Below are 71,769 nucleotides of genomic sequence, written 5' to 3' on the forward strand. Positions count from 1 at the left end.
CTCAGCTCTCTATAGGATCAGAACTTATCCAGAGAAAAGGCTGGGGTGGTTAAGATGACAAAATACAAGAAAGGGAAAATATGATGTTGGGGCAAAGATTTCCTGAATGAGTCAGATGTAATCCTATTTATTCTGAAACTGACCCAGGGCCTCTGCCTTGGGGATGCCACCCCATTCATCAAGGGTGAGATATGTGACAAAGGAGCCCAGGGAAAATCCTGGGACTTCTCACACGCTCATCTTCACTCTCTCCACTATGTGTAGATCAGGAAAGCCTCCATGGCAGCTGCAGGTTCTGCTCCCTGCCCTGGCTCAGTGATGACCCCACTCCCCCACTTTCATTTTTAAGATTATTCTGGGGTTGGCGCTGTGGCGTGGTAGATTGAGCTCTGCCTGCAATGCCGGAATTCCATATGGGCACTGGTTTTGGTCCAGCTGCTCCACTTACAATCCATTCTCTGCTATGGCCTAGGAAAGCCATGGAAGATGGCCCAGTGCTTGGGCCCCTGCACCCACAGGGTGAGGGAGAGACCTTGAAGGAGGTCCTGGCTCTTGGCTTCAAATTGGGTCAGCTCTAGCTGTTGTAGCCATCTGGCTAGTGAACCAGCAGATGGAAGACCTCTCTGACTCTCCATCTTTCTGTCTGTAATTCTGCCTGTTAAATAAATCAATAAATCTTTCTTAAAAATATTATCCTAAATGTTAAGGCATAATCATTTCATTGTCCACAGGACATGATTCTTTTCATATTTCTTTTCTAAAAATGTCACTTTATTCATTTTACTTTTCTAGCTGTTCTGCAGACTCTATAGTCAGTACTTTTGTACATTCCAAATGTAATGACTTGTGTTCCTTTACTTTCTATTGGAAATGTGTCACATATTTGCTTCTTTTATTTCTCATTTTTACTGAATCAATCTGGAACACTTTAGCTCATAACACAGCGATTAGGTCAGCACTGCTGGGAACAAATGGTATCATTTGCCTGTGGGGCAGCCCATGTGGAGCACAGCACAGAGCCTCCAGGCAGGTTCAAACAGGGGTGTGGCAAGGAGTAGGGGCATGTCCTTCCCATGGGTCACTGGTGTCTGCCACTGACCCCTAGCAGCACATACAGGATGGGTCAGGGGAGTGCCCAGGGCCCCGATCATAGATCTTCATCTGTAAGTTGTTGAAGGAGTGCTTGTTGATGTATTTCATTTGGTCCATCAGCTTCATGGCAAAGTCAGCCAGAGCTTTGATGTGTGTCTTGCCCAGTTTGTCATAGGTGGAGTCATCAAGGCCCGAGGCATCCATGTCAGTGCTGCTGATGGCCTTGATCTTCTCCAGCTGCCTCACTGATGATCTGGACAGAAGGCGGCCACACGCGGGTCATCTGAGGCATGGACACTGAGGTCCCCAGAGAAGAGCAGTACTGTCTTCCTTCACAGCCTCCATCACCAGCAGAGTGAAGCTGCTGACACTTCCCAAGGTAGCCAGGCCTCCTGCACCCTGCCTACATGCTATAGAGCAACTGTGGCCTATGCACCCCACCCCTAGAGAGCCCTATGGACACTCATCACCTCTGGGTCTTGTGTCCCTGACAGGGTCTGCATGGCCATCTCCTCCCTCACTGGCTTACAACCCCACCCCATCCTAGGAAACTTGTTTCCTTGCCTGGTGGGCCTCATTCTGGCCCTGCAAAAGCCTTCCCAGTACCATCTCCTCCAACTCCATGCAACTCACTGCCCTAGGGGTCTCCTGGGTTGTTTGCAGCACTGCCCAGGCCCAGCCACACCAGCCTCCTCCTCTTTGTGCTCCATGTCCATGCCCTGTGCTCCTGCAGGGGTTACCCCCTCACTGCCCTATTGAGACTGCTTTATTAGGCTCAGCATCCCTGGGGCAGCCACACCCTGGGCACTCCAGGAGGTGGAACAAGATTTAATGGCCATCCCTGCAACCCAGGGCCTTGTGTCTTTGGCCTGCCTCTCCCCTTAGCCTGGGACTCCTCCTTCTCTTGATCTTCTCTATGCCCCAATCACAGCCACTAGACACTGGAGTGACTGGTGAGCCAGCTGGGCAGGGCTTGCAAGTTTAAGTTCCAACAGCCTGGGCAGAACCCTTAGCTTTGCCACTTAACGGCAGTGACCTTGAGCAAGACCCTGCAGGTTCATGGGCCTCAGTGCCTCATCTGTAACATGTATGCAAGGCACCCATGAAGTGCCCAGGACAGTGATGCCGGGCTCCCACATCACTGTCCATACCTAAACGCTGAACCACAGGACACCCTCCCCGGGTCAGCCCCTTGTCAAAGCCAGCAATGATCTCGTTGAACAGCTGCGGGCACTCAACACCCTTGTTGTTGGCCTCCAGCTCCACCTAGAACTCAGAGAAGCTGGTGATGGAGGTGAACATGACAGCCACGAACTCACAGGACTGGTAGTACAGCTTGTCATTGTGCCACTCCCGGGCCATGAAGTAGGCGGTCATGTCCTTGGACAGGACATTGTACAGCAGCCACCAGTTGTAGGCCTCCAGCTCCTCCCTGTCCTCTTTCTCCTCCGTGCTTTGGGACACAGGAAGTGGTGAAAGGGAGGTGGCCACACCAGGCCCAGGGTTTCATCATGTGCCCCAGCCAGCTCTCCTTCCCTCTCTGCTACCTCTATGGCAAGCCTTCCCTAAAGAGCACGCCCTTGGCAAAGGGAGAAGAAAGGCATTGGTGAGTATGCATTCTCCCTGCCTGCCTCTGGGGAAGTGAAGCCCACGAGGGTGTTGGCCTTGGAGGAGGGAGGCCCTGTGAAGACACAGGTCCTGGAGGAGGGGCTGGGAGGAGCCCAGCACTAGAGGAAGGTATGGTCCAATGCCCACATCCCAGTTGGCCCTCCGGCTCCCCCAGTCTCTGAACCTTGTGTTTTCCTTTCAGTATCAGAAAGTACACCAGAAAAGCATGTGGCCAGGGCCTAGGACTGATCCCTTGGGTGGGGCAGGGACCCCCAAAGCCTTGTCTAAGCTCAGATTCCTGTGAGAGAGGACTCATCACAGAGACAGATGAGGCCAGGAGGTACCAGCCATGGCTAGAGAAGGACACCACCACTGGCTTTGGCTTCCCCTGGTTTGGGCCCAGGGTCTGTACAGATGGCATTAATGGTCACTCAGCCCTCACCCAAGTTAAAGGGCCAGTGCTGAGCTCTCTGATCAGGAGGTCCATAGTGACCCACAGGGGGCCAATGCAAAGAGGCATTGGTACAGCCACTCATCCAAGCAGAGTGCCCTGGGGACACAGGACCACAGGGCAGAGGAAGCCAGCTTCCTCACCCTGGGGGCAAACAGGATGCTCACCCTTTACCTGGTAGTGAGCACTGGAATGCGGGCAGGGAAGGCCCATTAGCAGGACTGTTTAAAGGCTGCAGCCAGCCTGCTCACTTCAATGTAGATGCCTTTCTATCAGCTGCAACCAGAATCCCAAGCAGGGCCAGGACTGCAGCTTAGGGCCCTGATTCTCACCTGGTGGGGGGGTGGGGGTGGAGATGGGGCTTTCCCTAGGGAAAGAACTGGCACAGCTTCCCAAGGCTGTAGGACCTGGGTCCAGGCACCAGCACTGTAGCACAGCAGGTTAAGCTGTGAGTTAACCTAGGAGTGCTGGTTTGCATACCAACTGCTGTGCTTCTGATCTGCCTTCCTGCTAAAGCACCTGGGAAGGCAATGGAGGATGGCCTAAGTGCTTGGGCCCCTGCACCCACATGGGAGACCTAGATGGAGTTCCTGGCTTCTGGCATCAGCCTGGACCAGTCCAGGCAATTGTGGCCATTTGGTGAGTGAACCAGCAGATGAAAGTTTCTCTCTCTCTCTCTCTCTCTCTCTCTCTCTCTCTCTCTCTCTCTCTCTCCCCCTCCCTCCCTTCATCTGTTACTCTGTGTGCAAAATAAATACACAAATCTTTCTTAAAGAAAACCTGGGAACAAGAGGAGGGAAACTCAGGGCAGAGGCTCTGGGGCCCCAAAGCCCAACCACCAAAACTTGCCCCACAGGTGGCCAGATCTCCTGTGCTGTCCATAGCATGAGGTCTCCAGGATCCACTGGACACGGGGCTGTGAAGATTGGGGACATGCCTCAGGAGACTCCTGGACCCTTAGGATCCCCACTTTCCACACGATACCCTCAGATGCCAGGCAGGTCCCAGGCTTCCAGCTCAGGGGTCTCTGCTTCTGTGGGGTGGGGGGCACTTTGGCCATGCCCTACCCCAAGAATAAGCTTCCTGCTCCCAGGTGTGCTAAGGGATGATGGAGCATGGGTTCCTTATTTCTCCTGGGGGGTGTCCCATGGAGGAGCTGCAGCCACTGATCCACCTGCCTTGACCAATGCCCCAGAAGGCTGACAGCCTGGCTCTAGCACCTGCTGAGACCACATGCCTGGGCCCCACCCCAGGCCCAGGCACACTGTAGCTCCTTTCATCCTGCCCTGCCCCCCAGCAGGTGACAGAAATGGGACACTGTCCTTTCCAGAGAGCATCTGAACAGAGCATCAGGCAGAATGGTGTGGAGGATGCAGACAGCTCAATCTCCAGGGCCCAGCAAGGCACTCCTGCCACCCCTGGGGGACCTCCCAGCACACACCATTGCCAATTGCTTGTGTGGCTGCATCTTTGCCTGGCGGGAAGGCTCAGGGGTCCACAGCCTCTTGATCCCCTCATAGGGTCAATCTGAAGGAGGGGACAAGAGTAGGTTCTACTGAGAACTGAGACCTGTTGGTTGGGCCAGGAGGAGGCCTGCGGCTAAGGGGGCTCCTTCTGCAAGTGCCTCTGGAAAGCAAAGGCCCCAGGCCTCCCCAACTCTCTGTCAGCCCCCACCTAGGCTCTAGGTCCCCCTGTAAGGGGCAGCTGGGAAGCTTGGGCAGGGTCAGAGGCTGTGTCCCCACACCAAGTGTCTGCTGGGGACATATTTGACATTGTGCCTAGGAACAAACTTGCTAACCTGCTGGGGACTTGAGTGGAGTTGGGTGGCCTGGGCTAGCAGGGACCAGCTCCTGTCCCACAAACCCACATATGTACACACACGTGACAGATACCAAGCTGGAGTCTGCCCGGGTGAGCCACTGAGGAGGGCATGGGCTCACTGCCTGAGTTTGTCCAGGAAGCCATGGCCTGAGTCTTCACATGAGCCTGCAGGTCACAGAATAGCAAGCTCCTTAAGACTGACAAGGACTGGGGCCACATTGTGGCATAGCAGGTAAAGCTGCCACCTGCAGCACTAGTATCCCATCCCGTGGGTGCTAGTTCGAGTCTCAGCTGTTCCACTTCCAGGCCAGCTCTCTGCTATGGCCTGGGAAAGCAATAGAAGATTGCCCAAGTCAGGAAGCTCTTGGCTTCAGATTGGCACAGCTCCAGACATTGCAGCCACCTGGGGAGTGAACCAGTGGATAGAGGATCTCTCTCCTTCCTTCCTTCCTCTTTCTTTTCTTTCTCTCTCTCTCCTTCCTTCCTCCCTCTCGCCCTCCCTCTCTCTCTCTCTCATTGCCTCTTCCACTCTGTAACTCTGCTTTTCAAATAAATAAATAAACTATTTTTAAAAAGACTGACAAGGACCAAGGGTCTAGGAGAGATGGATGAGCACATGCAAAGGGACCTACTGCAGAGGACCCTGGACCACAGCCAGGGGGCAGCAGGCAGGACCGGACCTTGCTGCCAACTTCCCACAGGGGTGCTGCAAGGGAGATATTGGTGCATTCTAGGATGATGGGGCACTGCATCAGACAACACCCAGCTGTGGCTGCTTCCTGTTTATGGGGCAGACAGGCACCTCCTGGTTCCCTTCAGCAGCCTGACTGAGAACTGGGGCTCTGCAGCCTGTGGGAGGGCACCCTGAGGTGCTGCAGAGACAGTGTGTGGGTGACAGGCTGGGCCGCAGGCACGCTCTCCTCCAGGGCCATGCAACACAAGTGAGCTGCATAACAGTGGCTGTCTCTGGGAGGTGAGGAGGATTAAGGAGGCAGAGGCTGGGCTGTGGCTGCACAGGTAACAAGGAGCCATAGCCCAGGCTGACACCTGAGCACCCTCTGCCTGGCCCGTGGGCACCCCTTCCTCCACGTGCACAAGATGCACAGGGCACACAGCCTGGGGACAGCACTGGCTGGATTCCACCTCTACCTGTGTACCCAGCCCAGGCCAGAGCTGTGGCCTCCTGAAATCCCACAGCCTCTGTCACTGCCCTGGGCTGGGCTTCCTGTCAATGGCCTTGGACGCTACTTCAGTCCTTCCTCCTCCGGTGTGTCTCTAGCTGGACTGGGCCACAGCAAGCCCTCCCAGAAGCCTTTGGGGCCACCTCCCCATGCAGGCCAGGTTCCTGCCCTCCCTGGCTCCTGCCTCCTTGCTGGGTGTCCTTGCCTGAGGACACGCAGCTCAGGAAGTACTCAGGCAGCTATTTCTCGACTCTGGGTTCCTCAGTTCCAGCACTGTCCAGCATGGGTTTGGAATAAACTCCAGTGTTTGCCTCTTGGCACCAGGGAGCAGAGAGTAGCCCCACTGGGACTGGACATGGGGCACCAGGCAGCTGGGTGGGGCTCATGGTGAGCCCAGCCCAGCGCAGCCAATGAGCACCCTTAGTGCACTGCTCACTCCTTGGGCACCTCCTACTGCAACCAGCTCTGGCTCCAGTGCTACCCACCTTCAGTTTCCAGAGGAAGTCCAGGCATGTGGTGGACTCTACCTGCTGGGCGTGCAGGTACAGGGCCAGCACAAAGACAGACATTATGATGGGCATTACCACCGTCAGCGCCACCTTGGTCACATGCTCTGGGCTGCAGGGGTGAGGGAGACAGTCTGGCAGCTGGGAAGGCACTGAGGACCCCTCCCCAACTCAGGGTTTTGCTTGTTTCCACTATAATCCCCCTCCTCCTCTCCCTCCTGCTCACACCATGCCTGCACCTGCAGCTCAGGCAGCAACTTGCCCTCTCCCAGGGTCTCCCCCCCATCCCTCTCTGGCCACATCAGCAGGTGCAGTCACTGGGAAAGGCAGTGTGTGTCTCCCAGGTCTTTCTCCGTGGACAGGACCCGAGTAGTGGCACCTGGGGAACAGGGGAGCCAGGTGGGTTACACTGACCCTGTCTTTGGGCAGACTTGGACAAGACCCAACCTCCCTGCCCTTTTGCATTCTCCTCTGCAGCGGCGGCAGCAGGACCCATGCTTCATGACTGCACAAAACCATGGGGGGGGGGACCAGACCTCTCAACTGGGAGCATGCGTTATCAAATTGCATTTTTGTTGAATTGTAGATAAATTCTCCCAGTAAAAGCAGCCATTCCAAGGCCTGCTCTAGTGAAGAACCCCAGCCCTGAGCAGCCCCAAATGCAGGCCCAGCAATGCTCTGCTTTTGTTCCTGATCTCTGGAGGGGAAATGGCACCACTTCCTGTTCCTGGGGAAGCCTGGGGCCAGGTGCTTTAAAATGATGCCCTGGCAGAGGCAGCCACACATCACCTGGAGGGCATGGGGACAAGAAGCAGGGGCATCCTGCTACCCTGAGGTGGTGTGGGGCAGGCCTCCTGGCTCCCTCTAGCATCTCCTGCACACCCACCTGGGCACCTGCTGCCTTCTCTGTCAGGCAGGAGCATCCACTCACCACTGAGAAGTCCGGTTGTTGCTGTCTCTGTGAAGGGAAGTTGGGAGAATGGCTTGGGGCAGCTGTCTGCATACTGCCCTTACTACTACTGCCCCTTCAGCTCCCCCATCCTAGCACCCTACACACCCCAAGGACCCTTGCAGACAGCAAGGCTCAGCATCTCATCCCCCAACCACAGATCACGCAGCCTACACACCTGGGCCCCTGCCCCTCCCTCCCCATCCCCCAAGCACATCAACCTGGGTGGGAGCCTGATCCTCCCCCCCAGCCCTTTGCTGCCAGCCTGAGGCACAGAGAAGCACTGCACTGGGCTGTCCAGAGTGGCATTAAAAGGTGGCCAATGGGGAGGGGAGGCTAAAACTATGCCAGAGTGCAAACTGTGCATCAGGTTTTGAATGATAAGTATGAAAAAGGGGACGTCATTTGTTAGTAATTTTTTTACAATGATTGCATATTAAAGAGATTGTGCTTTGGATGTGCTGGTGAAGTAAAAATATTACTCAGTTAATTGAACTTTTTGCAATTTTAATACAGCTACTAGAATGTTTTAGATCACATGCTTGCATTATGTATCTACCGGACAGGTCTGCCCTACAGCCAGGCCAGGGTCTCCCCCAGCCCAGCAAGGACCTCCATCCACTGCTGCCAACTCCTGCAGTGGGCAGGGAGAGGCTGGGGCTGGGGGAAGAGCAGGCACAAAAGAGGGTGGAGTTCCCTGCTCCAGCCTTGATCCCCAGCGTGTGCAGTGAGGCTTTCTCCCTGGGACACCCATGCGCCATGTCAGAGTGCCTGCTTCCAGCTCTTGCTCCACCACCTCTGATCCAGTTTCTTATGAATGTGCATCCTGGGAGGCAGCTCAAGTACTTGGATCCCTGCCACCCATGGGACAGACCCAGGTTGAGTTCTGGGCTTCTGGCTTCAGCTTGACACAACCCCAGCTGTTGAGGGCATTTAGGCATTGACTCAGCAGATGGAGGATTTGTCTTTTTCTCTCTCTCCCAAGCTCACTCTCTCTGTCTTTCTGCCTTTCAAATACAATGGAAATACATAAATAAAAACAATGGTCTCAGACCTTCTCCTTGCCTGCACCATTCGCAGTGGTACAGTATCTTCCTGTCCTTTATCCCTAGCCCCATTCACCTGCCAAGTTCTTCCTTGGACCTTAGAATGCCTCCTTGCACCTCCATCTTCTCCTTCACAGAAAAGCCACACTTTTCATGGGGCATCCTCTGCTCTACTCATAGGTATGCCTTGGCTGCCTGGCACACAGTAGACCCTCAATAAATATTGTTGAATGAATGCATAAGTGAACAGATGGATAGATGCAAGGATGGCTGGATGTTGCTTTCTGTCACTCACAGCATTTTGCACTTCCTGGTCCATTTCCAGGTTGGTACTAAACCACTTCCACTATATCATCCTTAAGACCAATACTTAGAATTTCAGGCTTCCTATCCCACAAAAAATTTAGAAAACTCTTAAGTTCCAATTTGAATCATGTAACAAGTGCATCATGGTTATAGCCTCAAAAAACCTGGAGACAAATTTGCTATCAGGTTTGATAGCTCTGATGTCTTTAATCATGACAATTTTACATTATCACATATTCATTTTCCCCATTTTAATTAAAAATCTTCCAAAGCTGCTACATCACAATGTAAAATGAGCTGAGAAATAATTGGCTTACTGGAGGTGTGCTCGTTTGCTTTGCCTTTGGAAACACGTAGTGGGTGCTTGGAAGAGAATATGAGTGGAGGTGTGAGAGAACTCATCTGGTTTGCTCCTAGACTCTAGGAGCTAGGTCATTGTAGAAAGGAATACAGAATATCAGATATATTTGTTGAAGAAACAAAACCAATCAGCTTCCCTGGGCAGGAATAGTGCCTTACACATGACAAGGGCCAAGGAAGGTCTCCTTGAAAAGCACTAACAATTACACTGATTGGCAATGGTTAAGCACATAGTGATTCTTATGTTAATGGAAACATTCATTTCCTACTTATTTTGTGAAAAATGTTGCTGCCAAGAAGTGATTTATTATTTTAAGAATGATTGCTCAAATAAGTTGCCATATAGCACAGAAAAAACCATAATGTTGTCACTAAAATCTATGCTACAGAAAAGTACTTGGGTGATGTTCTCTATGTTTCTATTACTACAGATGTACTGCACAAGACTTCTGATTCAACTTGCTACAAATGGACACCCTGGGAGGCAACAGCTGGTGGCTCAAGTGCTTGGACCCATCCCACTCATGGGGAGACCTGGATGGATTTCCTGGCTCCTGCCTTAAGCCTAGCCAAAGCACAGCTGTTGTAAAGTTTTGAGGAGTGAAACAGTAGCTGGATGATCTCTTTCCCTTTGCATTTTAGCATTTCAAATGAACAATTAATAAGACATAAGAACTAATCCTGATAAAAAATCATAGCAAATATGACACATACTATACAAATTATATCAATAATCATTTTAAATGTGCATTATCTAAATTGGCAATTAAAAGATAGAGACTTATATAGGAAAATTTAAACCAAGATGCAACTTTGTGCTGTCTATAGGCAAACCATTGAAATGTAAAGACACATGGAGGGGATTTGAAGTTATTTTGGTCAAAGGAGGACACATTTCATTTGCATAGTAGGAATAAGTTCAAGAGACCTGTCATATACCATGATGGCAATAGTTAATTATAACATGGCTTATTATAAGAATAATTAAGACAAGAGTACGTATTTTCACTATGTAAAACAAGTATATGATCGCTGGGTTTTCAAATGAAAAGACAAGACATGGGAGCCTCCATCAGAAGAGCAATGAGCATGGTTCTTAGCCAGCACTTTTTATTGAGGGGAACACAAATAATGCATGGGACCCCAATCACATAGGCCGAGTAAAAGTTTAACAAGCATACATCATTAGAAAGGAGACAGTGAGGTGTGAACAACCCTGAGCAGTCCAGCTGTGCCATGAGGTGTGAACCCTGACCAGTCCAGCTATGCTGTGAGGTGTGAACAACCCTGACCAGATGCAGCCATGAGGTGTGAACAACCCTCACCAGACCAGCTGTACCATGAGGTGTGAACAACCCCATCCCCGACCAGCCCAGCTGTGCCATGAGATGTGAACAACCCCAACCCCGACCAGCCCAGCTGTGCCATGAGGTATGAACAACCCCACAGCCCAGCTGTACCATGAGGTGTGAACAACCCCGACCAGCCCAGCTGTGCCATGAGGTGTGAACATCACCAGCCCAGGCTGTGCCATGAGGTGTGAACAACCCTGACCAGCCCAGCTGTGCCATGAGGTGTGAACATCACCAGCCCAGGCTGTGCCATGAGGTGTGAACAACCCCACCAGCCCAGCTGTGCCATGAGGTGTGAACAACCTCACCAGCCCAGGCTGTGCCATGAGGTGTGAACAACCCCAACCAGCCCAGCTGTGCTGTGAGTTGTGAACTCCACCAGCCCAGCCAGTGAGATGAGAAGTGAACAACCCCCACCAGCCCAGCTGGTACCGTGAGGTGTGAACAACCATGAGTGGTACTAAGAGAGTGGAAACTAAAGCATGTGGAAGCGGGGCCTCTGGGAGGTGACTGGGATGAGATGTGGTCTCATGGCTTCCCATGAAGAGGGAACCAGAGGCCACGTGACCAGTCTTGCCACATGAGGCCCCATACGGCCTCAGGACTTTGCCAGCCAGGTCATCATCAGGTACGGCCAAGGGGCTGCAGACCAGAACCGGAAGCCAAGCAAACCTATTTCCATTAAAACCCACCTGAGTGCAGAACACTGCTCCTGGTGACAGATGGTCACTGTCAAGAGCAAGGCACAGGCTGAGGCAGAGCTGGGTCTGGGGTGGGTGGAGACCGGGAGCAGAGGCCAGTCTGAAGGAGCCAAGTCCCTGCCCTGGATGAGGGCTCTGCACTCAGGTACTCGGCACAGCTGCAACCCTGGCCAGAGAGGCATCTGACAGACCCAGGAGGGCTGTGTGGGTGGCTCTAGCTGCTTTCAGAGCAATCTGAAGTCAAAGGGAAGCAGAGCATGAAGACCTGGACACCTTGCAGCCTGCCAAGCAGCAGAGTGAAGGAAAGGTGGTTTAGGCCAAGCTGCCTCCTGCAGAGGGGTCAGTGGGTGCCAGGATGGGGAAGCTCCAGCCAGGGACCTGTGGGGCAGAACTGTTCCAAGAAGGGTTCTGGGAGGCCTGCAACCCCCTCTCTGGCTCACCACCCAGAGCCACCATGCAATGGAAACTCTGGAATTTTGTGGCCACAGCCATTCAAGCAGGCCCAGGTGGCAGCTGCACACCTGCGGTCCACATGGTGTCCGGAAGGCCAGTGCTACAGGGCCGTGGTGGCTTCCACCACGACAGCAGGCGGTCATCCTGCAGGTGACACCTAGTGGAGCTGTAGGCAGGGCTGTGCCCAGCAGAGCTGCAGGGGCCTCTCCTCACCTCTTGGTGTACAAGATGCCCAGGGTGGTGCTGGGTACAGGGTGAAGACACTGCTGGGGACACCCAGATGCCATAGTGGAATGCCCTTGACTCTGGCCCCAGCTTCCTGCTAACGTGCACCCCAGGAGGCCGCCACGGCAGTTCCATCACTTTGGTCCACCCAGCTGGGACAGCGGTTCCAATGCTTCCGTCCACCCTGCTGGGATAGCAGTTCCAATGCTTCGATCCACCCAGTTGGAAGGCCCAGAGTGTGCCCTGGCTCCTAGATTCAGGCTGATGCAGCCCTGGCTGTTGCAGGTCACTGAGGATCCAGCAGATGCAAGAACTGTCTGCACAGATTGCCTCTCACAAATAAAGCAAACATTCAAAAATGAGGTGAGTCCTGCCCTGCAAAGGTGCCGGACCAGGACTGCTCCCTGCATCTGCGACCTGTGTGGCCCTTGCAGGCTCACAGCTGGGAGGGAGCTGTCAGGGCATCAGAGCTGCTGTGCAGCAGTGGGAGGGTGGAACCTCAGCCTGCCCAGGGCATGCAGGTGCAGCCCTGCAAGGCAATCAGGCCTAGATAAAGCCATCAGGGTGCGGCTTTATAAGGTGAGAGACCAGCTGAAACAGGCAGACATGGGACCCACACAACACCCTGCACCACCTTGGGATTCTGGCAGCAAGGCCGTCACCGGACGCAGCCCTCAGAACCACATCCAGGATACACCCTCTGTAAAAATAAGCTGCTGCCAGGCTGGGTGTGCCCTCAGTGGGACAAAGTGCACGGGGCTCCCAGCCCCTGCCTCACTTGCCTGCACCAGGTACATGCAGAACTCCTTGAAGAGCTGCAGCAGGCAGGTGTAGCATATCTTCTTGATGACAAGGATGCTCTTCGGGGGCTTGTTCCACGTCAACCGCTGGCTTGCAGGGTCCTGAATATGCCTTTAGGGAGAGGAGAGGGTTCATGCCAGCTGCACACTGCCCCTCGGACAGGACAGGACACACAGTCCACCCCTGGACAAATGCACTCACCGGCAGTCCCTGGCAGCACAGCCCTGGCCCATGGGAACAGGCACAGGGTTCGGCCCAGCAGGAAGACCCTGCCCTGCTCACTCAGTTCCCATGTTCAGCTGCACCAGCCTGCAGTTACCGACGGTGCCCATCACTCACCTCAGCAGCCCCAACCCCACCAGTGCTTGCTAGTCCCTCAGCAATGCCCCCAATGCCTCCTTGGGACAACTGTTCACAGAGCCCACTGAGGGGAAGCCTGTGGCTGGCAACCCTACATCCGTCAGGGACAATGGCTCCCCTAAAAACATCCAAACCAGCAGGTAGGGGACACTGTGCTCAGGCCCCTTAGGACAGGCACTTGCTGGCCCGGCCAGGGCCTGCCCACCACATCAGAGTGTTATCCTAGCTCCCTGCACTTCTCACAGTGAGGACCTCTGGTTTAAAGCCAGTGGAAGTGCTGGTGTGAGTGCCACTGCCCTGACCCAGCCACCCATGCCGTGTGGATGGCCAACCACCATGCAGTGAGCCCTGCCTCCCATCCTGCTGGGATCTCACTACCATGCAGGTCCAGGGCACCAGGAACATGAGTGGGAGCAGCACCTGTGTCCCGTGCTGTCTGGGAGTTGAGGGAGGATGGGACTGGGGCTCCCTGTCTGGGTTTCAGAACAGCAGTGTAGACCAGCAGGAAGTTCCCTTCCCAGTGCTGTCCTGGTGGGGAAAAGTGCTGATGGCACCCCGCAGGGGAGCAACAAAGACACGCCTATAGCAGCAGCAGTGTCTGGCCACATCCAGTGAACCAATGACCATGGGAACCTGGTCCTAGCACTCACCATGTCCAGGCATTTCTGGGGAGTGTGAAGACACCCATGATACCTCCATGGGCTTCACTGTCCACCCCATCAGTCCCATGGCTTGCGAGGCACTGCCCCCTTCCAGGAGATGGCCAATCTGTCCATGGCATCATGGTCACATTTTGCTAATGACAGGTGCACGCACAGCCCTGGTGCACCAGCACTCTCCCGACTGCACATCTTACACTACCCTCCCATTGTCTGCACCATCAACACCGAGAGCAGCATGCTACAGAGCAGCTTGTTAAAGGTGAGTTCTTCTAAACACAGTCAGGCCAAGAGGTCCCCGAAGTTATAAAAATCAAACAAGACAAAGTATTCTTGCTGCTTACGCAGTCCTCTTGCCTCATCCCCTACCTACCGAGAAAAGCAGTGTCTGGTCGGTGCTCAGCCCAGCAGCTAAGATGCCCATGTCCCACATCAGAGAGCTGCGCTCAGAGCCCAGCTCCAGCTCTGGACTCCAGCTCCCTGCTGACCTGGACCCTGGGAGGCACAGCGATGGCTCCAGTGACTGGGTTCCTCCATACTCATGAGAGACCTGGACGGAGTTCCCAGCTCCCAGTTTTGGCCAGTCTGAGCCGCTGCAGGTGGAAGATTTCTCCACTTCTCTGGCCCTCAAGTAAATGAAAACAGATAAACCAAGAGGCCACAAGCTACCCTACTCTCTGTTGAGCTCCGGGCCCAGCTGTGGCACCGAGTGTGCAGCCTCCCAGCTCTGCCAGCCTCCCTCTGCCCTGTGGAACTGGCCCAGCCCGTGGGAGTTCTCAGGCCATTGGCAGGTGAAAGGGCATTCACTCCCCAGCCCTCAATCAATCTGCACTCAGCAGTGGCCTCAGGGCCTATGGGCAGCTTACAGCCCTCCGCCCAGGTCACAAGTGATGCTCTGACCCCAGTGGACTTCCTGGGGAGGACCAACAGCCAGATCCTCTGCTTCCTGCTGGGTCATCTGAAAAGTGGGGTGCTGACCCTGCAGGGCCATAGCTGTGGGTACGGGACAGGCAGAGCGGGGCCACAACAGCGTGGACAGCTCTGTTCTGACCACAGAGATGAACTGGCAATTTCTCACAGCACAGTCAACAAAAAACGCAGGTTCATGATGAAATCTAGGCTGGTTCTCAGACAGGAATCCAAGTTCCTCATAGCTGTCCTGCCCACGACATCTGCTTCTGCCATCAGGGAAACCACTAGGCTAGGTCCCCAGGGAGTCATTGCCACAGCCACAGGAGCCCTGGCAGGTAGTGAGGGCACAGCCAGAGGTGGGCAGAGCAAGCCACTGGCCTGGCTGCCACAGACCCTCAGGGCAGCTCCCAGCACTCTGTACTTCAGCCTGAGGGATCTCAGGGGCAGGCTCCCAAGGCAGAGCCTGGCCCCAGGAGCTAAGCTGGTAAAGGCCACTTAACTCATGAAATGGTGACCAGGGGGTGCCTCTGCCCAGACCAAGAAGTGCAGGGAAGGGCCGCTCTTGGCCAGGAGCAAACATGGGAGGGTGGTACAGCCATGCAGAGACTGAACAAGGTCAGCAGCAACAGAGCAGCTGCAGCTCTGGCCTCGGGGAGCACTGGCCCCTGGAGACCCGCATGTCTGCCACATGGAGCCACAGCAGATAGCTGGGAGCTGAGGTGGTGAGGGCTGGCCTGCCCATGGCACAGCCCTCCCTGGTTGGGGTCAAAATAACAGGAGCTGTGCATGGACGGGTGCCGGAAAGCTCCTGCCCTGTCACTGGGTAGCAGGAGGCCTGGACAGCCCTGCGATGGGGCAAGGTAGGGTACAGCCTGCAGGGGGCAGCCTAAAGAGCCCCTGCAAACAGCTCCCATCCAGCCCACTGGTGAGGTCCTAACCCCGAGGAGCCAATGGGTGATGCACGGTGCTGCCCAGGAGGTCCCTGGTGCAAAGCCCCAGCCCCCACTACATGTCAAAGAACCTCTCACATCTCATGTACACCTCTCTTCACAGAGCCAGATCCGAGCACACACAACCTCCCTGATCTGTCCCCAACTCCCTGAAGGAGACCCTGCAGGGACAGCAGGGCTTCTGCACACAGGCCTGAAGACCACGGCCCCTCAATGCCAGAGGCTCACAGACCAAGGATTTCTCTGGAGAAATTGTGAAATAAAATGCTCTGAGCCAAGATGGAACTCTGATGTTTAAATCATTTTGATAGTTTTCCCTTAAAAACACAAACTGCAGCAGGACTGGTACGTGGGACATGGGAGCAGAACCTTCAAGCACACGACAGCAGACTAAGGGAGAGCGATGGCTGGCCAGTGCCATGAGGCAGCACTACTGCTAAGTCCTTAAGGATGTGGTCAAGGCCAGTGACACAAGAGGCCTTGGTCCACCGAAACACCAGGTGGCCAGACCAGGCCAGCATCTCCTGTGGCCCCACAAAGCATGTTAAAGCATCACCCATGAGACAGAGAGTATCTTCTAAACAAGTACAATCAGATAGAAACAGTTAATTAGTGTTTATCTTCAGAATAATTACATCCTGCACCTGAGAACAGAGCAGTCAGAAACCAGGACACACTGGCGCTCAGCAGACGCTGGCTCACACCACTCTGAAGGCACCAGAGAAGCCAGCAGGACTAGGGGATGTCATGAGGCTTTGTTAAGTGACTTGAAACACACACTGCTCTGTCCACACCACAGCCACCCCACAATACACACCCTCCTGGGGACCCCAACTCACATGATGGTCTGGGGGTTCTGCAGCACACAGGTCTTTGGTCCAAACGTGGTCACGGGACATGGGCCATGCAGAGAGTGCGTCCTTCTGCAGAGAGCACACACAGCACAGCACCATCAGAACACGCAAGTGCAGCCACAGACACAGACAGGGGCCAACCCAGACTCCAAGGAGCACCAGAGCCAGCCCTGGAGGCCCCGGGCTCCTCAGCGCAGCAGGAGACACTCCCAGCCCAGACGAGGGAGACGCCTACTCTGAGACGTGCCTAGGGGTCTGCATTCCTGGGGGTCTCCCAGAACCTGTCTCTGGGTCAATATTCAGGAATCAAGAGGTCAGAACCCACTCACAGGTGGCCTGGGGAGGGGGAGGCATTGGCATGGGGGTTACAGTGCCTGGGTTTCAGTCCTGGCTCCACTTCTGCTCACTCCCTGGGAGGCAGCAGTGGACGACTCAAGACCCTGAGGCCCTGACACCCACATGGGAGACCTGGATGGCAGCTGCTGCAGGCATCTGAGGAGTGAATCAGAGGATAGCACATCACTCTGCCCACCTCTGTGTGTTTCTGTTTGCCTTTCAAATACATAAATAAAAAAAATTAATGTTAACAAAAATATTTACCCTGAACTATACGAAGACAGCAGTTGAAAGGCCCAACTTTTACAACAAATGAAAAGTGACCTGACTCATGGCATCCTGGGAAAAGGCCCCCGGGCTGGTGCTCCTGCCTTTGCAGGGGTCAATGGGCTAAGGTGACACCTGTGACCTCCTGACCACTGGAGCAGCATGTTCCGGGTGTACTGGACATTATGGCCAGAAGGGAGCTGCCTGCTGCTCTCTATCTTCAACCACTGCCAGCATCCCAGTGTCTACACTGGAGAGAGGGCATCTGGTAGCTGTGGCCACACCTGGGGCCTTTCTGGACCGAGTGTGCTCTGGGCTTACTTACGTACGTCTTCTAAAGATGATTAAGTGTACTACTGCAAAACACAGACTGGACTCAGGAACTTAAAAGACAATCGGAAACCAGGTGTGTGGCTCCTCCACTCACCCTGGGTGTCTTGGGGGCTTTGCTCCCCTCCCCTGCCTCACTTAAGGCTCTCCAGAGGCTACCTCTGACTGCTGTCTGTATCCCCAGGTCCAGGGTCCTGACAGGAAGGCTGTACAGTGCCAAAAAACTTACAGAAACCAAAAGCAAAAGGCAGCTCTGTCAGGGGCATAAGCCAGGGCACCGCCATAGCCTGGAGGTGCCAGAGACCAAGTTTCAACACCACAGCAGCTGCTCTGGGGCAAGCTGTGCCCACGCCATGAGGACCTTTGTCAGAGACTGGCTGCTGTTGCCCACCAAGTTCCAGTCTGGTCCCCAAATGTGGCCTGCTTTGAAAACCACTTTCCAGGGTTGGGGTTGTGGCACAGTAGGTTAGCTGTTACCTGTGATGCCACCTCCCATATCAAAAGCATGGGTTCAAATCCTGGCTGCTCTGCTTCTGATCCAGCTCCCTATTAATGTGCCTGGGAAGGCAGTGGATGACAGTCCAAGTATCTGGGCCCCTGCCACCCACCGATGTGGGAGACCAGGCTGGAGTTCCAGGCACCTGGCTTTGGCCTCACCCAGCCCTGAGTGCTGTGGCTACTTGGGCAGTGAACTAGAAAACAGATCTCTTCCTCTGCCTTCCAAAAAAATCTTTAAAAACAAACAACAAAACAAAAACTACAACCATTTTCCACCAAAGAACTCTTCCTTGGCTGGCACAGGTGTGAGCCCTCCTTGAGGGGCATGGCCTGGTGAGCTCAGTGCCTCCACTGTTACCATCACAGCCACGTGCTTGTCAGGCCTCCTGGACATGAGGTCTAGCTGCTATTGCCCAAGCGCCATTGAGCAAGAGCAATGCCCAATGCCTTGGCCCATGGGAGGGGCAGGTGGGCAGAGGGCACATACGTGACGGGCCCTGCCCACGTGTGCCCTCCGGCCCTTGCCTCTCTAAAGGACCAGGAACACAGAGGTCTCCTCACCAAGTCTAATACTGAAAGGCAGTGTGGGGGCTGGCGCTGTGAGGCAGTCACCTGAGCTTCCACCTGCAGTGCTGGCATCCCACATGGGCACTGGTTCCAGTCCTGGCTGGTCCACTTCCCATTCCTGCTTATGACCTAGGAGAACTGTGGAAGATGGCCAGCTGGCTGTGCCTCAGGGGAGGCGCAGCTCACAGCTGCTGTGCCTGAGCTGTGGCAGAGACCCTGAGGGCTCCGGATCCTGGCTCTGGCCCAGCCCAGCCCCAGCCATTTGGGAGTGAACCAGCAGATGGAAGATCTCTCACTACATCTCTCAAATAAATAAATAAAATCTTGGAGGACAGCGCTGTGGAGTAGTGGGTAAAGCTTCCACCTGCAGTGCCAGCATCCCATATGGGCACTGGTTCAAGTCCCAGCTGCTCCACTTCTGATCCAGCTCTCTGCTATAGCCTGGGAAAGCATTAGAAGATGGCCCAAATCCTTGGGCCCCTGCACTTACATGGGAGATCCAGAGGAAGCTCCTGGCTCTTGGCTCCTGATTGGCCTAGCTCCGACTGTTGCAACCATCTGGGGAGGGAACCAGTGGATGGAAGAGCTCTATCTCTCTCTCTCTCTCTCTGCCTCTTCTCTCTGTGTAACTGTGACTTTCAAATAAATAAATCTTTAAAAAAGAATATAAAATAAAACCTTAAAAAAGAATCAAAGAGAAACAGTAATGAAGAAACTGTTTCGGTGATGGGATGGATGCCAAACACAGGGAACTAGCAAATTGGCCAAGACACCTTGTGGTGGCAAACAGCCGGCAGGCATAGCACAATGGTGAGACCACAGATGGAAAGCTTGCTGCACCGAGGCGACAGACGCTGGCCCTAGGATGGATAAGAGGGCCTGGAGGTCACGACCCTGGAGTCCTGGGGTGCAGCCCAAGGCACACAGGAAAAGAGTGCTGTGCCAGGGACACAGCAGGAAGAGGCATGGGAAAGCTGACCCTGACTCAGGGCCCAGGGTACAGCATGTAGGCAACCCAAGCAGCAGCCCAACACACAGCCCCACGACCTCACCCCAAAGCTACTGGAGTTAATACATGAGAGGCAAATCCAATACACAAAAATCAACTGTATTTCTACATACTGAGACCTGAAATATCCTTTACCACTGCATTAAAAACAGCCAAGACCTATACACTGATCTATACCAGCACTGAGCGCCCCGGGGAAGCGGCACTGATGAGCCCCGTGTGCACACACAGAGCACAGAGCAGTTAGAGGGCCTGGAACAGAGGAAGTGGGGCTGACAGTGTTGCCCCCAGGCAGGAGCAGAGAGAGGCAGTTCTGCAACGGAGACTCCCCCCATCACAGGTGCCAGTCATCCTGGACAGAGGTGCTGAGCGGACACTAGAACACCAGGCTGCAGCTCAGCCACTCCCTCACCCCCACAGAGCAACTCCAGATCAGAGAGAGAGAGAGAGAGAGAGGGAGGGAGAGAGGTGACCCAGAGGTACCCCCCACACAGGCCCCATGGCTTCCTGACACAGGTTGGGTTAGACACAGGAACAACCAGGCATGCCAGGCACCCAACGAACCCCAACTGAAGCCCCACACTCTCAACACGAGTCCAGGGGCTGGCATGCTTGTTACATCGCCCCTGCACCACCAGAATCCCCCACAGAGTCCCAGCTGTGCCCTCACCCAGGTGGGAGACCAGGGTGCAACTCCCAGCTCCAGCCTGGCCCAGCCCCGGCTGCCCCAGGCACCTGGGGAGAGACCCAGCAGACCCAACCTCCCTCTCTTCCTCTCTCTCTCTCACTGCAGTTCTACCTTCTAAACAAGTAAAAATAAGTAAGTGTTACATTTCAACTGAGAGAGGCCATTTGGGCAGTTCCACAGCAACGTGACCACAGAGCCCAAGCCTTCCGCTCCACAGCCCGCACACTGGCATCTCTTCTAGGTTCCAGGAAGGCACGGGCAGGTGTGTGGATGGTCACCCGCGACCCCACGGCCAGCCTGAACCCACAAGTTTTTCAGGAACTTCAAGCTCTGAGGCCCAGATAGGCCACTCGCAGGAGGGCCAGGGGCGGGTGGCACGTGGCAGCACCCCACCCACTTCTGAGAGGTTCTGGGCTCTGCACCCACGCCTCCGGCCAGCTGCGGGTGTTGGGTGTCTGAGGCGGCTTCCGGGCCATGAGCTCACCCACAGGTGCTCGTGGGCTCACCTACCCCACAACCGAGCCCCAGGAACACAGCGCGCGTACACGGGAAACCAAGTGACAAGGGGCGCACACACGGCGAAAGTGGAACCCCGGCGTCTCAAGGCTGCGGGGACCCTGCAGTCAACACTGCGCGTCACAGTCCAGTGCCACCCCCGAGGACACAGGGCCTGCTTCATCCCCTCCGTTGTGAGCTTCGGGAGCCCTGCAAACCCAGCAGGGCGCGGTGAGGGCCTGGACGGGGAGCAGGGAGAACCCCGCACCGGGTGCCATCGCGAGCGGCAGCCCCAGGTGCCGGGCGTCGCGTGGCAGGACTTGCTGCGCCCACCAGATCGTGGAGCCACCTGGGACGCGGGCGGAGTGCGGGGAGCCGGGGCCAGGGCTGCGCGGAGCGGAGCGGGAGGGTCCCCGGGGGTGCGGGCCAGGCGCCCAGGACAGGAGCGACCTGGGGTCCGGGGACGCCCCTACGGGAGGCCGCCGCGCTCCACCTCACACCCGGCCAGACCAGGGAGACGCCGCGTCCCGCTCCAGGACCCCGCGGCCGCCTCAGGGCCCGCTCCGCTGCCCTCGGTTCCGGCCCTGCCCGGCTCCAGCTCCGGCTCCCGCGCCACCGGGTGCCGAGTGGCCGCGCACTCACCGTTCGCGGCTGGCGTCGTCCCCATGCCGGGCCGCCGCCCGTAGCCCGCCGCCGCTACCTGGCCCTCTTCGTCCTGGCCGCCCGGACCTGACGCCGGCGCCGCGGAGCAGCTCTGCGCCGCGGCCGCCCAGTGCGCAGGCGCGCCCACCACGCATGCTCCCTGCTGCGCCGCCGCGCACGTGGGACCGCCACCATGGTGGACACGCGTGGGAGCGGCAGAGGAGTGGGGGGCGACGGCCGGCGGGAAGGGGGGACAGGCACGGTCATGGAATGCGGGGGCCGTACTCACTCAGTGCGTGGGAAGTGAGCCTGCTGCTGCCCAACACATTGAGGAGCCAGCTCCGCTTACCCCGGGGTAAGGTCTGGGTCATGTGGCCCGGTGCCAGCGAGCAGGTGCGGGTGCAGTGCGCGCCCGCTGGTCCCTGACTCGCTGAGGCTGGCGGGTCTGTGTGGCTGCGACTGGCCACGCCTGCCCTGGGCCTGGGGCTTCTCTGGGGTGCGCAGTCCACAGAGTGGAGGACTCTGGAGGTGGAAAGAAGCGAACTAGGCCACAGGAGCTTCTTGTGGGACTGCGGGCCCCGCCTGACCAGGGGCAGAACCCGCTGGGCCCAGATGCCCCAGGGCCTCTTCGCCTCCAAATATTCCTTTGCGCACGCGGGCACAGACACAAACACACACACACATGGGCTCCCTGATTGAGCCCCTGGGCGCCCCCTTCCGTACCCGCTGCGGTCAGGCTCTCACTGACCAGAGGCTGTTGGGCCTGGTGCTGTCTCCCTGAGGGCACCGGAGCCCAGGACCACCGGGCAGCAGGGGCACCGAGGGTGGCTGGGGGATTTCTTAGCTTCTGTAACTTACCCTGGCTGGTTGTGTAAACTCGGCCACTTCTCCAGGCTGACCGCCGGCGTCGCCATGGAGGGAGCCCTGAGCCGCATTTGTGGATGGCTATTTCCAGGACGGGAACTGGGGCCAGCCACCAGAAACGTCTGAAGGTCTACAGAGGCCGCCGCCGCGGGGCTCAACCCAAAGACCTACCTGTCCAGCGTGCTCCTGGACACAGGAGCGCTGCCCGGCCGCTGACCAGGGGAGCCGTCCACCCTGGGCCTCAGGCTGCCAGGGCAGCCCCTCCCACTTCAGAGAAAACAAGCGCTGTGGCTTCCTCTGAAGACCTCGATTGTGCAATCCGGAGCCCTGGACTCAGAGGCCAAGGGCTCACATCCACCCTGGCACTCGACCCGCGCTCGCTCACGCCACGGACAGAGCACCTGGAAGTCCTCAGAGGCCAAGGACCGGGGGAGGAGACACGGCCTGCTCCCAGGGGCTGCAAGGGAGGGGCAGCAGGTCCCAGCCCTAGAGCTGCTCTCAGGGATGGGCCCTAGGGCGTGTACACTCCAAACCAAACCAACCTCGGCCTGTTCTCTGGAGGCCTAGGGCTGGGAGAGGCACAGGACTGGGCAGCTCCCAGAGCTGCCTCCTGTCATTCAGGCTGAGGTGGGGGTAGGGGGAGGGCCGCCCCTGGCTTTTTAGGCTTCAGCTTTCCTTGGGGTTGTGCTCCCAGCTCAGGGGTGGGGAAGTTGACTTCAGCTGGCTGGGCTCAGCACCCAGAAGAGGAAGTGACCGGGAGGAGGGGCTGAGGCTCCCCATGGAGGTGTGCCATGAGCTTCCCCCAGGTCAGCGCACCCCTTGATCAGCAGGCTGGGACCAGCTCCCAGGCCCAAGACCCTCCTCTGGGACCCTCACCCACAGCTGCACATGCGACAGGCATCTGTTTGGGCTGCTTTGGTCATGGCACCCTTTGCCTTGTACCTGGCTCAGCAGATGAGACAGGTCAATGATGGAGCAGACAGTGGGGAGTGAGGAGGGGAAGCGGAGGGGCACGGTCTTGACCAGGGCTGCCCAGGGACCAGAATCCCTCCAAATGGCAGGTGCCTGGGGTGGGTGGGGCTCGCAATTTCCACAAGCCCCCCTCCTCCATCCCGTGAAGCAAGTCTCTCCATCCTGAGGTACAGAGGCCCAGTAACTTGCCCAAAGTTACCGTGGATTCTGAGGAGGAGCCATGCTGGGGAACGGGGCAGTGTGGCCAGGCCTGCTTCTCCCAGGAACACAGCTGCCCTGGGTCAGTCCCCTTGGCAGCCCAACCACTGGCATGGCAGCAGCAACACTGGGTGGCATGTTTGTGTCGTGCTTGTGGGCAGAGTGGGGTGCCCCTGCTGTGGGCTCCTTCCTGAGGGTCAGGCTGTGCCAGGGGCAGGGCAACAGGGGTCTGCACAGAATCTTTGGCATGGAGCTGGTGTGGCCCTCAGAGACACTTCCAGGACAAAGGGCAGGCTGGAGTGGCCAGAAGGCTGAAGAGGCTGGGGGAACTGCTAGGGACAGGGGAGGTGCACTCACATGCACCTGCCAGCACCTGACAGGTATGTACACCTCCACAGGTGGGGCAGGGCCAGGTTCTAGAGCATCATGGGAGCTGCAAGGCAGACTGGGATGGGGCAGGGAAGGGGGTGCCTGGCACTCAGGGTGCAGACAGCACATGTGGGATGTGTTGAGGGGCTCCCCATCCCCCTCAACCTGTGGAAGTCTGAATCCTGCACCCGAGGTGTGGCTTGACCATGACCATTTCCTTGCCACCTTGCCCTCGCCAGGTGCCACTACCTGAATCCTGCACCTGAGATGTGGCTTGGCCACAACCCTTCCTTGCCAACCCACCCTTGCCAGGTGCCACTACCCGAATGCCATATTTGGGACCAGTTTCATCTTCTGCTTTGCTAAGGTAAACTAAGGCACCTGCTGTCCTAGGTCAGAGCTAAGGGGAAGGAAGGGACAAGGGCTGGGCTGTGGGAAGGAGAAATTCCAAGAGCATGTGGTCAGTAGTGCCACCAGCTCTGCTCAGACACTGCCCCAAGGCATGACCCTGCCTCTGCCTGCACAGGGTCACCTTGTCAGGAGGGACCTCACGTGCTCCCCGACACTCTCTTCTACATGGGGCTCTTCTGAGATAGCCCCAGGGCTAAAGCCCGCACATCTATGAAAAACAGTTACTTCAGGAAGAAGTGGGGGAGCTCGGAGCCAGGCGAATCCACCCCTGCCAGCCGGCCAAGTACCCCCACCCTGAGAGCCTCAAACAGCACAGGTGGCCCCACGCAGGCACAGTTTACGCTCACCTGTCTAAACAGCTGCTTCAGAATGTGGCAGATGGACAGTACGAGGCCCATCTCAAATGAACCCAACAGCCTGGGCCATGACAACCAGGTGGCTGAGGGAGCCCCTCACACCCAGCTGGAGCAGCAAAGCCAGCCAGGATCCCCTCATCCCTTGGGATACCCCAGTGGGGACGCTTTGCACTGAGACCAGCACTTTGAGCCACAAAAACCCCAGGGACCTCTTGGGGGTCCTGCAGATTCCATAGGATTCAGGGAAATCCTGTCATTCCAGGAAAATGCTGTCATCCAATTGTAAGCAAGAAAGCGGCTCAGTGACACATGAAGTCTCTGCCTTTATTCACATTCTCAGGGCAAACGCTCATTTTTTCTAGTAAGACACACTCCACACACTCAGACTGGGATGAAGCCATCTACCCCACCCTGAGAGTTTAGGGGAGGGGAAGAGGGAGCGGAGACTGAGGCCGGTGTCTGGTGGTAGGTGGGTTCTCCACACTGCAGGGTGGCCTCTGGCCCCAGGCACGGCCTCCAGGAGCAGACATGCTCCCACCCTTCTCCCTTCCTCAGAATCCAACAGCAACCATTTGCAACAGAACTGGCTTTTTGCTTTATGTTTGTTTTAAGAAATAAAGAAGACAGATCTTGAGGAAGCTGCCCCAGGACCCCGTGTCCATGGTCATGCCATCATCTGTCATTCCCAGGGAGCTGATGCAGTTGCCATGACCAGCCAGGACACCTGGGAGGGAGCAAACAGCCACAGTCACCCCATGTGTGCCCACAACACCTCAGGCAGCCAGGAGGAATGGTGCCCGTCGTGTCCAAGGGGTGCAAATAGCACCCTGCTCCTCTGCAAAGATGACACTCCAGGGACACACACTCCAGGGCCCAGCCTTGAGTCGGTCACCAAGGTGGGGTAGAGTTGGGAAAGGCACTGACACACAGTGATGCCCCGTGACACGTGCTGGCCCCTGAGCACACCGTGGTGCACTTAAGTAAGTGGCTAGCACCATAGTGCACTGGCTTAAGCCACCACTTCCAACACTGGCACCCCTGGGAGAGCTGGTTCAGTCCCAGCTGCTCCGCTTCCACTCTAGCTCCCTGCTAATGCACCTTGGAAAACAGCAGAAGATGGCCTAGGTGTTTGGACTGTTGCCACTCACATGAGAGAACTGGAAGGTGCTCTTAACTCGTGGCTTCGGCCTGGCCCAGCCCTGACCACTGAGGCCATTCAGGGGGCATGCACTCTTCTCTCTAATGAATAAAACTTAAAAAACAAAACAAACACATGCACTGGGTGTTGGTGCTGTGGTGCAGTGGGTTAGGCGGGCTGCCTTACTGTAGTGTCACAGCCCAGCTACTTTGCATCTGATCCCAGATTCCTGTCATGTGCCTGGCAAGGCAGCAGAATATGGCCCAAGTGCTTCAGCCCCTTACCACTCACAAGGGAGACTAGGATGGAGCTCCTGGCTCCTAGCTCTGGCCTGGCCCAGCCTTAGCTATTTCAGCTGTTTGGGGAATAAGCTGGTGGGTGGACGATCTCTCTCTCTTTCTCTCTCCCCTTCTGGTCTCCTTCCCTTTCTCTGTCTCTTTGCCTTTTAAATAAATTAATTCATTTAAAAGATAAAAGCATGTTTCTAACAAAAAGACTTCAAATAGAAGCACACCTGCCCACCCTACCACCCTCCAGCCTGGCAGCTCAGAGGGAGCACCCAGGGCTCAGGGTCCCCACTCTGCTGTGCCATGCTCTCCTCACAGGTACACATGGGAGGGACTTCTGGTGTGCCTTGAGCCAGCACTGGCAGGGGCCAGGGCATGGATGTGGTGGACGTCTCCATTACCACCACCCCATCATGCACAGCCTGAACAACACAAACCTAATGCTTCAGCCCATGTGTGTCGGTCACAGCCCCGGCCACCTACCTGCCCTGCCAGCCTTGAGCATGTCCCAGACATTGCACTTGAAGCCGCTTACTTAAGTCGTTGTACCTGGCGAGGAGTAGCCTCCTGCTCTTGGAGAAGGAGACTGAGGTGATCCCACAGATGATGTTGTCGTGGGAGTAGGTCATGAGCTTCTGGTCTGTGCGAAGGTCTAACAGCCTGCAGGTGGTGTCATCTGAGCCGGTGGCAAATGCATTGCCATTTGGAAAGAACTAGAAGAGGAAGAGAACCATGGCAGCATGTGACTGCTCAGTGACACAGTGACGCAGACACAGCAGGAAACTAAGCAGGGCTGGGCTCTGGAAAGAACTGGGGCAGGGTGGGGATACCATGGCCGCTATCCCCAAACAGCAGCTTTCACTGCAACCCAACAATGAGATGTGGTCAGTTGACACTCCTCTGTGGCCACCAGTATTCAGCCTGAACTCAGGCAGGAGGGAGGGACTGAGCAGGGCAACGGACAACTCTGTAGTACACCAGAGGCATCCAGACACATCTAAAAACCTCCAGGGTGCTGCAAGGCAAAAGCACTGCCTTCAGCCAAGGGGCTCAAGAGTATGCCAGAGTGGCTCCAGGACACCCTGCTGGGGCCTGCAAGGGGTGGGTACAGGGCCTGTCACAGAACTGCCACACCACCAATGCCTGAGAGCAATGGCCGACACACGGGCAGCTGGCTGGGGTCACGTCAGAAGTCATCTGTACCCCACTCTGTGAGTCAGGTTGCATTTACATGGCAGAGAGGAAAAATAGCTGACAGTTTGCAGGCTAGACCACAAAGCGAGCTGCGGCCCCCAGACTCACACAGATGACATTGATGTCAGACTCATGGCCTGTGAAGGTCTGCCACCAAGCCATGACAAAACCCAACAGGGGCTGGTGCTGTGGGTGTAGCAGGCAAAACTGCTGCCTGCAGTGCCGGCATCCCATATGGGCAACAGTTGGAGTACTGGCTGCTCTACTTCTGATCCAGCTCTCTGCTGTGGCCTGAGAAAGCAGTAGAAGATGACCCAAGTCCTGGCCCCCTGCACCCACATGGGAGACCTGGAAGAAGCTCCTGGCTTCGGATTGGTGCAGCTGCAGCCATTGCGGCCAATTTAGGAGTGAACCAGTGAATGGAAGACCTCTCTCTGCCTCTAGTTCTCTGTGTAACTGTTTCAAATAAATAAATAAATCTGGAAGGAAGGAAGGAAGGAAGGAAGGAAGGAAGGAAGGAAGGAAGGAAGGAAGGAAGGAAGGAAGGAAGGAGAGAAAGAAAATCTACCAGGGCAGTTTGTCTAAAATGACTCTGACTTAAATGCTGGTCATTTATATACAAATAAAAAAAATGAGAGATTATATACGTGGGTTTCCAGAAAACTGAAGGCTGAGAACAATTTCCTTGGATGGCAACACCTGACGTTTGCAACTGCATCCAGCCTCACAGGGCAGTGGCTCCCTCCCAGGACTACAAACAGCACCCATGGAGGGAGAACGGGAGAGCTGGGGTGGGCGAGTGGTGGACGTGAAATGCTGCCTGGATGCTTGCATCCACATTGCAGTGCCTGGATTTGAGTCCCAGTTCCACTTATTCCTGGGAGGCAGATGGTGATGGCCCCAGTGCTTCAATCCCTGCCACTCAGTCTGAGCCTGTCCCCCTGGCTTGTTGTGGGCAGCTGGGGGGTGACCTGCAAAAGGTGGGTCTCTTCTGTCTCTGTCTCTCTATGCTTTTTTAAAAATACTTATTTATCTTTTGAGAGAGAGCGAGAGAGAGAGAGAGAGATCTTCTAGACACTGGTTCACTCCCTAGATAGCTACAACAGCCAGCCCTGGGCCAGGCCAAAGCTAGGAGCTTCATCAGGGTCTCCCATGTTGGGGCAGGAGCCCAAGCACTGGGCCATCTTCTGCTGCTTTCCCAGGTGCATTAGCAGGGAGCTGGATTGGAAGTGGAGCATCCGGGACTCAAACCGGCACCCATATGGGATGTCAGCACTATAGGTGATGATGTTACCTGCTATGCCACAACACTGCCCCCTATGCCTTTCAAACAAATAATTTTTTTTAAAAAAGAAAATATGCAGAGAAACAAAAAGAAGCAGATACTGGATGCACAGCTGTAGTTCAAACATCTGCACTTGCTACAAGCAGTATTACTGGTCCACCCATTGTTATTTTGTGTTTTGAACCCCAAGGCCATTTCAGATGATATGAACGGTCCAGCTAAGGTCAAGGACAGCATTTCCTGTGTCAAAAATTTTTGGCTCTGACCATGACCTCAAGGTACCGCAGGCCTGGCTCGAGTACTCACCATGTAATGTCTCCAGAGCTGGTGATGATTTGATTGTCATCCAGGAATCAGCAGCAAGACAAGTAACCTGGCAAAGAGCAGATCCAAATGATGTCCTGTATTGAGCAAACCCTAACCCTATGGTTTAGTAGACACAGAAACCAGGGAGGCATCATGAACACATCTCAAAGTTCAGACAGATGCCCCATGTTTCCTTCGTGCTCAGTGAGAAACAAACAATGGGGCCAGATCAGCAACCACTGCCAGGCAGGGCTGAGACCATGGCCAGGCCAGAGAGCAGGACAGTGACAGCACCTCACACAGACCCCACACCTACAGAACACCTGTAGTCTTTCCTCTGCTATTCTGGGAAAACAGATGACCCACTCAACAAGAACTGAACCAGTCATGCTGGGCAGCTTCCGGCCCCCTGGACATATTCTTGAACAAAGGAGACTTCCTGCTTCCCCGGAGCTCACCCTCCAGGGGCAGAGAAGGAAGATGCCATCGCAGCACGTGTCCACCTGTGGGTGAGGGCAGGGCAGGGTGAGGCAACCAAATGAGAAGGGAAGGAGGTGCCAAGCATGAAAGGCCAGAGGAGCCTTGGGCCAGGGCAGCCAGGGCTCCTAGGTCCCAGGGGATCCTCAAGGCAACAGGAGTGGGCATTTGGTGCAGTGGTTAAGACACCACTCAGGGCGCCTGCATCCCTGGAGGGCCTGGGTTCAAGTTTCCACTTGTGCTTCTGATTCCATCTTCTTGCTAATGTGTACCCTGCTAGATAGCAGATGATGGCTCAAGGACTTGAGTCCGTGTCACTCATATGGGAGAGCTGGATTGAGTTCCAGGCTCCTGGCTTCAGCATTGACTCTTGTAGGCATTTGGGGAGTGAACCAGCACATGGAAGACCCTTCTCTCTCTCCCTCTTCCTGTCTGTAACTCTGCCTCTCAAATAAATAAATAAAATCTAAAAAACAACAACAAAGCAACAGGAAAAGAAAACACAGCATTCTGGCAGTGACACTATGTCCAGTGGGGGGAGGGGGCACTGGGAAGGAGGGGTTCCAGGTCCAAGGGGCTCAGCACACATGGGACACACCCAGAAGCCCTGTCCTGAGCAGCTTTGGAATGAGCAACAGTGAAGACAGAAATGCAACTTGGATGCGTCCAAACATGATTGTGCAGGGTTTACCACTGTTTCACACTCTTGTTCTTGTCCAAGTGACCACAGGACCAGTGCACTTACCACCACCTAGAACTCATCGAGGACTCAAAGGGTAGGGACAGAACAGCTATCACAGCCAGTGTGGGGGCCAGCACAACCTGCCTGAGTATTCTGGGGACACTGGTCACTGTCAGGGACACACCTGCTTAGGGCTGGGCTGCACCAGCCAAGGCAAGGGACACCGTGTGGATCAGCAAAATGCAGAAACAAAGCATGTAGAAAGGAGAAGCCCGCGTGGAGTGTAATGACAGAGAACTTACACATGGGGGGATGATCTCAAGACAGCAGCTATGTGCCTAGGAAAGCATGCATACAACACCAGGCTGGGTGGCGAGCCAGCACCCTCTGCAGCCCGTGCAGCCCTGCACCTGGTTCACTCATCCCCATTCATCAGTGCAGCTGTTAATTCTTTCTGGGAAAAATCCCTGCATCCCCATGCCAGGTTAGGAGGCTCCCATTCAGACAACATCACTCATAGTGCTCACCCCTAATGGGTGAGCGCAGAAGGGCAGGAAAGAACTGTGACCTCAGGATGCTGGCCTCTTGGCCACCAACTTCTCACCCAAGAGCCACAGCTCAGGTGAAAGGCCTGGGCTCTATGGACCACACCCTCCCCCACAGCAGCCAACCATGAGACTCCTGAGGGTCTCCGGACCACACCCTCCCCCACAACAGCCAACCACGAGAACTCCTGAGGGTCTCTAGAGTGGTCCTCAAACAGCACGAGTGCTGCCGGCCTGCGAGCCATGTCACATCAAGACCAGAAGCAGCACCACAGCACACGTGTGGCCTGGGGCCATCAGGCACATGAACCAGGTGTATGGCCAAGGAGTGGCTGGGAAGGCTGCTCTAGTGTTCCTTTGTAACTATGTGTGGTGAGAGCTTTCAAAACCCATGCATACACTGCTTCTAATGACACCAAGGAGGGGACTCAAAGTGTGGATACTCGAGGGGTGGAAACCATCATCCTGCATAATTCCAGAAAAGCTGTTCCTTCCAGGGAGCAAAGGCCCCAGTGTGGCATGGGGTAGCAGGCAGCAGTTGGGGTGCAGAGCCCAGCCTCTCTCTCAGGGCTTCCCACAGGGGCCTCTTGGCCCATGGCAGGCAGTGGTGAGGAGCAAGAGCTCCAGGCTCTACTCTTAGCAGGAGGCTTCTGAGGGTTTGTTCCCAAGCCCCCATTTCCCTGTGTCAACTGTGGAGAAGTGCAGAGCTGTCTGTCCACCCAAGTCCTTAGCCAACGGAGGCAGCCATGATGTCTGGTGCCCCTGAGCAGTGAACATGTTCCCGGGGGTGGAGGCAGGAGCACATCAGGTAGGAAGTGGCCCTTCCCTGCCCTGGTGAAAGGCTGTGCTGCTGCCTTCTGGGGACCTGCAGAGGTGCAGGGCAGATGGACACCAAACAGAAAAGCAGGTGTGTAGCAAGAGCACAGGTGCTTGCACACACATGGAGGTTCCAAGCCTTGTGGAGCCCACCAGCTACAGGGACGAGCTTGAAGGGAGGAAGGGTGGGAAGCAGAAGGGGCATGAAGGTGCCTTCCTAGGAGGTAGCAGGGACCACCCAGGAAGCTGAGTTATCAGGACTGGAACAACAAAAACAACCCAAGAGTGCGCACACTTGCACGCGCACACACACACACACATACCCCTTGTGCAGGGGGCTGCACAAGCACACACACACTCGTGTGCAGGGGACTGTGCAAGCACACACACTCATACCTGTGTGCAGGAGGCTGCATGCACACACATGTGCACACACACACACACCCAAGTGCAGAGGGCTGCTGTCTTGGAATCATGGCCCCATGCAGTCCCTTAGGCAATTCGCCCCAAGAACATGAATGTGAGTTTCAGAACCATCCACCTACAGTGGCCTTCACTGCAGGCATACAGAAAGTGGTGAGATCCACAAATGCCTGCATGCCCCACAGAAGGGCCAGGTAGGCAAACCACACGATGGAACTTTCCAAACTTCTTAAAGGTGACACCGTAGTTCTGGGTGGAATTGTAGGTGAAAAACAAAAGAAAGAGACTCAGAGTTCTCTTGTAAAATATCCACACTGAATTCACACTGAGATTATGCTCTGGCCTGCACCTGGGAGAGCAGCCCCATCTGCTGAGGAGCTAGGAAGAGACCCCAGCTGGGGAAGCCCACTGGGCACCCACAAGCAGGCCAAGGAATGCCGGCACTGCCACTGGGAGGGAGTCAGACTTGACAGATATCACAGAGCACCTGGGCCACACACAACACAAGAGCTGTCAGTAGGACCTGTGGGGAGGGGGAGCAGGGGAGCTGGGGAGCACAGGTGGGCAGGAAAGGAAGAGATGATGGAACAGCCTGCAGGGCTCCAGCTAGAAACATCAGAGAGAGCACCAAGGCCAACAGAGAACAACTGTGGAAAACATCATGCCAACGCAGGAATCTGAATGATTCCCAGCTGGCCTGAGACCCCTCTGGGCCCAGGGAAGGGAAATTCCTTCTTTGCGTATCTGTTATGCTGGTCAGATGGAAGGGAGGCTGGAAGGGAGGCCATGGGATGGGGGAAGCATGGGAAAAGCCTGAGGCCAACTGTGACTGCTGTGGAAGAGCAGGGGGGTGGGGGTGCCGAGGCAGCAACCACAGAAATAACCAGTCACTTAGTGCTGACTGCTGGGGGATGCTTTACAGGGTAGCAGCTTCCTTCTGCATCCTGTCTTTCATGAATACACACAATGTCCTGCTTCTCACTGCAGGAGGAAACCACGTAAGCACCGCCATCCCATATCATGGTGCTGACCTGACTCCTGGCTGCTCTGCTTCTGATCTGACTTCCCATGAGCCTGGGAAGACGGGGAAGGCGGCACAAGCACTTCGGCCCCTGCCAGCCATGCAGGAGACCAGGATGGAGTTCCTGGCACCTACACCCTGGAGTGGCCATTCGGGGTATAAGCCAGTAGGTGAAAGATCTTTCTCTCTCTGCCTCTCCCACTGCCTCTCACTCTGCCTTTCAAATAAATAAAAATAAGTTTTTTTTTATTTTTAAGATGCCAGCTAGGATGCCCAAATCCCACATCAGAAGGTCTGGGTTTGATTCCTACTCCAGTTCCCAACTCCAGCTTCCTGCTAATGAAGACCTGGAGAGCAGAGGGATGGCTCAGCTAATGCAGCCCCTGTCCTCCCAAGAGGATGGGAAAAATTGGCAAAATGTCATCCCAAAGACCAACCTCAAGATGAGATGCTGGAATTAGCTAACAACTTTTTTCTTCCTCTGCATCCCTCTGCTTACCAGGAGGCAGGGGGCACGAGGACATCCTTTCCCAGGAGGTACTGCTCCAGGTTGGCAGAAGCCAAAATGACAGCAGCTACTGTAACTGTGCTCATGGAAGCAAAGGAACACCTCAGTAATAAACAAAGACGTAAGAAATAGCAACAGAAAAATTTAAAAGGCTTTTATTTATTTCTATTTTATTCAACAATAGAGAGACAGAGGCACAGTGAAATCTTCCACCTGGTGGCTGACTCCTCAAATGCCCACAACAGCTGGGCTGGGTGGCATCAAAGCCAGGAGGCTGGCATTCGACATGGGCATCCCCAATGGAGGGCAGGGACCAAGGACTTTAGTCACCACTTGGTGCTTTCCAGGGTGCGCATGTTGTCAGGAAGCTGGAATAGGAACTGGATCTGGGACTCAAACCCAAGCACTTGGGGCCAGCACCATGGCGCATAGGTTAATCCTCCGACTGTGGCACAGGCATCCCATATGGGCACCAGATCTAGTCCCAGCTGCTCCTCTTCCAATCAACCTCTCTGCTGTGGCCTGGGAAAGTAGTAGAAGATGGACCAAGTGCTTGAGCCCCTGCATCCACGTGGGAGACTGGAAAGAAGCTCGTGGCTCCTGGCTTCAGATCAGTGCAGCTCTAGCCATTGCAGCCATTTGGGGAATAAACCAAAAGAAGGAAGACCTTTCTCTCTGTCTCTCCCTGTGTAACTCTACCTCTCAAATAAATAAAATGTTAAAACACACACACACACACACAGCACTGTGATACAGGATGTGGGAGTTTCAAGAAACAGCTAAACCACTATGACAAACACCTATCCCAAAACTAGTCTTAAATAAAATAAAAAAGAGATTCTAGTAATGAAAAAAAAGAGCTAGACAGCCTGGGAGTTGACAAAGATGAGACATCAAGCAGACCTGAATAGAAATACAAATGAGCAAATCTGAGGAAGGGGTGGTGGAGAGAACCAGCAAAGCCGCAGGAGGCCAGAAAACACGTGAAACATGTGGCTTAAGGTCTCTCCAACTTGGAGAAAGACAAGATTCCAGAAAGACTCAATGAGCAAGCTTTAAATAACTTTTTTTAAACTTTTATTTAATGAATATAAATTTCCAATGTACAGCTTATGGATTACAATGGCTTCCCCCTCCCATAACTTCCCTCCCACCCACAACCCTCCACTCTCCCACTCCCTCTCCCCTTCTATTCACGTCAAGATTCATTTTCAATTCTCTTTATATACAGAAGATCAATTTAGTATATATTAAGTAAAGATTTCAACAGTTTGCACCCACATAGAAACACAAAGTGAAACATACTGTGTGAGTACTAGTTATAGCATTAAATCACAATGTATAGCACATTAAGGACAGAGATCCCACAAGAGGAGCAAGTGCACAAGTGACTCCTGTTGTTGACCCAACAAATTGACACTCTAGTTTATGGTGCCAGTAACCACCCTAGGCTGTCATCATGAGTTGCCAAGGCTATGGAAGCCTTCCAAGTTCCCCAAATCTAATCATATTTACACAAGGTCATAAAAGACAGAGTGAGGATAGTAACCAAAGATCCTAAGAGTGGCATTAACCAGGTCTGAACTATTATACAGCATTAAGTGGGGAAGAGGACCATCAGTACACACAGGTTGGGAGTAGAGCCATTGGTGGTAGAGTAGAGGTTATGATTACAAAGGAATGAGGCCCAAGTGCGCTGGACAGGCTCTAGAACAAAGGACAGAGTCATTATTAGAGGAGCTAAGAAAGGTGCTGTCTAAGCTACAAGTAATTTTTCTGATTGAGAGGCAAATAGAACCTGACGGAAGGGGCCTGGTAATAATCTGGTGGGCTTTAGGCCTTGTAAGTTAAGAGGCCCAGACCTATCTATCTCTTCATATGGGGTACATCCTAAGGGAGGTGTGAACCACCTGGGGGAAGGCACCCTGTGGACTTTCATTACTTAGCTGGCCTGGGAAGAGAGCTGGCCAGGTAAAGGCAGGTGGCATCTCTAACAAGAAATTTACAGTTCTGCCTGCAATGTTGCTGACCCTGCTTGGCTGTCCCCTCAGCTGCAGTGGTCACTTTGGAAGTTGGGCTGAGTGAAGGGCTTTTCAGCTTAGAGCCAATCAGATCTGTGGCTCTGACCTGGGCATCCTTCGACTCCAGGGCAGGTCCATTTCCAGTGATCCAACTCTTGGCAGAGCTGCCAGGGCTCATCACAAGCTGACTTCTGCTGAAGCCCAGGCTTACCACATTGAAAGCCACTGCAGTGGACTGGCCTGTTGGGTCTCCTTGAGGGCAGATCACTGTACAGATTAGCCATTAATAGGCCTGCCACCCATTGCTCTGATGCCTAGCTTTCTTTTCCTCCTGGTTTGTGTTAAAGCAGACCAGAGGATGCAAGTCAAGGGAGTGCCCATGTCCCATCTCTAATCTTCGGTGGCCTGAACTACAAGTCTATAGTCACAGGCATGTTCTATAGTAGTTTTTCTAGGGTAGACAATGCTCATGAGGAAAATTATATTCTCACTTTAAAACTTTATTTCCCTTTGTTTTGAAAGGGAGGTTTTTTCTACTTACTGTATACTTCGCTGATGGCGAAGTAAATCTAGCTATGAGATTATTATTTAAGTTCTTATTTTGGCTATGCTATTACAGAAAAATGTTAGCCATCTCTTTTCTAAGGTCTAAAGATTAAATTGTGCATCCTACAGATTCCTTCATAATAGAATTAGTTTCCTACCTTGAAGAGAATAGAGAAATGAAAGAACAAGTTGGGCTTAGAATAGAGAAATGAGGGAGCAAGTCCTAGATCGCTTGCTGACAATAGCAATATCACATGAATACTTAGCACACCGTTTCAACCATTAGATAACAACTTAAGAAAACATTTACCAGAAGGTCCAATGCCTTCTATAAATTTTAAGAATCATGTATTTGAAAACACCTCTTAAACATCTAACATGGTGTAGTTTGTTTAACCAGTAAACTTAAGCACAACCATATAAAATGTTTTTAGTTTCTTTCTACCAACAAGTTTAAAACATATGATACACAGATTCAGGTCACATGAATTAAAATGTATCTTTGATTAAATTTAGTAGCTTATAATTTATGGACAATCTTATCTATAAGCCAATTAAAATAAAATTCTTAATAAAATTTTCCCATGTGGACATACAATATGAACACATATATAACATAACATAATAGACTCATATAGCAATTTTAATAATAGCTTTTAAAATCTTTAACTCTTTTTGTAGATTGCCAATTGATTTGAATTGCTTTTTATTTTTAGTAACCTCAGTTAACCATACTTTCTCTCAGTTGGTACTGTTAATACATTATTGGCTTCATCTGTTTACAGAGCCATCCCAAAGTACTGAATACAATAGAAGTGGCTGGAAAAAGTCCATAGGAACCTATAGGAGGACAGCTAAACACAGAACCAACAACACCTTAGTTTTATGAGCAGCAAATCATATATAACTGTGGATGACAAAACACTTTAAGTCGCCATGTTTAAAATTATCAACCAACAAGAGGCACTTGCTTACTTCACAGTATTTTTGAAAGCACCTGTAGGATTTTACAAGTATTTAACACTTTAGGTCTCTGGGGCTTTCTCATTAAGATAACTATCATGTCTAGTAACACAAGATCATTAGACTTTTAATTCTCAAACATTTGTATTAATAGCATTTTCCATTATAGAACCTTAAAATTTAGTACCACGTCACATCTTGACAGTACTTCTAATATAATCCAAATAGCCTGATTAGTTGGTGTCTCTATAAGATGAGAGACATAGGTAGTTCGATTTTTTCAGTTGGGCCCAAACTGGAACAAGCAAAGTCCAAGACTTACTGGAAATTTTAGAGTCCAGATTGTTTGAAACTTTGATTTTTTGAATGCCTGTCAAGAATGCCAAGAGGGCTCAAAATCCAAAATATCTGGTTGAAATAGGATTCCTTAAAATCATGACATAACATAGATCAAATTTGATCATTGTTACCAGGAGATTATTCAAATCTTTGAAAATAAGCACATATTTAAATAACCCATAGCTCTTAATAAAAATTCAGCTGTTTTTGAAAAATTAGAATTTAACAGACATCAAGAGATCATAATAGATTATTTTAACACATTGCTTTAACAGAGAATCAGATTTTAATTCTACGTCAAAGAGAAATTGAGCTTCCTGTGATCTTTTGCTGTGAGGTTTCCTTCCTTTACCTTCTTTCATATTGGTGACCATGTTTCTGTGTTTCTGTGTGTAACACATCTTTAAGCATCTTCTGCAGGGCAGGACGAGTGGCGACAAATTCTTTCAATTTCTGTTTGCTATGAAAAGTCTTAATTTCACCTTCATTCACAAATGAGAGCTTTGCAGGAAATAATATTCTGGGCTGGCAGTTTTTCTCTCTTAGTACCTGGGCTACGTCTTGCCACTCCCTTCTAGCTTGTAGGGTTTCTGATGAGAAGTCAGCTGTGAGTCGAATTGGAGATCCTCTGAGAGTAATCTGACGTTTCTCTCTTGCACATTTTAGGATCTTTTCTTTATGTTTCATTGTGGTGAGTTTGATTACAACATGTTGTGGTGAGGATCTCTTTTGGTCATGTTTATTAGGGGTTCTATGAGCTTCCTGTACTAGGATGTCTCTGTCCTTCTCCATACCCAGGAAGTTCTCTGTAAGTATCTCACTAAAAAGGCCTTCTAATCCTTTCTCCCTCTCCATGCTTTCAGGAACTCCTAGAACCCGAATGTTGAGATTTTTAATAGTATCCTGTAGATTCCCAACAATATTTTTTAGATTCCTAATTTCCTCTTCTTTTCTTTGGTTTGACTTTATACTTTCCTGTTCTCTGTCTTCTTAGTCCGATATTCTCTCTTCTGCTTCACCCATTCTGTTTTTAAGGCTCTCTAATGCATTTGTCATTTGATCTATTGAATTCTTCATTTCATTATGGTTTCTCATCACTATTACAGTTTCTTGTTCTACTAGTTGTTTCATTTCATTTTGATTCCTCCTTAATATTTCATTTTCACGGGAGAGATTTTCTATCTTGTCCATTAAGGATTTCTGTAGTTCAAGAATTAGTTTTTGAGAACTTCTTAATGTTCTTATCAATTTTTTGAGATCCACTTCTTGCATTTCTTCTATCTCATCATCTTCATAATCTTGCATTGGGGTGTCTTTTTCATTTGGGGGCATCATAGTGTCTTCCTTGTTCTTGTTACCTCGGTTTTTGCATTTGTTGTTTGACATATTGGAGATATTCTTTGGTTTCTTCACTGTGGTGTTTTTTCTTGTTATACTATGGCTCTAGATTAAGTGGACTGTCTGCTTTCGATGGAGCCTTAGAGACTTGAGATGGGTGTGGCCTGAGGCCTTTGTTTGTTTCCTCAGGGTTGAGGATTGTCAAAGGTGACACTCCCAGGTTAGGCGTGGTAAATCTCTCTCTTTTTTTTTTTTGATTCAAAAGTGAAGTGATTCCTCACAGCTGAAAGGAATTGGAGGTAGTTAGCAGGCGAATAATATACCCACAGGAGCCAGAGATTGGGAGCTCTTTCCCAAGGACCACACAGGGAATCTGTGCTGCCCTCAGTGTGGGCTCCAATTCTACTCCAGGCTCCCACTGGGTTGCCAAGGTTACTGAATTGTAGCATCTCTGGAGAGTACTCATGTGAATTCCATGAGTTCTCTCCCCCACCGTCTCTTTTTTCACAGTCTAAGTTCATTAGCACCACACATTCATTAGATCCTAATCTCCTGTTATTTCACACACACACCCCCCAGAGTCAGGTGTTTCTGCTAGGCTCAGGGCCAGTGCAGATCTGAGGTCACCCTGCTTATGACGTATGTCCAAAATGGTGCCTGCTCTTTGTCTTGCTTGCCTTTCAGAGGTGAGCAGAGAGAGAGAAACTCAAGTCCATATTGGTCACTTTTTTCTCTCTCTCTCTCTCTTCTAGTTAGCCTGGTGAACTTTTCCCCATGGGGTTTCAAGCCTCATTCCCCCTAGTCTCCTCTTTCCGCTTTCCCACTGGTGTCTCAGGCTATTGAAGTTCGGCTCACCTTGTGTTCCAGCGCTCGTGTGTTGAGTCTGCCGCTGGTGTTCCGAACTTGGGCTCCCATGCTCTCCACGCAGGTCCACTGTGAATCATTAGTTCTGGAAGAGTTTCCTGTGCTGTTTCTTCCCCTACTCTTCCTTGAACCTGCAGTATCTCCACTTTTATTAAACTGTCTCTCCTCGGACTATCAGTGTGCTCCCTTCCTATTCCGCCACCCGCTTTAAGTAACTTTTATTACAGTATATGAGGGAACTTCAAAAAATTCACAGAAAATGGAATATAAAGGAAATTTTAGGCATGTGTGGTTACTCTGGTGGTTGAGACACCTGTATCCCCCACAACACAGCACTGGGCTTCCTGCATCCAGCTCCTGACTCATGTAAACACTGGAAGGCAGCAGTGATGGCTCAAATAATGGGCTCCTGCCACCACATGGGACCCCTGGATGGAGTTCCTGGATCCCAACTTTGGCCCCCAGCTAATCCTGGCCACTGTGGACATTTTGGGGTGAAAACCAGCAGATGGGAACTCTCTCTGCCTCAGAAATAGCAAGAGAAAAATTAGGATGCACTTATTTTTTGGTGAAAAAACATTTGGAATCTATGCATAAAAGGTTTTCAAAAAGCTCATTAAAAATGTGTATTAAGAAAAAGCTGGGGCTGGCACTGTGGCACAACTGGTTAAAGCCCTGACCTGAAGTGCCAGCATCCCATATGGGCGCCGTTTCTAGTCCTGGCTGCTCCTCTTCCAATCCAGCTCTCTGCTGTGGCCTGGGATAGCAGTAGAAGATGGCCTGAGTCCTTGGGCCCCTGTGCCCATGTGGGAGACTGGGAGGAAGCTCCTGGCTCCTGGCTTCAGATTGGTGTAGCTCCAGCCATTTCAGCCCTCTGGGGAGTGAACTAGTAGATGGAAGACCTCTCTCTGTGTCTCTACCTCTCTATGTAGCTCTTTCAAATAAATAAAATAAATCTTTAAAAAGAAAAGAAAAGAAAAAGCTATGGGGCCTATGCTGTGGCACAGTGGGTTAAAGCCCTGGCCTATACTACTGGCATCCCATATGGCACCAGTTCGAGTTCCGGCTGCTATCTTCCAAATCAGCTCTATACTGTGGCCTGGGAAAGCAGTAGAAGTGATCGGGCCCCTGCACCTGTGTGGGAGACCAGGAAGAAGCTCCTGGCTCCTGCTACAGATTGGTGTAGCTCCAGCTGTTGCAGCCATTTGGGGAGTGAACCAATGGAAAGAAGACCTCTCTCTCTGTCTCTTTCTCACTGTCTGTAACTCTGCCTGTCAAATATGTAAATGAAATCTAAAAAAAAGAAAGGCTGAAGGAATCTCTTCAGGATGATGGGAAGTGAGGAGAAAACTCACATCGCTAGGAAGGAACAAAGAACACTAAAAATAGTAAATGCTTGAGAAAATGTGAAAGACTAAATTTTTCCTAACTTCTCAGATTAACTCTAAGTGTGTGACTGACACACACTTGTGGACAGACCCCATGACCAACACCCAGAGTACACCTGTCCACATGCCCACACAGCACCTTCATTAAGAACACGTCCCAGATGTAAAACAACATCAGCAGGATATCCAATAGACAGGACACAGACCTCTAGTCAGAGAGCAGTAAGAAATGCACCAGGAAAATCCAGATATTTGAAAACTAAACCACCCATGACTTACACTGGTGATGGTGAGTACTGACAATGTTTCATATGCATTGATAATTAGGATACAATGTATCAGAATGTGCAGAAGTTACCTCTCAGGGAAATTTCTAACTTGAAGTGCCTATGTTTGAGAAGCAACAAGTTCTAAAACCAGTGACTTAAGCTTCTCCCTTAAGAAGCCAGAATATTGAGAAGGGAACTGCAGAGCAGACAGATGGTGAGAAATAAGCAAAGCAGCAACAACCCTCACCTGGCCCAAACTCACTCATCCAGCAGCCAGCTCAGCAGAGGTCAGCAGCAATATGATTTAGTCACTGATTTTGACAATGTCTTTAGTTGCATTTGTGAAACAGGTAAGCCTGGCATGGTGTTGCCATGAAAATACTAAAAGGACAGAATTCTTGAGAATGGAAAATATAGCAAGGCCCCGGAAATGAGGTACTAGGTCGGGCACTTCATTTTCTCATTAGTCCCATTGAAAGCTGAATTGTGGCAAAATAACACATGCAAGAAACTTTTCAAACTAGTGCAGTTTTCTGACAACATGCAATTTCCATTAACTTTACAAAGACCCCCCATTCATAGGACAGGAAAATATGTTTGCAACAAAATAAACTCATCTTTTAGTTCCATTTTCCATGAACTTTTCAATGTGCCCCACACCCAATACTTAAAGACAACCAGGACCAACACAGTGTGAGTCACCTCCCTGCAACAAGATCACTTGCCAGTGTGGACTCAGAGTACACATGTGCTTTAAATGGTACATCTGTGGGAAGGAGCTCATGGTGGAGAAGTGTGTTGTCAGAGTCAAGACTGGACCATGCGTCTATGCCAACCCGGAAACAACTGTGTAGGGAGTGAGCAGAGGAGCTGGACACCCCATGACCGGAGACAACAATAATTTAAATCCAAAGTTTTTCTTCAGAAAACCTCTGGCCACTACCCCAACTTTTATTTGAAATAACCTCACTAAATAGTAGCTGACAGAGGTGAGAATTCAAAGTGTGCTATGTGCTCAAGGAGAGCCACCTGGCCTCAGAAGGAGTCGATAAGGAAGCGCACCTGTATGTCTGGCCAGCTCCCGACTCACGTGGATGTTCTCTTCATGCGTCTTCAGGTTGTAAATGGAGCAGATGTTGTCCAGCCCACCACAGGCCACAAATTCCCAGAGGGGACGTATCACAAGTCATGACCCAGGAGGAGCGCAGAGGGATGGCGTGCACTTGCAGACAGGACACCGGTGGGACTCTCACCTTCCAGCTCAAAAGCATAACCCATGGACACCAATTTCTCCCTTGGTCTTCAACTCTCATTGCATAGGAGATAAGAGAGCAAAGCAGGGCCACAGTGACTCAGAGCAGTTTGCAGGCGTGGCTGTGGCATCACCAGCCACGGCGCTGTAGTGCTAATGTGCGGCAGCCACAGACTGCACGGAGGGCACTTCACCACCTGTCCACATGGTGTGAACTCAAAAAAAAGAACAGCGCATTGTCACTGGAAATTATCATAATCCACACTGTCACACACCTCCTTAGGTGCAGACAGATCTGGAGTAATTATTGCAACCTGTTTATATACATGATATTCTTTAGTAAAATATAGCTGGGCTAGATTTTCACATACATATTTACAAATTACAGTACTTTTTAAATTTAATACAAACAACCTTGAATTAAATTTTAAAAGAATTTGATTTATACTTCAAAGTATAATGCCTTTTAGAGAACCTCTTATAAAAATGAGTAACTAAATGAAAGGCTGTATTTCTGCATTTTATAAATAAAACACACAGACTCAGAGACTGAGCTACAACTGGAGTGCTCACCTCCTACCTGCTTGGTGAAGGCCCAGCACCCCACAGCACAACTAAGCCCTGTCCAGATGAAGCTACCATGCAACACAACTTCTGTCTCCCTAAATGACCTCACCACAAATACAGCTTGTGAGCAGGCATCTGCCCAGTTGTTGTGAGGCCTGCAACCCACATCAGAATACCTGGACTCAAAGCCAGCTCCACTCCTGGCTCAGCTTCCTGCTCATGGAGACCCTAGGATGTGTGGTGATGGCTCAAATAACTGGGTTACTGCCACCCATAATGCAGACTGGATTAACTCCCTGGCCACTGCCCAGCCCCAGCCACTGCAGACATCTGAGGAACAACCCAGCAGACAGGAGACCTCTATCACTCTCCCTCTCCATGTCGCCACACCTCTCAATGAAATAAAACCCAACCAAATGCTTTTCTGTGCTTCCTGTACTACCCTGTGCTCCCTGGTGCAGCACAGCCCTGAGAATGCAAGCCTGCTTACCCACCTTGTTTGTGGTGTAGCTGTCCCAGATGATGAGCTTGCCATCCTCTGAGGCACTGACAAGAAGGTTTCAGGGAAGACAAACAGACAAATCAGCCCTGCACAGCCCAGAGATCCCACGTGGGAAGGGACATGGAGACAGAACACAGGACAACTTAGTTAGCATGACTGTGATGACCTCACAGACAGCAGTTCAGACAGAGCTCAGCACTCCACTCCAGCACAGACCAGAACACATGAGCCTCTGCCTCTGTCGACCAAGGCAGGCTGGCTGCGGCTCTCCTAACCACTTCTGCATTGTCTCCCTCCACTATAAACCATGCTGCAGACACAGAGGTCTTTAAAGAGCCAAAGACTGTACAAAATATGAACAGTTTTCTGTTCCATCACAAAGAAAAAGCCAGTATATATGGGAATAAAAAGCCTCAGATCTTCCAGATTCACAAAACACTTCTCACCTAAGAGCAACAAGACATTTCTCCAACTGAGCTTCAGTTGGAATCCAGGTCTCCTAGAAGCTACGGTGCTCAGGACCCAGATGGCTGGATAGGAGCACACCAATGACAGCAAATGCATGTGTGCTGCCTGTCAGGAGGCATAGTGGCCATGGACACAGGCTGTGTCTGGGATCTGTCTGCTGGGAAAGGTGCTGAGTCTACATGGATAACCAGGACGGGGTCCCGCTGAAGGGGAGCATGACCAGCAGCCAATCTTAGAGGCTGAGACAAAGTGAACCAGCTCTCTGGTCAAACAAGGCACTCAGATGTGAGATGCAGCACTAAACCACCAGGCCACACACAGGCATGAAACCCTCAGAAAGCTGAGAGCTAGCACAGCCTGGGAACCACGGCTACCCACGAACTCTCGGAGGATGGCTGCCTACAGAACGTGCTGTTCCAAGGAGGAACTGGGCCGGAATGTTCCCTGCTGTCTCCAGCAGACACTTGTTAATGATAGCGACACAGACTGGAACTGGCTCACTACAGCGCACTTGGCTTCCTGAAGCAGATCAGAAGCTGAAGGTAAAACTCACTCAAGTCATCCTGATAGTGTTGGCAACTTTCACCAAACTCTGTTTTGAAGCACAAACTTTCTTTACAGAAGAAACAATGTGTATGGCAGGAACAGAAGCCTTTTCAGTGCTTTGCTATATAATTTATTCCTGGAACATGAGACTTGCATGCTCCCATCTCTTCTCATCTTCCAGATGAATTCTTTTTTCTAAAGATTGATTTACTTATTTGAAAGTCAGAGAGAGAGGGTTGAGAAACAGAGACAGAGAGATCTTCCAGACACTGGTCCACTCCCCAGATGGCTGCAAACAGCCAGGGATAGGCCAGCCTGAAGCCAGGAGCCTCTTCCAGGTCTGCCAATGTGGTTAGCAGGAGCTGCTGCTGCTTTTCCCAGGCCATTAGCAAGAAGCTGGATTGGAAGTGGAGTAGCTGGAACACGAACTGGTACCCCTGTGGGATGCCAGTGTTGTGAGTGCCAGTCCCGAGATGCAATTCTTAGCCCAGTCATCAACAGTCCTGTAGGTGAAGACACCCCCCTCTGCTGCTCTCCTTGTCCAGCCATTCTGAAGCCTGAGGCAGAACCGAAGCCCATGCAGAGCAGCTCATCTTCCAGGTAGGGTCAACTTCAGAGAGCTCTTGGTCACACGGCTTAGCAAGTGCTGACTCGTCAGAGTGGGGGAGTAAGCTGCTAATTCCCCGGAAGGTGACAGGAGACACCTCCTCCCCCAGGTCAGGACCTGGCTTCACTTCACTTCCTGGAGCCCTGCCTGTTCACACAGCATTTCCCTGAGGGCCACCACACAGAACACAGAGAAACAAGTATGCCAGCGGGCTCCAGGGCACTGAGGAGTGGCCACGGCCCAGATGCCTGGAGCCCTGCACACACAGCTGTGTTCCAGCCCAGGCATGGACTTCCACAGCAAATCTAAGCATGGACCCATGTGACTGAGAGGGCACCTGAAGTGCCACTGAAAATCAGAGCCAAGAGTGGGCACAGGGACACCTGCCTCCCACCTTGTAAAGCCTAGCTCACCTTCCGGCTTCAATTCCCACCCTGTCTTCCTGCTTCTGTGCACCAGAGGAGTCAGCAGTGCTTGGGCCCTTGTCACCCACAGGAGAGATCTGGACAAGTGCCTTGCTCTTGGTTTTGGCCTGGCGCAGCCCAGGGGGTTGCAGGCATCTGGGAAGTGAGCCAGCGGAAGGAAGTCTCTCTGTTGCTTTGCGTGTTGAGTAAATAACTTTTTTAAAAGAATCAGATTATAGTATAAATAAATGTGGTTTTTTTTCTTTCTTTTTTTAAAGACTTATGTATTTATTTGAGAGGTATAATTGAGAGTAGGAAACAGAGAGAAATCTTCCATCCACTGGTTCACTCCCCAAATGGCTGCAACAGCCAAAGCTGGGTCTGAAGCCAGGAGCTTCTTTTGGGTCTCCCATGTGGGTACAGGGGCCCAGTACCAGGTCCATCTTGCACTGCTTTCCCAGGCCATAGCAGAGAGCTGGATCAGAGGAGGAGCAGCTGGGACGTGAATTGGCACTCCATATATGCCGGCACTGCAGACAGAGGCTTAGCCTACTATGGCAAAGCACCAGTCCTGAATGTATTATATTGATAAACTCCTACTACACACTTGTACATCTATGTGTACACAAGCATGTGTCATAGGCCCCTAGTGTGGTTTTGAAAGAAACACTGTTGGCCTGCCACAATCTTTTTTTTTTCTTACTTGACAGGTAGAGTTAGACAGTGAGAGAGAGACAGAGACAGAGAGAAAGGTCTTCTTTCTGTTGGTCCACCCCCCAAATGGCCTTTATGGCTGGTGCTGCACTGATCCGAAGCCAGGAGCCAGGTGCTTCCTCCTGGTCTCCCAAGCGGATGCAGGCACCCAATCACCTGGGCCATCCTCCACTGCTCTCCTGGGCCACAGCAGAGAGCTGGACTGGAAGAGGAGCAGTCAGGACTAGAACCCGGCACCTATATGGGATGCCAGCGCCATAGTTGGAGGATTAGCCAAGTGAGCTATGGTGCTGTCCTGCCTGCCACAGTCTTAAGCCAAAGTGTTCACAATTCATAAATGACAGCCTGAGCTATGAAAAAGTGTGAGAGTCTGTGTGACAACCTTAGTTTATGGTGGCAGGAAATAAGATGACTTCAGGAAAATACACATCCCCCAAAACTCCAAAACAACTATTTTAGGCTTTAAATAAACAGCCACTGACCTATACAGAAAATAGGTGTTTAAAACAAATAATCTGGGGCCAGCACTATGGCTCAACAGGTTAAAGCTCAGGCCCGCAGCTCAAGCATCCCATGTGGCAACAGTTTGAGTCCCAGCTGCTCCACTTCCCATCTAGCTCTCTGCTAACGCACCTGGGAAGGCAGTGGAAGATGGCCCAAGTGCTTGGGCCCCTGCACCCACTTGGGAGGCCTGGAAGAAGCTCCTGGCTCTTGAATTCTGACTGACTCTGCTCTGGCCATTGCAGTCATTTGGGGAGTGAACCAGTGGATGGAAGACCTCTCCCTCTCTGTCTCTACTTCTCTCTATAACTATGTCTTTCAAATAATATTTAAAAACTAAATAAATAAAACAAATGATCATAAGATACTCTGGACAGCAAAGATCCTCCTTAATATTACCTCCTGGTTTTCATTTGTTATCATGCAGCATGAAATCTAACTGTCCAGCTTAAAGAGCAAGTGTAAGCCCAATTCTCAGGGGCTGGCACTGTGGAGTAGCGGGTAAAGCCACTGCCTGTAGTGCCACCATCCCATGTATATGTTCTTTTGGGTCTCCCATGTGGGTGCAGGGGCCCAGTACCTGGTCCATCTTCTACTGCTTTCCCAGGCCATAGCTGCTCCACTTCTGATCCAGCTCTCTGCTATGGCCTGGGAAAGCAGTAGAAGATAGCTCAAGTCCTTGGGCCCCTGCACCTGCATGGGAGACCTGGAAGAAGCTCCTGGCTTCTGGTTGGTGCAGCTCCAGCCACTGAAACCATCTGGGGAATGAACCAGCAGATGGAAGACTTCCCTCTCTCGCTGCCTCTGCCTCTCTTTACTTTGCTTTTCAAATAAACAAATAACTAAAAAATAAAGTCACCATTAAAAAAAATTGAAAGAGGGAAGTTTGCACAACACAGTTTTGCTGATTTACTCATTTATTTTGAATATATTTTATTTTTAATTGATGAATAATTGCATGTATGTATGGGATACAATGTGATGTTCTGATGTATGTTTACATTATGGGATGGTTATATCAAGCTGGTTAACACACCCACCACCTCATACCCTTTTTTTTTTTTTGTGGTGAGAGCATCTAGCATTTACTCTGTGAACTGAGCTATGAGGCCCTGGCTCCTGTCCCAGTTTCCCACCAGCACAGCCCCTGGGCAGTGCTGAAGACTCATCTAATGCATTTCAGGCCACTCACTTGGGGGCCTGGGCTGAGTTCCTGGCTGATGGCTTTGGCCCAGCCCAGATCATTGCAGGCATTTGGGGGGTAAACCAACAGATGAGAGCTCTGTCTCTCTTGCTGTGTTTCAAGTAAATACAAGTTTCAGAGCAGTCCTGGAGATTTAATAGTTCTGAACTGCTGCCTGGAGCCCTGTACACGCAGCCCTCTCCCAGCTGGCAGTCTGTGCCCTCTGAACATCACCCCTTCCTCCTCCTCCCCTTTCCTTTTTTATGCTTTCTGACTACAGCCCTCATTAAAATGCTCATATTGTCATTTGCATGTGAAATTGTATGGGATATTGTATAGAACAAACTTAAGATAGAATCTTTTGTTCTCCAGCCTCCAGCCTTTACACTCCAAAGCACTTCCATGAAAAAGAGAAAGCCAAGCAGAAAATTCCACTCTGACAACTCAAGGAGGAAAAAACTACTACTCAAAGACAGGCATGTCAAGAATGGCATGTCAGACTTCAAAGAGCAGGCTACAGTCCTCAATCAAAAGCATCTCCTTTACTTGGGAAGAAAAAGTAAGAGATGGACTTAGGAACCTCTAAAACAACAGGAAAAGAGAGCTTAACAGATGTCCTTTCTACAGTGGCCCATAGTGAAGCCACACAGCCCAAGGCAGGTGTGGGTGGAGGAAGGGCGGAGGCAGAGCAGAGGGTGAGCAGGGGACAGAGGAGTGGATGGGAGGTTAAGAAGCCCAGGAAGAGGAAGAACAGGAGTCTCAAGGGGCTATGTCTGGGACAATGAACACACCACAGAGAGGCACAAAGACCAGGTGAAGGGTGATGGCCACAGCAAACACACATATCCATGCACCTGCTGGGGGCCCCAACCACAGAAACCCAGGCATAGCACCAGCCCCACAGGCTGCTGCTCTAAGGCTATCTCACTGGGCCTCCAGCACCTGGAGCAGGTGCTGAAATCACAGGAGGGCCAGCAGCCAGGAGAACAGACTGAGCAGTGCAGAACACAGGGACGGAGGAAGGCAACATCCCAAGGTCACGTCAGAGCACGGTGGAGCTGAGGGAAGGTGGAGTTTCCCAGGGAGAAGAACCTGAGTCATGCAAGCCAGCCTGGAGCAGAGAAGAAACAGCAGAGCAGGATGGGCCAGGTGAGCAGGACCCTAGATGGAGCACAGACCCACACACATGCCACGCCTGGCCTGCTCCTCTGATTCCTCCCTCCTCGTGTTGCTCTCTACAAAGTACAGCAAATGAATCCGGGTGACCTTCCCAGACAACAGAACACTCGGTGACGTAGCCGGCACCGGCTGCTGCCGAGGCCTGTGTGTTATCTGGAGTTTGTGCCCCAGTACATGGCATAAATCTTCTCCAGGTGCCCCCTCAGCGTTCTCCTGGGGCACATCTGGATCCTCCCCACCAGGTTGATGTTGTTTTTGATCTTAAACACGAAGGTTCCTGAGGTTAACGTCTGTGACCACACAATCTTCCCAGAGCCCTCCTCCTCACCCACCCACCAGGGCCCAGCCATCCTCCAGCTCTTCAAGGGCACTGGGTCCCTTGGGACTCTGAACAGGTCTACTGTTTCCATGGGGTGTAAGGACACACCTGTCCCCATAGTGTGCACACGCACAGCAGCTCCTTTCCTGTGCCCAGCTCTGCCCGTCTGTCTCGGGGCCTGGGGGCCACCACAGGGACAGCCTCCAGCAACTGCAGTGCTGCTCCCACCTCAGGCCACATTCAGGATCTGTGTCTGCATGCCAGCACCCACCCCACAGGGCAGACACAAACAGTAATGACTCCAGGTTGGCAAATGGGCCAAGCACACCCAACAATGAGTCTTTAAAAATGGACAGTCCAAAGTGTGCCCAAGAACTGACAGTTATAATTCTACGCTGCATAAATTTCTTTTTTTTTTTTTTTTGACAGGCAGAGTTAGACAGTGAAAGAGAGAGACAGAGAGAAAGGTCTTCCTTCTGTTGGTTCATCCCCCAAATGGCCATGCTGTGGTGATCCGAAGGCAGGAGCCAGGCACCCCCTGCTGGTCTCCCATGTGGGTGCAAAGCCCAAGCACTTGGGGCATCCTCCACTGCCATCCCCGGCCACAGCAGAGAGCCGGACTGGAAGAGAAGCAACCGGGATAGAACTGGCGCCTCAACTGGGACTAGAACCTGGAGTACTGGAGCCACAGGTGGAGGATTAGCCTAATGAGCCGTGGCACCAGCTGCATAAATTTCTTCTTAAAGTGCATCCCTTACGTGTCTGGATAGTGTAATAAACTGAGTCATCTTCAGTGGATGAATCTAAGTTTTCTTTCACTATTCTATTCTATTTTTTAAATTTTTTAAAACTCTGTTATAGTGCTCCACTCAGAGGCACTCAGCACACCCAGCATGCTATGCAGCCGTCACCACTGCTCAGCTCCTCAACTGTATCTGGAGCTCCCCACCCACCCAGCAGCCACCCTCCTCCTCTCGCCCCACAATCTCTGCACCCACCAATCTCCTGTCTTTGACTTAACCATTCTGGGTATTTCATATACACAGAGTTGTTAAACACAGAGTTACACATGTCTGGCTATTTTTCTTACCATCTGTGAGGTCACCCACATGACTCCATTCCCTATCACCGCTGAGTAATATCCTACCATGCATACATACCACCATGTGTTTGTACACTCATCCACTTATGGAGAGTTGGATGGCCTCCTCCCTTGGCTATGTGAGTGGGGATGTTATGAACACTGTGTATAGCCATCCTCCTTTAACTGGTTTCACTATGCATGGCTCCAGTTACCTGTGGTCAATTGCAGTCTGAAACTATTTTATTTATTTTGACAGGCAGAGTTAGAAAGCAAGAGAGAGGGAGAGGGAGAGGGAGAGGGAGAGGGAGAGGGAGAGGGAGAGGGAGAGAGAGAGAGAGAGAGAGAGAGAGAGAGAGAGAGAGAGAGGTCTTCCTTCTGTTTGTTCATCCCCCAAATGGCTGTCATGGCTGGCACACTGCGCTGATCCAAAGCCAGGAGCCAGGTGCTTCCTCCTGGTCTCCCATGTGGGTGCAGGGCCCAAGCACTTGGACCATCCACCACTGCTTTCCTGGGCCACAGCAGAGAGCTGGACTAGAAGAGGAGCAACCAGGACAGAAACGGCGCCCCACCTGGGACTAGAACCTGGAGTGCCAGTGCCGCAGGTGGAGGATTAGCCTAGTGAGCCACAGTGCTGGCCGCAGTCTGAAACTATTAAGTAGAAAATTCCAGATAGGAACAATTCCTAAATTTTAAGTTGTGAGCCATTCTGAGCAGGATGAAATCCTACACTGGCCTGCTCTGTCCTGTCTGGGGTGTGAATCAGCCCTCTGTCCAGTGCACCTGTGCCGTACCCATTGTGGTTATCAGATCACGGTGCCATCACCTAAGCTGTGTCCCAGCCCTGTATCATCTTCCTCACTGCATCTCCTCACACAGGAGTTGTTGTTACAAGTGTAAGTACCGAAAGCTTAATTTTTTGAGACAAATCATATGCATAGATTTCCTGCAGTGTTGTTTTTATGATTATTCTATTATTAGCTCTCAATGTTCCCCTCTGTAGGGCCTGTGTACACAAGGTTTCAGACATCCACAGGTCTTGGGTGTGCGTATCCTATTGAACATATGCTGAACGCCGGCTTTTAATCCTTTTGGGTACACAAGGAGCCATGGAACTGCTGTTCAAGTGTCTCAGGTGCTGTTGGGCCAGCCTGCAGTGTCCAGTTCTGAGGCAGACTGGTCACAAAGGCAGTGACACAACACCTGACTGGCAGGGAGCACTACTCAGGCTGAAGAGACGACGTGTACACAGAACCCACTGTCTCCTCCCACATCTGGATGACTCCGCAAAGACAATGCCCCCCACAGTGGTTTGGCAACTGCACGGGCAGAGCTCACTCCAGAGGGTCCAGGCCGCAAACCAGCTCTTACCTGAAAGAGCGTTGCATCTGCACGTGCTTTCCTAGCATCCTAGGAAGCAACACAAGAGAGATTAGTGGCGTTCCAGGCAGGGTCAACCTAGGACCTCATAGATCACTGTGGAAGAAAAGCACCCCCCCCCCCCCCGACACCCACCATCCACTGCACTCGGCCACTCCAAACACAGGGGACTCTTTCAGCATGGCAACAGTGGAACCTGGCACTAGGACGCCACCGGGGCAGGGCACCTGGGCTCGGGGCTGCCTTTGCCTTCGGTGCTTCTGAGCAACCATGCTGGCTCAGTGCCTGCACAGCTGACCCAGGGAGGACAGGAGGCTGGTGCCCAGTGAGAACAGTCTGGTAAGGACCTAATAACCAGGGAACAACATTAATTACTCTGTTGGATTTAAATTTTACAGAAAAGAGAAAGGGGTCTGATTCAGATGAAACTTTCTGGCTTCTTCCTGGCTATCAATCTGCTTTCTTATCTATGAAATGATGAAATGCTTCAACCAGCAGGTACACTCTGCGAAAGGACACACCATCACTAACAACAGTATTTTTTTTTTTTTACAGGCAGAGTGGACAGTGAGAGAGAGACAGAGAGAAAGGTCTTCCTTTACCATTGGTTCACCCTCCAATGGCTGCCATGGCCGGCCAGGAGCCAGGATCCAGGTGCTTCTCCTGGTCTCCTGTGCAGGTGTAGGGCCCAAGGACCTGGGCCATCCTCCACTGCACTCCCGGGCCACAGCAGAGAGCTGGCCTGGAAAAGGGGCAACCAAGACAGAATCCAGTGCCCCGACAGGGACTAGAACCTGGGGTGCTGGTGCCACAGGTGGAGGATTAGCCTATTGAGCCATGGCACTGGCCTTAACAGCAGTATTTTACTACCATCAAGTGAACAAAGGAACTAGAGAATTTTGAAATCTTAAATTAACATGGTGGCTTTATTTGCTACACCACAGTGCCAGCTCCTTATATCTTTCTATTTATAAAAATAACAATCAAATACCTTGGAATAAACTTAACCAAGGATGTTAAAGATCTTACAATCTTAAAGAAAGAAATAGAAGAGGATACCAAAAAATTGAAAAATCTTCCATGTTGTGTCAGCATCCCGTGTGGGTGCCGGTTTGAGTTCTGGCTGTTCAGCTGTACCACTTCTGATCCAGCTCTCTGCAATGACCCCTGCACCCATGTGGGAGAACTGGAAGAAGCTCCTGGCTTCTGGCTTTGGATCAGCCCAGCTCCAGCCATTGGAGCCATTTGGGGAGTGAATCAGCAGATGGAAGACCTCTCTTTCTCTCTCTCTCTCTGCCTCTGTCTCTTGTAACTCTGCCAGTCACATAAACAAATAAATCTTTTAAAAAAGAAAGAAATATTTAAAAGGAAACTTTAAAAAAAATCCATAGAAAACGGAATTGAAAAATAAGATGACTCTGGGGCAAAATATTTTGAAACCCAAGCATAATTTTTATAATACATATATTCTATGAATTTTCTGAAGACTTCTTGTACATTATATGCAGTAAAATGAGAAAATGGCTTTAAAAGACTCAAAATAGGAGTGTGAGCAGCTTTTCAAAGGCACTCAGAACAATTTCCAGTAAGGAAAAGGTTTCCATGCTGCTATGCTATGATCTGACAATGAGGCTGGAGTCTTCCCAGGAGATCCGATTTTAGGGGCAAAGTTCCCTACTGCAAATTTTTATTTTATGAAGCCAGTGGGAATATCTGTGAATTAATAATATAAAGAAACTATTATTACTATATAAATATACCAAATTCTATCTTTAATTAAGCTTTTTTAAAAGATTATTTATCTAAAAGAGTTACAGAGAGAGAGAAAGAGAGAGAGGCAGAGAAATATCTTTTATCCAATGGTTCACTGCCCATATAGTCACAATGGACCAGGTGCAGGGGCCCAAGCACTTGGGTCATCCTCCACTCTTTTCCCAGGCCAGTAGCAGGGAGCTGGATTGGAAGTGGAGCAGCCTGGGACTCAAACCAGCACCCGTATAGGATGCCAGTTTTACAGGCGACAACTTTACCTACTACACCACAATGCTATCCTCTAATTAAACTCTTTTTAGTCATTCTGCTGGTGATTAAGACACAAAAAATTATGGAATCCAGCATTCTTCCACAGCAGTAAATGCAGCACCAGGGCAGAGAAGATCCAGAACAAGAGTCCTCCTGTGTGAACCTATCAGCGAGGGCTCTCACCTCCGACACCTGCCTTACTGACATCACTGCGGGGGCTGACCTCCATGCACACCTTACTGACAGCACCACGGGAACTTCTCAAGCAGAGAAGATAAAGCCTGGGACCTCAGTGACTGTGCCCTCAGCTCACATCAAAGGACTAAATGGGCTTCCTAATGTGCAAAGGCCCTGCAGAAACTGCACAGAAAGTGGGACAGAAAGATGCTACTTTCTGTGCAAAACAACTTTTGGAAATCCATGCATGCTTTCCACATAATATACATTTCTCATGAATTTTTTTGATGACCCTCATAAGAGACTGAGACTATAAACAAAAGGCAAAGCTGTTTGAAAACTGAACACCGGTAACAGGAACTTAGTGTTCAGTTGAGGCAAGTGTGAGTGTGTGTGGCTGTAGCACCTCCCAGAACACACACCTCTGAGACTGAGATGGACTGGTTATTTCTAAGGCTACTGCCTTGGCACCCCCAACCCTACCCATGGAATCCTTCCACCTCCTCCATACCTGAGCCAGGCTGGTACTCCAACGACCCAGCCAGTGTTGCCATCTGAGTGTGCCCCATGTCCCCGACACCTAGGATGCTCAGGAGGCCTCCCTAGGCCCAGTCTGGGTCCTGCTGAGCATGGGAGACTGGAGCAGCTAGCCCATCACCCAAGGCAAGCGTGCTTACTGGCAGGGGCTTGGTCTGTCATCATAAAAAACCTGCCCATTTTGTGGAGTTTTCCTTGCTCCATGAGCCACTCCAAGTGTTGTCCCTGGGAGTTTGTGGTCCTTCAATAGTAAAATCAAAAGAATGAAACAATATGTATCTATTAAAGAAAATGCCCGGCAGCAGCATCCACCATTCCTGCCCGATTTGCCTTGCTCTGTAATGCTGAATGAGCAAGCTTTTTAGGCAGTCAGGAAAACAAACAAATCTGTGCTTTACTTTTATTTTACAAGATGCCCCATAGGGGGCAGCCTTACCTGCTACACCACAGCACTGACCCCCCCCCCCCACAACATTTTAAAGACACCAAGAAGGGGCCAGCACTGAGATACCAGCCTCCACCTGAGGTACCAGCATCCCATATGGGTGCTGGTTTGTGTCCCGGTTGCTCCTTTTCCAATCCAGAGCTCTGCTTAAGGCCTGGGAAACCAGTGGAAGATGGCCCAAGTGTTTGGGCCCACTGCATCTTTTATTTTTTTTTAACTTTTATTTAATGAATATAAATTTCCAAAGTACAGCTTATGGGTTACAATGGCTTCCCCCTCCCAAAACTTCCCTCCCACCCACAACCCTCCCCTTTCCCGCTCCCTCTCCCCTTCCAATCACATCATGATTCATTTTCAATTCTCTTTATATACAAAAGATCAGTTTAGTATATATTAGGTAAAGATTTCAACAGTTTGCCCCATATAGCAACACAAAGTGAAAAAAAAAAACTGTTGGAATACTAGTTATAGCATTAAATAAGAGTGTACAGCACATTAAAGGCAGAGATCCTACATAATATTTTTTAAAAATTAATTAATTTTCTATGCCGTTTCCAATTTAACACCAGGTTTTTTTTTTCATTTCCAATTATCTTTATATACAGAAGATCAATTCAGTATATAATTAGTAAAGATCTCATCAGTTTGTACCCATGCAGAAACACAAAGTGTAAAAATACTGTTTCAGTACTAGTTATAGCATCACTGCACATTAGACAACACATTAAGGACAGATCCCACATGGGATGTAAGTACACAGTGACTCCTGTTGCTGACTTAACAATTGGACACTCCTGTTCATGGCGTCAGTAATCTCCCTAGGCTCTAGTCATGAGTTGCCAGGGATATGGAAGCCTTTAGGGTTCGCTGACTTTGATCGTATTCGGATAGGGTCACAGTCAAAGTGGAAGTTCTCTCCTCCCTTCAGAGAAAGGTACCTCCTTCTTTGATGGCCCCGTTCTTTCCACTGGGATCTCACTCACAGAGATCTTTCATTTAGGTCTTCTTCTTTTTTTCCTTTTCCATGGTATCTTGGCTTTCCATGCCTACAATACTCTCATGGGCTCTTCAGCCATACCTCAATGCCTTAAGGGCTGATTCTGAGGCCAGAGTGTTGTTTAGGACATCTGCCATTCTATGAGTCTGCTGTGTATCCCACTTCCCATGCTGGATCTTTCCCTCCCTTTTTGATTCTATCAGTTAGTATTAGCAGACACTTGTCTTGTTTGTGTGATCCCTTTGTTTCTTAGACCTATCCAAGCCATTGAATGTGAACTGAAATTGATCACTTGGACTAGTGAGATGGCATTGGTACATGCCACCTTGATGGGATTGTATTGGAATCCCCTGGCACATTTCTAACTCCATCATTTGGGGCAAGACTGATTGTGCATGTCCCAAATTGTGCATCTCCTCCCTCTCTTTTTCCACTCTGAAATTTAGCAGGGATCACTTTTCAGTTAAAATTTAAACACCTAAGAATAATTGTGTGTTAATTACAGAGTTCAACCAATAGTACTAGAACAACAACAACAACAAATACTAAAAAGGATAAAGTATTACATTGTACATCTAGAGTCAGGACAAAAGCTGATCAGGTCATTGTTTCTTATAGTGTCCATTTCACTTCAACAGGTTTCCCCTTTGGTGTTCAGTTGTCACCGATCAGGGAAAACAAATGATATTTTTCTCTTTGGGACTGGCTTAATTCACTCAGCAAGATGCTTTCCAGATCCTTCCATGTTGTTGCAAATGACCGGGTTTCATTGTTCCTTACTGCTGTATAGTATTCTATGGAGTACATGTCCCATAATTTCTTTATCCAGTCTACTGTTGATGGGCATTTGGGTTGGTTCCAGGTCTTAGCTATTGTGAATTGAGCTGCAATAAACATTAATGTGCAGATGGCTTTTTTATTAGCCAAATTAATTTCCTTTGGGTAAATTCCAAGGAGTGGGATGGCTGGGTTGTATGGTAGGGTTATGTTCAGGTTTCTGAGGAATCTCCAAACTGACTTCCATAGTGGCTTAACCAGTTTGCATTCCCACGAACAGTGGGTTAGTGTCCCTTTTTCCACACATCCTCTCCAGCATCTATTGTTGGTAGATTTTTGGATGTGAGCCATTCTCATCGGGGTGAGGTGAAACCTCATTGTGGTTTTGATTTGCATTTCTCTGATTGCTAGTGATCTTGAACATTTTTTCATGTGTCTGTTGGCCATTTGGATTTCCTCTTTTGAAAAATGTCTATTGAGGTCCTTGGCCCATCTCTTAAGTGGGTTGTTTGTTCTGTTGTGGATTTTCTTGATTTCTTTGTAGATTCTGGTTATCAACCCTTTATCTGTAGTATAGTTTGCAAATATTTTTTTTCCCATTCTGTCGGTTGCCTCTTCACTTTCCTGACTGTTTCTTTTGAAGTACAGAAACTTCTCAATTTGATGCAATCCCAAATGTTAATTTTGGTTTTGACTGCCTGTGCTCCTGGGGTCTTTTCCAAGAAGTCTTTGCCTATACCTTTATCTTGCAGGGTTTCTCCAATGCCCTCTAATAATTTGATGGTTTTGGTTCGTAGATTTAAGTCTTTAATCCACGTTAAGTGAATTTTTGTGTAAGGTGAAAGGTATGGGTCTTGATTCAAGCTTCTGCACATGGAAATCCAATTTTCCCAGCACCATTTATTGAATAGGCTGTCTTTATTCCAGGGATTAGTTTTGGATCTTTGATCAAATATCAGTTGGCTGTAGATGTTTGGATTGATTTCTGGTGTTTCTATTCTGTTCCATTGGTCTATCCATCTGTTTCTGTACCAGTACCATGCTGTTTTGATAACAACTGCCCTGTAGTATGCCCTGAAATCTGGTATTGTGATGCCTCTGGCTTTGTTTTTGTTGTACAAGATTGCTTTGGCTATTGGAGGTCTTCTGTGTCTCCATATGAATTTCAGCATTATATTTTCCAGATCTGAGAAGAATGTCTTCGGTATCTTGATTGGTATTGCATTGAATGTATAAATTGCTTTTGGGAGAATAGACATTTTGATGATATTGATTCTTCCAATCCATGAGCATGGAAGATTTCTCCATCTTTTGGTATCCTCTTCTATTTCTTTCTGTAAGGTTTTGTAGTTTTCATCATAGAGATCTTTAATGTCCTTGGTTAAGTTTATTCCAAGGTATTTGATCGTTTTTGTAGCTATTGTGAATGGGATTGATCTTAGAAGTTCTTCCTCAGCCGTGGCATTGCCTGTGTATACAAAGGCTGTTGATTTTATATCCTGCTACTTTGCCAAACTCTTCGATGAGTTCCAGTAGTCTCTTAATAGAGTTCTTTGGGTCCTCTAAATAAAGAATCATATCATCTTCAAAGAGGGATAGTTTGAGTTCTTCCTTCCCGATTTGTATCCCTTTAATTTCTTTTTCTTGCCTAATAGCTCTGGCTAAAACTTCCAGAACTATATTGAATAGCAGTGGTGAGAGAGGGCATCCCTGTCTGGTACCAGATCTCAGCGGAAATGCTTCCAACTTTTCCCCATTCAATAGGATGTTGGCCGTGGGTTTTTCATATATTGCTTTGATTGTATTGAGGAATGTTCCTTCCATACCCAGTTTGCTTAGAGTTTTCATCATAAAAGGGTGTTGTATTTTATCAAATGCTTTCTCTGCGTCTATTGAGAGAATCATATGGTTTTTCTTCTGCATCCTGTTAATGTAGTGTATTACGTTGATTGTTTTGCGGACATTGAACCATCCTTACATACCAGGGATAAATCCCACTTGGTCTGGGTGGATGATCTTTCTGATGTGTTGTTGCATTCTATTGGCCAGAATTTTACTGAGTATTTTTGCATCTATGTTCATCAGGGATATTGGTCTGTAATTCTCTTTCAATGCTGCATCTTTTTCCAGCTTAGGAATTAAGGTGATGCTGGCTTCATAGAAAGAATTTGGGAGGATTCCCTCTTTTTCGATTTTTCTGAATAGTTTGAGAAGAATTGGAGTTAGTTCTTCTCTAAATGTCTGGTAGAACTCAGCAGTGAATCCATCTGGTCCTGGGCTTTTCTTTGTTGGGAGGGCCTTTATTACTGTTTCAATTTCTGTGTCAGTTATGGGTCTGCTTAGGTTTTCTATGTCTTCCTGGCTCAATTATGTAGGTTGTACGTGTTCAAGAATCTGTCCATTTCTGATAGATTTCCCTGTTTGCTGGCATACGAGTCCTTGTAGTAATCTCTGATGATTCCTTTTATTTCTGTGGTGTCTGTTGTTATGTTTCCTTTTTCATCTCTGATCCTATTGATTTGGGTCTTTTCTCTTCTTTTTTTAGTTAGTTGGGCCAATGGGGTGTCAATTTTGTTTATTTTTTCAAAAAACCAGCTCCTCGTTTGGCTGATTTTTTGTAATTGTTTTTGGATTCAATCCTGTTGATTTCTTCTTTGATTTTAATTATTTCCCTTCTTCTACTGGGTTTGGGTTTGGTTTGCTGCAGATTTTCTAGATCCTTGAGATGACTTGAAAGCTCATCTATTTGGTGCCTTTCCAATTTCTTGATGTAGGCACCTATTGATATAAACTTTCCTCTTAACACTGCTTTTGTTGTATCCCAGAGGTTTTGGTATGTTGTGCTGTTATCCTCATTTACTTCCAGAAAATTTTTGATTTCTCTTTTAATTTCTTCTATGACCCATTGTTCATTCAGGAGCATGTTGTTCAATCTCCATGTGTTTGCACATGCTCTGGGGATTCCCAAGTTGCTAATTTCCAATTTCATTCCTTTGTGGTCTGAGAAGCTGCATGGTATGATTCTAATTCTCTTGAATTTGCTGAGACTTGCTTTGTGGCCTAGTATGTGGTCAATCCTAGAGAAGGTTCCATATACTGAAGAGAAGAATGTAAAGTCCTTAGATGTAGGATGAAATGTTCTGTAGATATCTGTTAGATCCATTTGGGCTATAGTGTCATTTAAATCTACTGTCTCCTTGTTGATCTTCTGTCCTGTTGATCTGTCTATCTCTCAGAGTGGAGTATTGAAGTCCCCCAGTACTATTGTATTGGGGTCTAAGTCTCCCTTTAAGTCCCTTAACAAGTCTTTAAATAAGCTGGTGCCCTGTAATTAGGTGCATATACATTGATAATCATTATATCTTCCTGTTGAATGGATCCCTTAATCATTAAATAGTGCCCCTCTTTGCCTCTCCTGACAGTTTTTGTGGTAAAGTTTATGTTGTCCGATATTACGATGGCTGTGCCCGCTCTTTTTTCATTTCTGTTGGCATGGTATATCTTTTTCCAGCCTTTCCCTTTCAGTCTGTATGCATCATTGTTGGATAGATGTGTTTCTTGTAAGCAGCAGATAGATGGGTTTTGTTCCTTAACCCAATCAGCCAATTGGTGTCTTTTAACTGGACAGTTCAAGCCATTAACATTCAATGTGACTATTGAGAAGGAGTAACTTTGCCCTGCCATTTGCCAAAGATATTTTCTAATATCTGGTTTGAGATTCTTGTGGTCTTTTGCTGTGAGGTTTTCTTCCTTTACCTTCTTTCATATTGGTGACCGTGTTTCTGTGTTTCTGTATGTAACACATCTTTAAGCATCTTTTGCAGGGCTGGACGAGTGGCAACAAATTCTTTCAATTTCTGTTTGCTGTGAAAGGTCTTAATTTCACCTTCATTCACAAATGAGAGCTTTGCAGGATATAATATTCTGGGCTGGCAGTTTTCTCTCTTAGTACCTGGACTATATCTCGCCATTCTCTCCTGGCTTGTAGGGTTTCTGATGAGAAGTCAGCTGTGAGTCGAATTGGAGATCCTCTGAGAGTAATCTGGCGTTTCTCTCTTGCACATTTTAGGATCTTTTCTTTATGTTTCACTGTGGTGAGTTTGATTACGACGTGTCGTGGTGAGGATCTCTTTTGATCATGTTTATTAGGGGTTCTATGAGCTTCCTGTACTAGGATGTCTCTGTCCTTCTCCAAACTTGGGAAATTTTCTGCTAGTATCTCACTAAAAAGGCCTTCTAATCCTTTCTCCCTTTCCATGCCTTCAGGAACTCCTAGAACCCGAATGTTGGGTTTTTTAATAGTATCCTGTAGATTCCTGACAGTATTTTTTAGATTTCTGATTTCTTCTTCTTTTCTTTGATTTGACTGTTTCCCTTTCCTGTTCTCTGTCTTCTAAGTCTGATATTCTCTCTTCTGCTTCACCCATTCTGTTTTTAAGGCTCTCTAATGTGTTTGCCATTTGATCTATTGAGTTCTTCATTTCATTGTGGTTTTTGTCACTATCTCAGTTTCCTGTTCTACTAGTTGTTTCATTTCATTTTGATTCCTCCTTAATATTTCATTTTCACGGGAGAGATTTTCTATCTTGTCCATTAAGGATTTCTGTAGTTCAAGAATTAGTTTTTGAGAACTTCTTAATGTTCTTATCAATTTTTTGAGATCTGCTTCTTGCATTTCCTCTATCTCTTCATCTTCATAATCTTGCATTGGCGTGTCTTGTTCACTTGGGGGCGTCATAGTGTCTTCCTTGCTCTTGTTACCTCGGCTTCTATGTTTGTTGTTTGGCATGTTGGAGATAATTTATGGTGTTTTTGGTTTTTTGTTTGTTTGTTTGTTTTTGTTTTTGTTTTTTGCTGTGGTTTTTTTTTTCTCGTTATACTATGCCTCTAAGTGAGCTGTCTGCTTTGTTGAATCCTTAGGGGCTGTGATGGGTGTGGCCAGAGAGCTATGCTTGATTCTTCAGGTTTAAGGCTGTGTAAAGAGCGACTCTCCCAGATTGTTCACTCACTTGCTCCTTGCTGGCTCTCTCTCTCTCTCCTTTTTATTTTTTTGACTCAGTTGGGAGTGGAGTTGAGGGTAGTTGAAATCTGGCCTCTGTGAGTATTCGTTTGATCTACCCCTGGGACCACACAAAGAGTTTATGCAGCCCTCAATGTGTTCTCTAGTTTCGCTAAAGTTACTGAGTTTGGCTGCGCTTTACATATGTAAAATCGCGGTGCTCTTTGTTTTGCTTGGTGAGTGAAGGGAGAGGCCTCTGTTCCCCTCCCCCACAATGTCTCGGGTTTCTGAGGTCTTTGTCTTACCCTCCTCCGGTTCCCGCGCTGGCGAGATTCTGTGGCTCTGGCTCGTCTCCCGCCACTCGGCTCGTCTCAGTTGGTTTTCCACGCGGTGGGCTCCCTGTAAGTCCTCTGTTTCACATCCACTAGATCCGGAAGCGTTTCCTCTGCAGTTTTTTTCTTGAGTCTTTTCCTGAGGCTACAGTAATTCCACTTTTATGAAACTTTATTTTCCCAAACTACGGCGCACATCCTCACTATCCGCCATCTTGGCTCCGCCCCATTGCATCTTTTAAAATAAAAAGGATCTGGGGAAGTGAACTCAGGAAGGAGCCAGCCTGGCACCTGCACATTGTCTGTGGGGAAGATGCCGGCAGATCTCCCAGCACATAGTCTCGCTGTCCCCACAAGAGCCTGCTGATCACAGAGACCACAGCAAGGACAGCTGGAGTGTGCCATGTATGAAACACAGAGTGAATTTTGAAGACAGTAAAAAAAAAGAAATCAAAATGTTTTAGTAAATTATAAATTACATGCTGAAGTGATATTTAAGATATGCTGGCTTAACATACAACTTGCTGCGATTAATTCTGCCTTTTCCTTTTACACTTTAAAGATGGCAACAACAGCACACACAAGATGCCACCTGACGTCCCTGCCGGTCCAGCGGGCTCGGGCACATGGATAGCCAGGCCTCACAACAGGACAGACAGACAGGATGGGCAGTAATCTCTCTTTCACCTTACTCTTTTTTTTTTGACAGGCAGAGTAGACAGTGAGAGAGAGAGAGAGAAAGGTCTTCCTTTGCCATTGGTTCGCCCTCCATTGGCCACTGCAGCCAGTGCACTGTGCACCACACTGATCCAAAGGCAGGAGACAGGTGCTTCTCCTGGTCTCCTATGGGGTGCAGGGCCCAAACACTTGGGCCATCCTCCACTGCACTCCCTGGCCACAGCAGAGAGCTGGCCTGGAAAAGGGGCAACTGGGACAGAATCTGGAGCCCCAACCAGGACTAGAACCCGGGGTGCCGGTGCCACAGGCGGAGGATTAGGCTAGTGAGCCACGGCGCCAGCCTCACCTTACTCTTTAAATCTGAATGTCTTCTTACCTTTGCCAAACCACTGTGAATGGCTCCAAGTCCTATATTTATGAATAACTTTGGAATCACATGTAATTGTTAAAGAAAGAAATGGATTAAAACAGGACAAACCATGCTAGAGCTTAAGACAATACTTTCAGGGTCAATAAAAATGGCTGTTTCAGTGGGTGTGTGTTGTGGTGCAGTGGGTCAGAGGCTGTGTGGGGCGCCCACATCCCACAGAAAGCTGCCAGTTCAAGTCTCAGATATTCTGCTCCTGACCAGCTCCCTGCTAACATGCCTGGGAGGCAGATAATGGCCAAGTTCTTAGGTCCCTGCCTCCCACGTGGGAAACCCAGATGGAGCTCCCAGCTATGGTCTGGCCAAGCCCTGTGGGGAAGATCAGCTGCTCAGCTTTTTTTTTTTAATTATTGATTTTATTCCGAAGGCAAAGTTAGAGAGAGAAAGAAAGAGACACAGAAACTGAGAGATTTTCAATCCACTGGTTCACTCTCCAAACGGTCGCAATGGCAAGAGCTGGGCCAACCCAAAGCCAGGAGCCAGGAGCATCTTCTGGGCCTCCCACATAGGTGCAGGGGCCCAAGCACTTGGGCCATCTTCCACTGGTTTCCCAGGCCATAAGCAGAGAGCTGGATTGGAAAAGGAGCAACCGGGACACAAACCAGCACCTATATGGGATGCTGGTACCTCAGGTGGAGGCTGATATCTCAGTGCTGGCCCCTTCTTGGTGTCTTTAAAAGTTGTAGGGGGGGACAGTGCTGTGGTGTAGCAGGTAAGGTTGCCCCCTATGGTGCCGGCATCCCATATGGGTGCCTGTTCAAGTCCCGGCTGCTCCACTTCTGATTCAGCTCTCTGCTGTGGCCTGCAAAAGCAGTAGAAGATGGCCCAAGTCCCTGGGCCCCTGCACCATGTGGGAGACCTAGAAGACACTCCTGGCTTCAGATTGGCACAGCTCCAACCATTGGGGCCACTTGGGGAGTGAATCAACAGATGGATGACCATTCTCTCTCTCTCTGCCTCTCCTTCTCTTTCTTTGTAACTCTGACTTTCAAATAAATAAATCTTTTTAAAAAAAGACTTTTTTTATTTATCTGAAAGGCAGAATGACAGGGAGAGATCTTCCGTCTGTTGGTTCCCTCCCCAAATGGCTATAACAGCTGAGGCTGGGCTGGGCTGAAGCCAGGAGTCAGGAACTCCATCTGGCTCTCCCTCAGGTGGCAGGGGCCCAAGTACTTGGACCACACTCCCCAGATTTACCCAAGCCATTAGCAGGAAGCTGGATGGAAGCAGAGCAGCCAGAACCAGACCCAGCGCTCTGATACAGGTGATAGCATGGGGTTTAACCCACTGTCTTGCAACACCAGCCCCAGGATGCTTATTTTTAAATAGCTTTTCTGTCCTCAACTTAAAAGTTGCAATCAGTGTTCAAGGGGAGCAAGGCAGTTAACACACACTGATGTAGTGGCCATGAGATAACAGTACAAAAAGAAATCTCCCAGGTCTGAGGGAACATTTCACATAGATTCAAGTAACAAATTACACAGAAAAATAGAATCCCTGAGACAGTCCTAGGCCAAGTGTTTGGGTCTATAACTGGTGTTCACTGGGCCAAGTGAGACCCAAATTCACTCTCAACACCATCCCTCTGTAACCACCTGTCCTGAAACAGGTAACACCTGCCCTCAACTCCACACTACAGGAGACCAGGCAGCATACTCTACACACTCTGATCTGGTTCTTCAGCTGCTCGGCCTCCTGCCACAACTGGTGAAGTTCACCCATCTTCTGGCCCATGTGCTATTTGTTGCCACCTCAAAGAATCAGATCTGAAGAAGAAAAAACACAACACAAAAACAACACTTACTCTTCAGCTGTATACTATGTGACAACGCCTAATACCACATGATTGATAATATGGTGGTGGACTGAAGAGACACTGGTCAGGAAAGGTTTTCAATGAAAGGTCTGGCCTCCCACAGAACACGAGACAGCATTTGAAAGCCCAGGGTCGCTGCTCCAGGAGACAGGCTGCAGTGGCAACGTGGCCACCAAGCACCCCAAAAGCAGTAACCAGGGATCCAAGACCAATGGAAAGATGGCCAAATGTTCACATTGTACCCCTGAAAGGACACAAGAAAGTGTCCAGCAGTCCTCTGACTCAGGGACAATTCATCAGTTCTCCCACAAGCACAGGCCCTGGGGTCCGAGAAGCTTGGGGTCCTCTGAGGCACTGGCTGAGGCTCAGGCTCAGCACATGCCCTGCACACCCTAGTCTGGTCAGTGCTCCTGCAAACTGTCTGATGGAACCTTGCTGTCCCTGAGAGAATGTCTTAAGCAATAGTGGTATTTCTTTCTTGTTTAAGATATATTTATTTATTTGAAAGGAGAGTTAGAAAGGGAGAATGAGAGGCAGAGAGAGATTTTCCATCTGCCCATTCACTCCCCAGATGGCTGAAGTGGGAAGGCTGTGCCAGGCTGGAGTCAGGAGCTCCTTCCAACTCTCCGACATGGGTGCAGGGGCCCAAGCCATCTTCTGCTGCACTCCCAGGCACATTAACAGGCAGCTGGATCAGAAGTGGAGCAGCCAAGACCTGAACCAGCACTTTAACCCACTGTGCCACCACGCCAGGCCTGACAGCGGCATTTCTGACCCAGGTCTTGGCTAAATCCATCCCAAATATGATGAAAGTATCACAAAGCTGAAGACAGAATTGCCAACATCTTTAACCACTAATAATAGAATTAGCTCTATAAGCAAATGTGCTTATGCAAAGACCACCACCTATTTTGTGTGAAAGTCAGAGGGCTGGGGTCAGTACAGCAGTGTGGCAGGTTAAGCCATCACAGCCCACATAGCTGTGTGATGCCCCTCCTCAGAGGCTGGTTCAAGACCTGACTTCTAGGGTTGACATTGTGGCATAGTGGGTTAAAGCCATGGCCTGCAACACCGACATCCCATGTGGGCATGGGCTCATGTCCCAGCTGCTCCACTTCCCATCCAGTTCTGTGCTAATGGCTGAGAAAGCAGAGGAAGATAGCCCACCACCCATGTGAGAGACCTGGATGGAGTTCATTGGCAGCCCAGACCTGGCTGTGTGGCCATTTGAGGAGTGAGTCAGCAGATGGAAGATCTCTCTCACTTGCTCTCCCTCTCTCTGCACCCCCCCCAATCCTTTCCCTTCCTCACTTTGTCTCTCCTTTTATGTCTTCCAAACAAATCTTTAAAAAACCAAGGGTTAATACAATATTGTTCAAATATTTAATTAACAATAGTTGTTTGCTTTTCTGAGCCTGAAACATCTTGGGAAGTTAGCTGCACGGCACACAAACTCCACTGCTTAAGTTTCTAGCCTCAGCTTTCCTGTCTGCACACAAGCATTCAGAAATCATCCTGACATTATCTAAATTACAGCCGCAATGCAGCACCAACATCTCTCCTCATAAAAAGAATCTATGAAGTGTGTGAGGTCTTGGTGTGGGGTGGTGGAGACACCTGTGCCCCCACCAGCCACATCGTCCCCAGCCGAGAAGCCTCCAGTGGCAGCTGGTGGAAGGAGGCACAAGGGCCTGGAACTTGTGAGCCATCTCAGTCCACAGAACCCCGAGGAGAGGCCACAAGGCAGGGCTGGGAGGGTGGCACAGGACTGACAGGACGGCCAAGATGCCCGTCTCTCAAGGCTCAGCAGGAAGTGCTTGCTTTCAAGCTCCACGGTGGAGCCAGCCTCAGGCCTCCTTGGAGGAAGGGAGAATGCAGATATGAAGCAGTTTGCTTTGATAAGACTACTTAAAGGTTTCTGGTTTTCACACATAGATTCTAAGGACTGCAATATAAATGTGTGAAATAATAAAAGTGCCAACAGAATACAAAGTAACATCAGACTGGACACAGTCCAGGAGTCCCGCCTTGCCCTCCATCTGCCCCCTCACTTGTATTTTATCCATGGTCAGATGTTATCAGAACAACCATGCAGTGCTGGGGGAAGATTTATTGCAGCAGAACTTCAGTTTATAAAAAAGCTACTAGAGGGGCCAGTGCTGTGGCGCAGAAGGTAAAGCTGCTACCTGCAGTGCCAGCATCCCATATGGGCACCAGTTCAAGTCCTGACTGCTCCACTTCTGATCCAGCTCTCTGCTATGGCCTGGGAAAGCAGTAGAAGATGCCCAAGTCCTTGGGCCCCTGCACCCACATGGGAGATCTGGAGAAAGCTCCTGGCTCCTGGCTTCGGATCCGCGGAACTCTGGCTGTTGCAGCCATCTGGGGAGTGAAACAGTGGATGGAAGACCTCTCTCTCTCTCTCTCTCTCTCTCTCTCTCTCTGCCTCTGCTCTCTGTTAACTTTGCCTTTCAAGTAAATAAATAAATCTCTTTTTTAAAAAAGCTACTATGTTCAATCTTCCCCAAATCAATATGAAGAAAGAACAGTGAGTTTTGTCATGGGCACTGAGCAGTTCAGCTGATCTTTACACACAGGGCTCAAAGAACAGCTCCTCAGATTCAGGTGATGTGGAAGAAGCCACAGAAGCCCTGTGGCTGGGGTTGGTGCTCCACACAGAGGCTCGCATCTCAGGGTTAGGTGGGAACTCCTGACCTCGTCAGTGCTTCTGTTAATCAGACATCTTTTCACATGTCAGAGAATACACAGACGACCATCGTGCCACCGCAACTGCTGGGACCAGAGAAATGAGCTTACTGGAAACCAAAGCATTCTCAGAGTGCAAAGCTCCACAGCTCCATTAACCCAGGGACCAGTCCCCACAGACACAGCAAACACCCATGCCAGGCCTGCTCTCTCTGTAGCAAACAGCAGAGCTGATGTTGCCTCTGGTTACAGTGCCTACAGCAGCGCCCACACATGAGCCTCAGTTAAAAGACTCAGTATTGATGTTTTGTTGAGTTCTAAGAGCAAGGGCATTCCTAATCCTACTAGCAAGAGAGCCAGGCTCCTGTGAACTCTCAGTCCACACACAGACCAGTGGCAAACAGGAGTCTGTCGTCAGGCACTTGAGACTTTGAACATGGAGACTAGAAAAATCACAAATACCTCACAGATCACTCTTGCTCACTGTCTATGCATGGATTAGAACTTTAAAAATAGTTCTAAAGTCAAACATAAAGGAGTCTTTTGTGGGTTGCCTATGCTTCCACACTGCATGCAAGTTTCAGCCACCCACCCGGAGGAGGGAGGCCTGGTCATCCTCCAGCACAGCAATGAGCCTGACATGGAGCACAGAGCCCCCCTGGCTCCCCCTAAGCATCTCAGCCACCTTCTCTGTAGACAGGCTCAGGCGGGGCAGTCACACACACAGTGTCGCTGCATCCACTCACAGGGTGCCCATGTAAGCTAGCGAGAGCATGTCGGCACAGGTGGCTGTGGGACACACAGGAATGGCTGGCCAGTTCTCTGCCTCCATTCGTCCTCCACACAAACTCTGCTCAGCCCCATCCTCACCAACAACCAACAGGTTTTGTGGTCCCAGGAACCAAGGAGGACTGACATTTTTTATTTCTCAGTTTAAAAGAACAGTTCAAAGCCTTTCACAGTCCCTGACAAACTGTCGCCCATCACTAGGACACCAACAGAAACTGCAGGAACCTGGGACAATGTTTTCATACAGTCAATAAAAGGAGTATAAATGTGCATGCAGTCATTTCTACTGTTTAAAAATAACAAAAACATGCAGCTTAAAAAGAAATCTTAAAAGACAAATAGCATTTTCATTAGGATTATTACTCAAGCTTTTCTACTTCATTTGCAAACATCAGTGACACAGCTCACAGGACTCTGAAGATGAGAAGGAACATTGATTCAGGAAGCCATACTTACATTGACTCGTGTCTGCTTTTCTCTTCACTCGCCTTGGTCCCCCAGCCTTCTGGAAACCCCATCGAGTTTCCCTCTCCTCAGGGCCAATGTCACAGCTAAGCAGGGGCCATGCTGATGCCGCAGACCTGGCACTCATTCTCTAAGCCGGGGCCTGCTGAGGCCCCAGGTATGTTCTTCCTGACCCACATTTCCTAGGAACTTTTGTTCAGCCCTTCCCTGCTGGAAATACTTCCCCAGAAACTTGACAGCTTAAAGCAAGGACGTGAGCTGCACATGTGTGTGGGAGTCACCTGGTGACACTCGCAGTGACAGGGCAGAGGTGGCACATCCCTGCAGTGTGGCCCTCCACATCGACAGAGGGCACTCCCAGAGCCTCACAGTCATCATCACCAGCAACAGCTCTCAAGATAAAAATGCCCAAACTGGTGTGTGAGGTAAACATTATTCCAAGTTCCGCTTCTAAAACTTGTAAGAAATATGACTTTTGGCAAATCAGCAAATCACTTTTTACTCTGTTCCACTTATTGCAAACTGGGAATGATGGCATCTGTATCACTTGGCTCACATGGAAATTAAACAAGACATCAGATCAGAAAGTGCTCCGTAAGCCTCTCAGTGAGTGAGCCAAGCTCAAGGGCAATGGCAAAGGGGCACTGAAACACTCAAGTGGGCCCCTACCAGCCAGCAGGCCACTCCTGCAACCCCTTGTCAGCAGCCATGGCACATGCTGGGCCCCTCATGCCACACTGCCCTGGACAGTGGCTGCCCAGTCAAAACCCCTGCTGAGCCCTGCACAACCTACAAATGGGACTGGGAACAGATACCCGTCCCATCCCAGGACCAGGGTCGCAGCAGGAGGAATTTCAGTTTAATCTGCTTGTCTACTTCTCTTTCACTCCCAGTCCAGGCCAATCTCCAAAATTCAGTGCAAATGCAAAGCACAGCACAAAGCCCTGAGGTCCTTCCTCCTCCACCTGCTCCCCACAGCACTGCAGCAGCACAGGTAGCAGAGCAGACAGACTGCACACAGCCTGCTGCGCCAGGCACCTGGGCGCCTCAAGCAGCAGTGAGCAGAATAAAGACAGCGCAGGTTGAATTCTAGTTTGAAGAAGAGCTGCCAAACAGGTAACCCATGAGGAGCCTGGCATAGCAGTTATGACACTGCTTAGGACACCTGCACCCTACTGGAGCTTTGGCTCAGCTCTGACTCCAGCTTCCTGCTCATGCACACCCTGGAAGGCAGCAGTGAGGACTCAAAGAGTTGGGCCCCTGCCACCCAAGTGAGACCTGGATGGAGTTCTGGGCTCCTGGCTTCAGCCTGGGCCAACCCAAGCTGTTGTGGACATCAGGGGAGTGAACCAGCTGACAGAAGATATTTCATGTTACTTTGGCTCATAAATAAAATCAGTCTTTACCCAGGTAAACCAAGTGGTGGTTTCAGAGGGTGAGACCAGCACAGGCATGAAGGGGCAAAATGTGCTGGGGCAGAGGAAGGGTGGTTCTGGTGGTGGTTAGGACACGGCACCCAGCATCCTGTACAACATTTAAGAGGTCTTTATCATCTAAAGGTGCACACAGAAATATTTAAGAGTAAAACAGTATGTCTGACACTGCTTCAAAACAACCGAGAAAGGGAGGGCATTCCGATACAGCGGGCTACGCCACCGTGGTCCATGCACATCCCACATCCCAACAGTGATTCAAGTCCCAGTTACTCCACTTCCTGCCAATGTATCCTGAGACGCAGCAAAGGATGGCTCAAGTGCCTGGGTTCCTGCCACCCATGGGCAGGACCTCCTGGCTTCTGGCTTTTTGTTATGGCCCAACCCAGCCCTAGTATTCTGAGCATTTGGGGAGTGAACCAATGGAGGCAAGAGCTTTCTTTCCAATAATCAAATAAATCAACCTAAACAAACAAAAAACAAAGATGGAAAAGGTAGAGGCACACAGAGAAGTTAGTGATGAGATGGTACTCAGTTTTTTTGGTGAATTTTCTGTTTTAACTCTCCTATGCATTTGTTTTTTAATTGGTGGGTACTTTAGATATGGATTCAAACTCCAAACATTGAGAGGGTATTGGCCTGGTGATTAAGAGGTCTACATCCCACACTGCAGAGCCTGGGCATGGTTCCAAGCTCCTGATTCCAGAGTCTTCCGAGGGAGACCCTGGAAGGCAACAGTGACACCTCAAAGTCCTGGGTCCCTGCCACCTCCATCAGAGACCAGACTCGTAGCTCTGACATGGCCCAGCTTTGGCCAATGCAGGCATTTGGGGAGTGAACCTGTGGACAGAGCTCTGTGTGTCTGTCTCTGTCTTTTCAATTCTCAGATAAGAAAACTAAAAAAAAATAAATAAATAAATCCAAATGCACTGAATTGTTGTTGTTGTTTTTAAACTATTTATTTATTTATTTGAAAGGCAGAGTTACAAAGAGGCAGAGGCAGACAGAGAAATATCTCCCATCTGTCAGTTCACTCTCCAGATGGCTGCAACAGCCAGACCTGCATCTATTGAAAACCACAAGCCTAGAGCTTCTTCCGGGTCTCTCAAGCAGATGCAGGGGCCCAAGGACTTGGGCCATCTTCCACTGCTTTCACAGGTGATAGCTGAGAGCTGGATCAGAGCTGGAGCAGCTGGGACTGGAACTGGCTCCCATGTGGGATGCCAGCACTGTGGGTAGCAGTTTTACTCACTACACCACAGCGCCAGCCCCTGTATATTATGTTTTGACAATTTTTCCACAATGAACCATATTGCCACTTTAGCTTGTTGCTGCTTTTTTTTCTTAAGTTGTTTTATTGATTTGAGAGACACAGCACTCCCACCCACTGGGTCACTCTACAAATACTGCAACAAGTTGGGCTGGACCAAAGTGGCAAGCCAGGAATTCAGTCCAGGTCTCCCACAGGAG

General features: G+C 50.2%; 1 long non-coding RNA gene and 1 pseudogene across 1 annotated transcript; both read right to left on the reverse strand.

Annotated features, from left to right (window-relative positions):
• Nucleotides 1–12,758: 12,758 nt before the first annotated feature.
• Nucleotides 12,759–21,489, reverse strand: LOC133754843 (uncharacterized). Its single transcript, XR_009865307.1, has 3 exons — nucleotides 21,420–21,489; nucleotides 16,573–16,656; nucleotides 12,759–12,963 (listed from the first exon to the last, which is right to left on the reverse strand). It is a non-coding gene; the product is annotated as an uncharacterized LOC133754843 (long non-coding RNA).
• A 3,696-nt stretch (nucleotides 21,490–25,185) lies between these two features.
• On the reverse strand, nucleotides 25,186–53,931 carry LOC133754749 (guanine nucleotide-binding protein G(I)/G(S)/G(T) subunit beta-1-like; annotated as a pseudogene).
• Between the last annotated feature and the right edge of the window lie 17,838 nt (nucleotides 53,932–71,769).

Source organism: Lepus europaeus, unplaced genomic scaffold, assembly GCF_033115175.1.
Source record: "Lepus europaeus isolate LE1 unplaced genomic scaffold, mLepTim1.pri SCAFFOLD_29, whole genome shotgun sequence".
Taxonomy (NCBI): domain Eukaryota; kingdom Metazoa; phylum Chordata; class Mammalia; order Lagomorpha; family Leporidae; genus Lepus; species Lepus europaeus.